This window comes from Larus michahellis, chromosome 4 (genome assembly GCF_964199755.1).
Source record: "Larus michahellis chromosome 4, bLarMic1.1, whole genome shotgun sequence".
NCBI lineage: Eukaryota > Metazoa > Chordata > Aves > Charadriiformes > Laridae > Larus > Larus michahellis.
The window spans coordinates 34,304,154-34,375,512 of record NC_133899.1 but is presented as its reverse complement, the minus strand read 5'-3'; the positions used below and the strand labels follow the sequence as shown (position 1 = coordinate 34,375,512).

The 71,359-nt window shown below is 47.5% G+C and overlaps 1 protein-coding gene across 2 annotated transcripts; it reads left to right on the top strand.

Moving 5' to 3' along the window:
• Positions 1-18,242: 18,242 nt before the first annotated feature.
• On the top strand, positions 18,243-42,309 carry LBHD2 (LBH domain containing 2). 2 transcript variants are annotated; one of them, XM_074583910.1, is made up of 6 exons: positions 18,838-18,988; positions 20,092-20,214; positions 28,030-28,132; positions 32,682-32,772; positions 37,601-37,808; positions 38,955-42,309. In XM_074583910.1, exons 4-6 carry the CDS (start codon positions 32,683-32,685, stop codon positions 39,029-39,031), a joined length of 375 nt encoding a protein of 124 aa, XP_074440011.1. In that variant the 5' UTR covers positions 18,838-18,988; positions 20,092-20,214; positions 28,030-28,132; position 32,682; the 3' UTR covers positions 39,032-42,309. The 2 variants fall into 2 exon arrangements, with proteins under 2 accessions (XP_074440010.1, XP_074440011.1); XM_074583909.1 differs by lacking the exons at positions 18,838-18,988; positions 20,092-20,214 and adding an exon at positions 18,243-18,430.
• Positions 42,310-71,359: the final 29,050 nt, after the last annotated feature.

Below are 71,359 nucleotides of genomic sequence, written 5' to 3'. Positions count from 1 at the left end.
AACACAGCTGCTGCCGTAGAAAGCAGAACTCTCGCCTTTTTGCACCGCCCCGCGCGCGGTGTCCCCCTCCCCTCCATCCCTCCCCGCTCCCCGTGCGTGCTGCCATAAGGCACATCCTGGAGCCGCGGTTAATGGAGAAGTGATTTGTCTCATAACTGCAGCTTTACACAGTGTGCTACTGTGGGCGTTACAAATTGCTAAGCAGATTTAAAGTGTTCTTTGAGTTGCGAACTGCAGTATTTCTCCACATAGTGATTATTATTCATCTTTTCCAAGACACCGTGGGCCTGATCCTGCAATCTGCGCTCCTATTAAAGTCAGTGCTGTGGGAGTACTGCCGGCGTACAGACGGCAGGAGTAAGACCCAATTAATTTAGCCGCAGGGAAGAACAGGGCAGCAAACAAGCTTTCTTCTTCCTTTTTTCTTTTTTCTTCCCCCTCGCCCCCCCCCCCCATGCATGTTTGTGAATTTTCTTGTTCCGTGGGCACTTTCAGAGACACGTGTCCAGGTGCAGGCAGCTGGCCAATGCAGTACAGGTGTGCTTGCAAGCTTCCAGGCTCTCTGGGAACACGTCCTCCCTTATTCTGCCTTTCTTTTTTCTTTCATTTTGGTCAGATGATCATTTTTTGCTGAGGGTGGTGAAACACTGGCCCAGGTTGCCCAGAGAGGTGGTAGATGCCCCATCCCTGGAAACATTCAAGGTCAGGTTGGAGACTCTGAGCAACCCGGTCTAGTTGAAGGTGTCCCTGCTCATTGTAGGGGAGGTTGGACTGGATGACCTTTAAAGGTCCCTTCCAACCCAAACCTATCCTATCCTATCCTATCCTATCCTATCCTATCCTATCCTATCCTATCCTATCCTATATCTTTCTCAATGGAAATGTCATCAAAACTGGTTCACAGCCATCAAAAGTTTTGCTTTGCTCCAGCTGATGTTGTCCAACACTGCCACATTTAGTTTAAAACAGGGATGCCTGTTGTGCGATAGAGCTGATAATTCTGGTTCTTCCTCCTGAGCTGTGAATGTGGTGGGAAGGGGCACAGGCATAGACTTAAAATGCTATGTTTGGAAAAGCAGGAGATTTAAAAATGTGGTGTGGGTGCATGCCTTGAGCCCTGACCCATACCAGCAGCCCTGCAGGGGCTTGTCCGCACCGAGTGCAACCCCTGTGGGATGCTGTAGAGAGAATTTATGGGTCTGATCCCCACCCAGCACCAGGATTTGTCTGTGGGCAATCTGGAAAAAGCCTTTGACCCTCATTCACTCTCTTCTTCTGAGGCAGACAGCTCAGACCTCTTCTGAAGGAGAAGGCAACTCTTCTTCATCAACCACCTCCCTCTGCTCTCCCTGCCTGGAGGTGGTGGCACCATGGTGGTGAGCTACTGCTGCACTTTGAGGACCATAAGACCCAGGACGGCTGCCATGGTGGCCCAGCCCAGGTGGCTGCTGCTGCAGGACACAGCAGCAGAGGGGGAGTCTGTGACACCCGTTACCTCCATCCAAGGACAGAGACCTTGCACTGGGCTTGGCTGATGAGTGATGAGGCAACAGCGAGCTTCATGGCGTGAGGTGTTCATGGAAACGTGTGTTGCTAAGCAAAGAGGATATTGTGCTTTGTAGCAACTAGAGCATTTTTAGCTTGTGATATTGTATGCCTCCAGGAGAGTTGTAGCAGCTGAGTCTAGAAGTCACAAATACATAGTCTTGAGGCCAGGGATGAGCTGGAGTTATTCTCCAGGAAGAGGGTATTTGTGTGCCTGTGACACTGGGACACTTGGTGTCCTTAGCAAGGACTCCTCAAGTCCTGCTGGGCTTTGGACAAGAGCTTCCACCATGCTGGGAAACCTCTGCTTCCTTGCCCCAGACCCCAGCAGCACAGGGTGATGCCTGAGCAAAAGCCAACATCTCCCCATTACTTGCTTCTGAAACTTCTCTGGGATTTTTCCTGGCCTCACAGAAAGCCATGACAAATCTCCTGTCCCCTCCGAGGGAGGCCGTGACAGCCAGGAACATCTTAGGGAGTGAAAAACACTCTGTCAAAAACATAAGGAAAAGCAAGTGGGAAAAGGTCATGATTAGTTACTTTTCTGCCATGTGCATGTATAATAATGAACCTTGGGAGTGAGGCCATGTTAGTCCTAATTACTGCTCTTTAAATATTTATATAGCTTAATCTGTTCACCTTGCTCTTCGGCATGGTCCAACGTATCTGTAGGGCTGACCTTTCCAACTCAGCCCCATTTGTATACTTTACAGGCCTCTGGGTAGCTATTACTTTGCTTTATCTGAGAGGGAGAAAATGCGTCACCCCAGAAGAGTAAACCCCAGGTAATAAGAGTACAATGTTAAATAAAACCAAGAGGATATAAACACAATCTCCTCTCTCAAAATCACATATCCAGCTCCTTAACCAATGCAAAACCAGGTGATTTCAGGAAAATCAGCCACCTGGTATGCCCTAAAGAATCGGCTGAGGCAACCACACTTATTTTCATGTGTAACCTCCAACAAATTGGAAATGGTATCTAGAGCAGTAAGGGACTAGTATGTTAACCCCCTCTTTCACCTCTCAATGCTTCATTACAACAGGTTTATTTAGATGCAATGGGAATTGCTGGAAGACAGAGGAGATGCTCATGGCTATGATGTGAAATTAGCTGTGCAGCCAACGCCTTCTTTATCCCTCTTCTTCAAGTCCTTCCTCAAATACCTTTCAAATGACTTTGGAATCCCAAGCTGATTTCCAAGAACTACTTGTGAACTAGAGTGAAAATCCAAAATAACGTTAGTTAATATCCTCCAACCTTGTATGAGCCCCACTGACCATTCCATACACTGACCATCTAAGGGGTCATGTAGAAACTGTCCTGCAATGAGTCTGTGAGGAATTTGGCGAACTATGGACAGTCTATAAACACCATCACTGAAACCACAATCGATACGTACAGAAGACTTTGCAGGATTTTGGTCACCTTGGCAATTTGAAGAACCTCTAGTGTAGCATACTTCATCCTGAGCACCCTTATGAAGCTATTATGCAAGCAAAACAATACATCTGTACCTCCAGGTGCTTCCATAAAAGCTTCATTAAGGCGATGTTACCCCAGAGTAATGAAATTAGTTTGCATAAAAAGTGCCTGATGTCCTCATGCTGCTCACTTCTATACCAAATTTACTGGCCAGTCTAGGTCTGATATAACAAATAAAATCAGGCCAGGGACCATTCTCTGACCCTGATGCCAACTGGCACAGATTAGCCACTTCCAGTCCATAACGCATGTGATTCTGGGTCTCATCTGGTCCCCATGTGCTGCTCCTGTGGCCCTAATACAGTATTATTCGTATTTTCTTTCTTTTCTTTTTTTTCCAATTCAAAGCATCTGAACTAGTGTTGCTGTTGAGGAGGGTGATATTTTATTACTATGAAAATGTGGATATGGACAAAGTGTGGTGCTGATGGAGGACCGTGTGGGGAGGACGGTGCTGAATCCGGTGCAGCCTGGCCCCCGCTGCCCATCTGGGAACAGTCCTGAGCGCATGCTGCCCTCCAGGCTGTGCCAGGGCACTGGCCGGCAGGGCACTGCCTGGCACCAGCCAGCGCCAGGCCAGAGAGCAAGACAACGATTAAACGGCATGGATGATGGCCGCACCTGGGGCCTTTCATTTGCCCATGCTGATGGACTCATAAGAAACCTCCATGAATAGGTGCTGGTTGACTTCCCAGTGAGGCCGTTTGGTCTCTAAGGCTCATGACGGCTCATTTCAAACTGTGGTTGGCTGGAAACTTTCCAGCAAATTTTCAGCCCAACAGCTGCTTTCTTCAAATCTTGTATGCTTCATGTAAAACATGTTAGGTTCAGCCGACCAAATCTGAGGCCAGGCTCTGGGGTGTCTTCCGCTGGATCCCTAACATCCCTGGGCTGGGGGTACTGCAAACTGTGGGGGCAGAAAGATGTATTTGGAAAGTCTCTTCCTGGGCTAAAAAGCCTTGAAGTTATGGGTCTTTGGCCCCAGTTTGCTGAAACTCTGGGTGGGGTGGGGGGAAGGCAAGAGAAATGTAATTTTTGGTGAATCAGAACTCCTGATCTTCAGCCAGCTCTGGTACCAACATTGCCACATCTGGTAGGTTTCCAAACATTACTCAACTGATACGGCTCCTTAATGGGACTGGCCTCCTTGGGACCCTTGTGTGCCCACCACAGCTCCAGCCATGTCGTGACTAGATGCCAGCTCTCCAGTGCTGTCGTGTCCCAGTGCCTGAGAGGAGGGTGTCCGTTCAGCAGCGCTGCACAGCTCCTCTATGGACCCTGGAGGGGCCTGACGAGGCTGTGTCTCCAGAGCTGCACGTTCGGTCTCCATCTGGAGAAGCTCCGCCAGGACGAGGAGAGGCACAGAGAAGGATCAACCCTCCTGGGGCCAGCTCGGTGCTGTGGAAAGGCAAGACAACTGTGGCAGAAGTGTTTGCAGGCAGACGGTGACCTCACTCTTTGTTCATCTTATGAGGAACTGGACTATATTTCTGCAGATAACATCCCTGATCTTACAGGTGTGCTGTACTGATTACACTGCCAGTGGTGGAATGGTCTGTTTTCCCAGAACCACCCTGTTGCTAGTGAGTAGCAAGACAAAAGTAACCCCTGGCGTCATTTTTGACCGGGGTCTGCCGAGGTGGACATTAACACAGGCAGGCAGTGATGGGCAAAGACCTAGCAGATTTGGGCAACGCATTCAAATGCCTTGAGAAGGGCTTCATTGAACACAGTGCAGAGACAACCTCCAGTAGTAGGTATGTGTAAAAACACATAAATTATATAATATATATTTACAGAATATATAAAAATTCTGTTTTCCAGGTACTGTCCCTCTATTTGCTTAGCATTCAACCCTCTATCCCTCTGTAGGTGCACCACACAACCCAAAATGAAGTCATTGGAGACTTACAGGTTTTCTGCCGGCTGTGTGCACCCTGCAGCCGTTAGCCAGACTTGCCACCCTCTCATCCCATTCCTGCGGCACTGGCAGTTTGCTCAGCCCCCTACACAGCAGCTCGCACAATGCAGGGTTCAATGCACCAGCAGCACATTGGTTAAATAATTAAGCAGGCTGAAAACCCATTATGTGTATAATAGTAATACACTCCAGGCAGAAAATCTCTCTAGAAAAGGTTCTCCAGCTCACTGTTTCACTCAGCTGATGAAGAAGGTGAGCTATCAGCGGTGAGCTCCTGTGACCGAGCTACTGAGGCTGACCGGCCGACACTGGATGGGGCTTTGAGCAGCCTGGGCTAGTGGGAGGTGTCCCTGGCCATGGCAGGGCATTGAAACTAGATGAGCTTTAAGGTCCCTTCCAATCCAAACCATTCTATAATTCTACAATTTCAGGGTGCTTAGGAAGACTGCTGGGAAGCTCAGTCAATTTGCAGTGCGGTTGTGCTGATCTGTAGGCCCTGTGGAAGGGAAATCAAAGCCCATATGACACAGCACACCCCTGCAAAGCAAAGCTGCTCTCCTGGGAGAGACCTGACTCTCCCCTTCCACTCCTGCAACCGTGAGGAGAGCCAGCCTAGCAGACTCCGGCTCCTGGTGTTGTCCTGGCGTGACTATTGCCTCTTCAGATGAGACCTGTTTGGGGGGTGGGGGGTTTGTACCAGGGTGATGTCCTCCAGCTGCCCAGCGCTGCCCCATTTGCTCTAACGTCTGCCCTGGGTAAACATCTTTGCCGTAGGGGTCGGTCCCTGCGGAAGCAGCCGGGGAAGCAGCATCGCCTTCTCCTGAAGGGAACTGAAAAGTGGGAAGAAAGGAGGTGAATGGCATTCCTGAAATGTGGGAAAAGAAACATTTTATCATGGTTGCCATGGAAACTGGGAATGGACAATAAGCATTTAGGGGTTTTATCATTTCTCTTAGCACTTGTAGCACACAACCTGTGTGAAGAGGAGCATTATCATGCACCGGGAGGCTGACAGATATCTGAATGGGAAAAAATGTGTGAAGAATTTGTGCCAGGGCTGACTGAAGGCATCCCAGCAGAGGGGCTGCGGAGACAGCGGGGAAATGGCACTTCCTGAGGTGCTCCCAAAGAACAGGAACAGGGAACCCTGGAAGGAGGGATTGCATGGGCAATCGCAATCCAGAGACAAACATCTGGGGACACTGGGTTTGGCACAGAGAACCCATGCAATCCAGGAAACATACCATCCTGGGGCTCTCCTTACTGCCAGCCCCACTTTGGCACCTTTCTGTGGTCCTGTACACCCTTAATCCAACCAGGCATCTCTTTCACAGCTGTTGTGTTTGTGTGTTTCCTCACCGCAGTCATTGGGTTTTTATTCAACACATCGTGTATTACTTTCCTCACTCAAATTCATTTTGATGCATTTGACTGGAAAAGGTCATGTAGATCCAGCTCAACCCTTAAATGACAGATCATGCCCACACACCATCAATACATCAAACAGAAAGACATTTCCTTGGTTACAGTGCATTCTTAGGCCAAAAATCACTCTCTGTCCTCAGCACACCAAACATCCATTATGTTGTGGTCATGACTATTTTGGTCATTTAATAGAGATGCTTTCCCCATCTGCCTAAAATACTAAATTTCTGCCTCCTGCTCCCACTCACACTCCTGCTCCAATATTTCCTTCAGGATGTCTCTCTTCTTACGGACATGCAAAAAAAAATGCAAGCACTTATCATATGAGGCACACCATGATGAGAAACACCCACCCTTCTCATGAAGTACCGCCTCCCTCCTATCCATCTTCCTGAAGTACATGCCAGCCATCATCTGCAACCACTTCGCACAAAGCTAAACAATTCTTCCTTCATACCGAAACCACCAACAAAGAACTTCCTTGGCCAGGGAAACAGAGCATACACTGAATCCAGATGCCCGGAACAAGAAGAGGAACCATAATGTTCATATCGTCTCTAGAAGCGAATAGTCCCTCTGCATTCCAGCACCCAGACCCAATTTTTGCAATAACACAGCATCACAGAGCTTTCCACTTCACATTGCCATCAGTGAATATTTTATAGTCATCAGTCAGCCTCTGCAAACCCATGGAAAATACCTTTTCCTGCTGGCAAAGACTAGGCACGTGTGTCTATATCGTTTACAACCCTTTATAGGCAGCCCCAACTCTTACACATTTCCAGGCTTATGACATGACAGAGCAGAAACTTCCCCATTTCAACACCCTGAGACAACATTTGCTTTAGCTGATCTCCCAACCCCAGCTGGTGAGCTCCTGATCAGCAGTAAGATGCCACAGGTAAAGGTGGCAGGGTTGCCCAATTAGATGACAGGTGTACTGACAGGTGTACACCTGACAGGTGTACACTGACAGGTGTACTCTTCGCTGGGTAAAAAACTGGCTGGATGGCCGTGCCCAGAGAGTGGTGGTAAATGGAGTTAAATCCAGTTGGTGTCCAGTCACAAGTGGTGTCCCCCAGGGTTCGGTGCTGGGGCCGGTTCTCTTTAATATCTTTATCAATGATCTGGATGAAGGGATTGAATGCACCCTCAGTAAGTTCGCAGATGACACTAAACTGGGCGGGCATGTTGATCTGCTTGAGGGTAGGTTGGCTCTGCAGAGGGATCTGGACAGGCTGGACCGATGGGCTGTGACCAATGGTATGAGGTTCAACAAGGCCAAGTGCCGGGTCCTGCACTTGGGTCACAACAACCCCATGCAGCGCTACAGGATTGGGGCAGAATGGCTTGAAAGCAGCTCGACAGAAAAGGACTTGGGAGTGTTGGTTGACTGCCGGCTGAATATGAGCCAGCAGTGTGCCCAGGTGGCCAAGAAGGCCAACAGCATCCTGGCCTATATCAGGAATAGTGTGGTGAGCCGGACTAGGGAAGTGATCATCCCCCTGTACTCGGCACTGGTGAGGCCCCACCTCGAGTACTGCGTTCAGTTTTGGGCCCCTCGCTACAAGAGGGACATTGAGGTGTTGGAGCGTGTCCAGAGAAGGGCTACAAAGCTGGTGAGGGGCCTGGAGGACAAACCTTATGAGGAACGACTGAGGGAGCTGGGGTTGTTTAGCCTGGAGAAGAGGAGGCTGAGGGGAGACCTTATCACCCTCTACAACTACCTGAAAGGAGGTTGTAGAGAGATGGGGGCTGACCTCTTCTCCCTGGTGACAAGTGATAGGACGAGGGGAAACGGGTTCAAGTTACGTCAGGGGAGGTTTAGATTAGATATTAGGAGACATTTTTTCACTGAAAGGGTTATTAAACATTGGAATAGGCTGCCCAGGGAGGTGGTGGATTCACCATCTCTGGAGGTGTTTAAAAAAAGGGTAGATGGGGCACTGAGGGACATGGTTTAGAAGTGGCTCTTGTCAGGGTAGGCTAAAGGTTGGACTCGATGATCTTAAAGGTCCCTTCCAACCTCAACAATTCTATGATTCTATGATTCTATGATTCTATGATTCTATGATGGGCACGCTTACGGCTGTGTTCTTCTCTTGTAGCTCTGGGCTTTGCTTGTGTCTCTAAATGGTCTTTGCCATCTGAAAGCTTTGCTACTGGCAGTGTCCATCCAGTTCTGCACCACAACCTGCGTCCCACCAGTCGTTGCTGCCTATGTGAGCCCTGAAACAAAAGTTTCAAGTAAAACTACTTCACATAAGCGCTCCACAAAATTTGATCTCATCTTCTGACAGCATCATTTCCTGCAGCTGTTATCACCTCAGGATCAAACATCTTAGGAAACCCCAGATGCAAATTCTTCTGCTTGCCCAACTACAAATGCCTGTGCATAATCCCATCCATATTAATGAATCTCATAATCATAGCACTTAGCAGCGTGTCCTCCATCTGCTGCCCAATAGTAATTCGAAAATGATGCCAGGAACATTAATGGATGGCAGGAAAGGACGTGAATCACGGGAGTTTGGCAGTTTAGTACACTTTTACCCCTCCAGACCAGTATTCCTGTCGTTTCAGAAAGGCATCCCACAAGGTACTGCCAGTAAATCTGTAGAGCACGGAACAGAGCGAGGGACCGCTGGACCTCAGGACATCTCCCAAGTACTGAGCAAACAGTCTGTGCACAAGGATTGTCAAGAGAAGCATCTTAGACTGTCATAATGAGGAAGGTGGGCAAGAGAGTTTGATACAGTGTAAACAGTGTACATATATATATATATAAAAAAAATACTGTCCCTGTATAAACATGGCCAAAGCTCTAAAAAAGCCAGTGTCTGTTCTAGTTGGTCCAAAGAAATCCTTCAAAATTTAGGGAAAGATGTGAATACTACAAAGGGAGAGAGCTGCAACCTATCTTCCCAATTGATAGCTGGGATTAAATCCAGAATAGTTGTTTCTCATCATTCAGCTATACGACTATATTGTGACAGGTTTACCATTACTCCTTCACGGTGGGGAGAAACATAGTTAAATTGGCTTCCTGTGAGAGTAAGGCCTCTCTCCCTGGCTATGTTAATATACGTGCTGGCATACAGCAAACGTGATTTGAAGGAAAGGTCTGCAGAGGATTAATGTTCCAGATAAACACTTGGGTTTTGCCTGACGCAGCACCAGGATGAATGGGCTGTTGATAGGTTGAATTTTTTCCTTGTTACCAAGCGGGTCTCCCAGTAGCACTTGCAAAGATAAGGGGATCAGATCTCCAAATTCAGGGCGAAAGCTGATCACTACATCATGATGGAAATTATTCTCTTGCTTTCAAGGTATCAGGTAGTGGCTGTTACTACAGGCTATTGTGTTCGTTTGGAGACATGTAAAATACCCTTTTTTCTTCATCCTTAATACCGAGACTTGCCATCCCATTAATATTCCCTTCTTATCTTTTCTCGCTTTTCTTCTTTTTATATGTAACTTTACACTTTGCTTTGCTTGACACTTTGCTGGGTAACCTATATCCCAAGAAGAAGAGAAATGACTGTGAGTCATATTTGTTTGGTAGCAGGTCTGGCAGCTGATCATCTTCCAAGTTGTCCACATAGGATATGGAGCTGGTTGCCACATAGCAATTTCTACCTTGTAAATCTGAGGTCTTCTCCTTTATCACGTTGCTTCACAACAGAGATAAGTGTGTCCTGCAAACACACTTTTGTTCATCTGAATCTTTTTGTGGATTAGCTTTGACTGTGTTCCTTCCTTTTTCGTGTTTGCTTTCCACAGTTATCCTAGGGAACACATTTTCTGGTAGGAATACTCACCAAGTGTGAATTTAGCGTGAAAACACATTTCAGACTCATAATAACAACCACTTACATCACAAAATAATTCCAGAAAGTTACACTCTCCCACTTGGGAACAGAAACATATCACATCATCAGAATATCAACATCTCCCAAGGAACTGGCCACAAATGAGACACAGAGCACAGATTATTCCAATAAATTATTTAGCAAATAAGTCTGAACAATAGGTCCATATGTAAATATTGTGGTCCTTTCTCAGATAATCTATGAAGAGGAATTATTTAGCTATGTGTCAGATGAATTATTCAGCCAAATACTTGGAAAACAAGTGAGATGCAAAACATTTGCTCTTAAAGAAGTCCTCCTTTTAATCAATTAATCTTGTTAGCAAGTTGGCTTCTGACATAGGAGAAACAGAAAGAGAATGAAGCAGAACAGTTTCTTCCTGAAGAACATCGATTATCTGTCAGCAACATCCTTGTTTTAAATCTGGAGAAGCAGTCTTGGAATGCTAGTAACTTTCTTAAATCTTTCTTTGAGTTTTTGAAGTTATGCCTAGGATCCAGACGCTACATCTCAAAACTTCTGCAAAGATGTTCAAGGTCATAGTTAACGTGTTTTTCAAAGAGACTCAAGAAATAAGCAAAAAAAAGTTCCTCAAGAACCTCTGTTCGTTTCCTCTGTTGGATCACGAACTATATTTCCCTCTTCTTGCACCTCTCCTGAGTTATATCACAGCACCCCACTAAGGAAAAGATTAATACATCTAGTGACTCTCTCTTTCAAAACCACATTGAAATGCTTCTCCAAGAAAAGCAGGCTGCATCCCCCTTGAGCAACGAAGTCTGCCATCTGGTAGGTTTGTTCTTTGTAGTCATTTAGAGGACATTAAATCTTCTTTTGTATGCAGTGAATTAGGTGGTGGAGGGGCTTAGCATTCTATTTAAGAAAAAAAAAAAAAAAAAAGGAGAAAAAACAGTTCAGAATGTCATTGTGTCCAGAGAAGAATATTAGAGAGGCATTAAGTAGAAAGACAAAAGACAAGCTAGCATCAGCTCCTTTGAAAGCTGTAAATCATTCTGTCTCCTCGGGTGGTTGGTTAACTTCATTGTTAGTTGGGTAATTATTGTCCTTCCTTAGAACCTAAGCTTCTAAACAGATTTTGAAACAAAATCATCCCAAATGAGCAGCCAGGAAGACCTAATGGTGTCAAGGGGGAATCATGGAAAAAGAATCATGGAAAAAATATCTTCAAACACAGCCTTTAAAGAAACCCATAACTTTCCATTTACATAGATAAATTGCTTATCTTTGGAAAATTACATCTTTTTCAAGCTGTCCTCTTTGGTCACTGAGGGGGTGTTGAAGGTAGCTGGTTCCTAAGGGAGAAAAAGCCTCCAGACAAGGTTTTTGTTTTACTTCAGGACTTTAAATGACCCTCTATCCTGGAGAGTAATGGAGCAGGCTAATGCTTCCAAATCTGTTGTTTCAGCAGGTGCCAGGAGCGCTTGCCCGGGTGGAGTGCCCCTTGTGCGAAGTGGAGGCTGTTTGCAGACTCTTCCAGCTGGAGGGATCAGGTAAATCCAAGAATGAAGAGTGAAGAGCTAGCAAATCTATGGGTGTGCTAGAAATTCAGGAGACTTGTGCAAGGTCTGATGATCTAGAGCAAATGATATACAATGATCGATGGCATGCTATTGATTGAGTGCAAAGACATAGACCAGCAGCTTCCAAAACAGCCTTCACAACCCTAGAAGGTTTAAGCGGGGCCATAAACCTAAGTTAAATTCAGGTTAACTTTATTTTAATGCTGGTAACTGTGGTTGTTTTAAGCGTTCTGTCCGTAAGTGAGGATTCAAGAAAAAGAAAAACTGAGAACACTGAGCTAGGCAGCGTCACCACAAAATGCAGAAGAGTCTTGAAATTGAAACCCAGCGAAGAGTCCAGCACCACACAGAGCAGCTCTGAGCTAAGTTCTCGAGAAATGTGGGGAAAAGTGGTAGCAATCAGGAGTGCCATTTTGTGCCATCCTGTAGCGTCACACTACAAACTCATCCAGACTTGCAGGGACACGGCTGTCCCAGCCACCTACCTGGGACTACATAGTCACCTCAGGGCTCATAGAAGTCAGAAACTCTCTAAAATGGGAATTCAACTGTTCTTGAGTCATGGCAAAGATACAAGAAGCCTTCAGAAAAATACTATACATCCATTTGAAGTGCTGACCCAGCACAGGGCAGCACCTACACCACAAACTAGAGGCATGTAAGTCAGCTGGAAGAACCAGATGCAAATTGGAGGAGCCCTCTGGCTCCCATCGCTACCTGTAGGGAAAAATAACCCTGTAACTAGCAGCAGCAGCAGATCTCCAAACCCTGTTCCTCTGGATTCGCAGACAGTCAGATTCCTACCAGACTCATGTGTCAGCAGGTCGTAAAAAGTTTTAAGTCGCCTTTTCTTTTTCTGGCGTTCTGGAAGAAGTTGTACTAACAATGAGCCACTGCTTGACAGCTCTGAATCCCAAGCTGTTGGGATACAGTGTGACTTCCAACATATTGCTTCCAGCCCCCACCACCCACGGGGAATGGCCTGGCAGGGGGAGCAGCACAGCCTGTTAGGAGGAGCCTCTAACAAAGAGATCCCTTATTCCCCGCTCTCAGCTAAAGGGCAGCACCCACATCAGTCAACGCAAGGAAACCAGTTCAGCTTCTTGCAGGTCAAGAGATCAGAAGAATGGTGATAACGTTATACGTTGGGTTTTTTTGGGTTTGTTTTTTTTTTTTTTTGTGTGTGCTGCGTGGCCCAAATTAAAGGATGCGCTATGAAAGATAACACATCCAGAAAGGATGGGGTTTTCTTTTACCTTGAACGGCAGCTTCAAACCCATGCAGAAAAGCTAACCCTAGAGGGCTGGAGAAGGAAGAAAAAAATTAAAACGCCACCAACTGCTGTCATTGGACCTGGCTTCGCTCCAAGGTCTGTCAGAGCTGAGATTGATTAGGATATATGGTATCCTGGAAACAGTCGGTACCTTCAGCTGGTTATAAAGCCATTTTAATTGTCTCGCTACCACCATGGCAACCATACTCCCAACCACAGCCTCCAGGAGGGGAGACAGGCTGTTGGAGGACAGTCCTTTGCCTATAGACCACATCTGATGTGCTGCAGTGATTCAGATGGACAAAACCTTGCTCCAACGCCAGAAGGGACCAAATTTGCAGAAGGAAACGAAGCCAGTACTGTAATACGTAGTAACTCCTTATGATAGCCAACATAAAGCATAATAATTTAAATGAACCTTTGGTATTATACAGGGAGGCCCCTGTTATGGCATTCCCAGCAGGTCTTATCCCACGAACAGCCCCTGCAGAGTTGCACACCTATGTGCGGGGTGTGCAGGGCCACGTTCCCGCACAGCATCACGGGATGAAGATGTGTGGCCTCGAAAGTGTATCAGGGAGTGAAGCCTGAAGGGATGGGGAAAGGGTGTAGGTAGGAGCTCTGCAGCCAAGGAAAGACAAGTGTTTTAATAAAAAGTTACTCTCCTCCTTCCCGTAAATTTTTGGTATTAAATATCAGAAAGGTTTGTGTGATTCTTTATTATTTTCGCAGCCTGAAGCCCTGGCTTCTGAAGCCTCTGTGATTCTCATGCTCAGTGCATGTTAATACACCTTACCTTCTCCGGTTCAAGCAGCACCACGGTGTGACCAGATTTTCTGACCCAAAAGCCCTTGTACCAGGCGGGAATTGCTGCTGCCTGATTTGTGTGAGCTGAGCCTGCCATTGGCCAGCTCACCCATGCCTGCTTGGTCCAAGGAGCTGTGCTGCCCGGGTTTTCCTTCAGGATATGTTGCCATGGGATCTTACATATAACCAGATACTTCACAAAAACACCTTTTAAAATAATCAAATATCTGGAAATGAATTGGAAACTCTTCTCTCCTCTGTCTCTGCAAGGACATTACTCAGTCAAATGCAACCAGAAAACTGAAGGACTGAGAATTTTCGATCAAGACTGGGGTGATTAATTGTCTTGGAGCACTCACAAGGTGACCTGCACAGCAAACAACAAGAGATGACATCTCAGGATTCACAACGAGAGGTGTGTCCAGGAGGGACAGCAATGGTCCACAGAGAGGACAGAGATGGGAGTAGAAAGGTCAAAATTACAACATTAAATTCACAAGGTAAATAATGCCTTAGCATCGTGCGTGCTTATCTGATTCCTTCACTTCGGCTGAGCCAGCATGGCTGTCCCTGCTTCTGACGTGCTTCTGAGAAACCCAAGGCACCACATGCAGCTGGTGTCGCCCATGGCCTCAGCACCGTCACGTCTCACTGAGACTCCTGACTATGGGTTTTCATCTTGATGTAGTGTGCAGGACGAGTGCCCTTGCCACACCAGGCTTACTCCAGATCTGCAAATGCAAACCCCCTTCTCTTGGAGCCAATAATTATTTCCACGGTATTTATTTAATAAAGGCACCTATCCAATACTTGGGGTCTCCTGGCATAATTAATCATGAAATTCAATTCAGTCTTTGCAGTGTTCAAATCAATTCCGCAGGAATAACACTGGCTGACTGGCACTTACCCTGTTCATTATCTAGAGAGCCTTTGCCATCCAGACTATTTTAGAAACTGCAGTGGGCTTTAAAACCCACCACTATGGGGCTTCCAGGAGCCCATCCACATCCTCTGCTTTCTCAACTGGTGTCTGATCAACTTCCTCACGGAGGGAAGTGAATTCCCCACTTGGGGCCTTAAAGGTTGCAAACACAACCCCAAAGCCCTCCTGGAGAGCACCAGGCAGATGCTGGTTGCTTCATCTGAATGTTTTCACTAGCTGCCACGGACACATCTTGAGCTGACAGAGGCATGGACCATATCACAAGCGTTCGTGTGAGAAAAGAAGGGTCACATTTCCTCACCAGGTACATGGTAAACACCCAGTGGAGGTATTGCTACAAGAGGACCATCAAACAGCGTTTTGGGATTTCTCACGATTCAAAGGGACCTCAACCATCCCCTCTGGTTGTCTGCATCGTTTCTCATTACCCCTGCTGCTCTATCTGTGTAGTGTCCCAGCCAGCTGCTCTTAAATCAGTCTCAGCTAGCAGTTGCCCATTGCCGAGCGACATCCAAAGAAGGGAAGAGAGCCCTCAACCAGTGTCCAAGGCACATCTGCCACCTGGGACTACACAGATCCTGTGGTGGAGACAGAAACTTGTTCTTTCCTTCCTTGTGGCCACAAACCCAAAACAGTTGTTTCCACAAAACTCAAAATAGCTGTGAAAATTCTTTTTTTCTGTCAGCAGTCGCCCCCTGTCCCTGCTCCCCACCTTGCCTTCTGCAGCTCCTGGTGAAGCAACTCAGGAGAAAGTGCAGGCAGGACCCTGCTCACGGGGAGTGGAGAACAGAAGTGGAAGCAGAGCGGAAAGGTCCCTCAGTGGCACCACACTGTCCCCAAGGACCCTGCAAGATTCTGGTGCCATTAGATATGGAGGGCAGCAGCAGCAGCAGCAGCTGTTTCTCTGTTTCACCCAGGGGACGAGCTAGCCCAGACCATGGCTGGGTCCTGCCACATCCCAGCCATCACCTGCACTGCACAAGTGCCCGATGGGCTACTCAAGCTCTCTAATCACCCTGGGGTTCTAGTCACGGGGACACCTTCTTCCTAAAGATTTCCAGCAATTCCCAATGTTACTGAGAAGTTGGTTTTAACAGCCACCCTATAAATCTCCCCTTACAGCCGTTCCTTTCTCAGACAAGAATAACTCGCTATTACGAGGCTGAGAAGAAAACTACCAGACACAAACTGCCAGCCTGCTGCCACGGCAGAGTTCATTCCCGCAACACCGTGCCTTTATACGCTGAACGTGTACATGGCATATACACAGGAAGGACATGGACCTGTTGGTGAGGGTCCAGAGGAGGGCCACGGAGATGATGAGAGGGCTGGAGCACCTCTGCTATGAGGACAGGCTGAGAGAGTTGGGGTTGTTCAGCCTGGAGAAGAGAAGGCTCCAGGGAGACCTTATAGCAGCTTTCCAGTACGTAAAGGAGGCCTGGAGGAGAGATGGGGAGGGACTCTTTATCAGGGAGTGTAATGATAGGAGAAGGGGCAACTGTTTTAAACTGATGGAGGGGAGATTTAGATGAGATATAAGGAAGAAATTCTTTATGTGAGCATGGTGAGGCACCGGAACAGATTGCCAAGTGAGGTTGTGGCTGCCCCATCCCTGGAGGTGTTCAAGGCCAGGCTGGATGGGGCTTTGAGGAACCTGGTCTAGTGGGAGGTGTCCCTGCCCATGGCAGGGGGGTTGGAACTGGATGATCTTTAAGGTCCCTTCCAACCCAAACCATTCTGTGATTCTACATATAGGTTTAAACCGATAGCTACACTTTATACGCACTTGCAAAAGGAGCGTGTAAAAAGCAGGCAGCACGTAAAAGCTCACAGCTCAGGAGCAGCTCCTGAAGGAGAGCTCACACAACCAGTTCTTGAGTGGCTGGTGAGCTGGGGTCTGTGCCCGTAACTCTGGCACAAGACAATGTCCTGGTAGATATACTCTCTGTGTAGAAAGTGTACATACATCTATACATATCCTTTGGAAAGGAGCTGCCTTCACTCCGCAATGGGCTCAGTGGGCATGGGCACAGATGCCTCCTGTCCACCGTCCTGGGTGCATGAGGAGCCAAAGGCAGCACTGTCCCACTGCCCTAATTCAGTTACCTGGCAGCATGGCCCACAGGAACAGGCGGTGGGTGTCTTCCCCTAAATCAACAGCAGCTGACATTTTTCTCCCCACCAGCCAAACAGGAATCACCCTGAAATGGAGGCCAAGCTCCTTGTTTCCTGACAACTCCATGTTAGCCCGAGCAGAGGAGATCAAAGAGGTTAGACATCGCCTCCTCTTCCCTTGCCCGCTGTGGCAGGGCAGAGGCTCCAGCGCCAGCAGCCACGTCTCCCTGGATGCTCCACATGCCCATGTGCCATCCATGCGTGCTGGCACTGGTTTCACGGGACCTCCCATGAACCAAATGCTGGAAGGGCCTCTCCTGGTTAACACCCATCTTTCCTCCACAGAGCTCCATCATGCTCTTCTGTGCTCATGCTGGAAGTGCCGCTCTCAGGGAAGGCATCAAAGGAAAGGTCTGTTCTGGCAGAACATGTCCCTCCTTGGAGCCCCACTGTCCCATGAGGACCCCCCCAGAGGAGACCCCAGGGGCTGCATCTCTGCCGGCTGAACCCCCAGCTCCAATGGCTGGACCTGCAGAGGGAGGAAGGCAGGTCTCAGCCCCCCTCAGCGCCTGTGGTTGAGCTGCCTCCCAAGGGGATGCGCAGCAGTGGGGAAGGACCACGCTCCTTTTTACAGCCCCCCAGGACCACATCCCTCCCGCACCGCTCCCCAGCCTCCTGCCAGGAGACTGCGTCACCCCACTGCGGGTTTTCTGCCTCTCCCCCCGGCATCACGAACACACACAGAGCTGCAAACACTCCCCACAGCCGCTCTCCAGTGGGTTTGAGGTGGGCTCCTGCCAGCCAGCCCCTTACCACAGCCCTGGCATGGTCTGCTCACCAGCCCCAGCTCCCCGGCCCTTTGGACGAGGTGGTGGTGGGATGCTGCCCACAGGAGAATGTGTCCCTGCCATGGACAGGGGATGCAGGTGGGAAACTCACCCTGGGGTGAAGCACCCGCCCTCCCCCCCCCTCCAAAAGAACCCCCCCAAAAAGAACGAAAAAAAGTTTGTGCCTCCTAAAATCAGCGTTTTCTCAGCAGGGGCTGCTCCAGGGAGGAGAGGTCGGGAGCCCCGTGTGAACTCCCCACACCCGTGAGCAGGGCAAGGCGTGGGGGGGGAACGGCCCCTCTGTCCCACGCGTGGCGCGCTGCGGGAGCCGGGGCCCCGCGTTTCCACGCGTGTCCGCAGAACGTGCCGGGACCGCCGAAGCTGTCCCCCCGCTCCTCACACATCCCCCACCCCGGGGGGGGCGGTGGGGGGTCGTGCCGTGCCGGGGAGGGGGGGGGCCGTGTCTGCGCGCCGCCCCGCCGGCGCTGCCGGGGGAGTGGTTTCCCCGCTCCGGCAGCGGCGGGGCCGGTCTGCGGGCGGGGAGGTGCCGCGGCGGCGGTGCCAGCGCCCGGCCCGGGAGGATGCGGACGCGCTGACGGAGCTGCCGGCTCCCCTCTGCCGCCGTGCATGGGCGGCGGGCGGCTGCCGCCTCGCCTCGCCTCGCCTGCCCCGCCGGTGAGACGGGCCGGGGGGCGGGCGGGGGGGGGGTCTCCGCCGGGCTGCGGGGAGGTGCGGGTGGCGGGGCCCGGTGGGGGGGTCGCCTGGCGGGGGTCCGGCGGCAAGAGGCAGCCGCCGCCTGTAAGTCACGGCTGGCAGCCCCGCCGAGCACGGGAAGGCGCTGCCCGCCGCCGCGGGGCCGGGCGGGGGGTCGGGGCGGTGCGGGGCGGTGCGGGGGGGGAGCGGGTCCGTCGAGCGCCGTCCGGGAAAAAGTGCTCCATTTCCACGTCTGGCTGCGGGGAGTTGCCGGGGAAAGGAAAGGCAGAAAGCGCGCCTTTCCCTTGTCTTTTTTATCCAGATGCTGTTTTGTTTTTTGTTGTTGTTGGTTTTTTATTTTTTGTTTTTTTTTTTTTTTTTGAGTAAAGGATGTTCAGGAGAATTCACCGAGGAATGGGTTCCCCTTTAAAAAAACACACAACCAACTTGTTCGGCAGCCGAAACGGCTGTGTGAAGGAATCCTGATGAATGAGCGTAGCACTGAGGGAGTTGTTGGTTTGCGGTCTGCGATCGCCTCAGGTGTTCGTTTATTCCATTTTTTAAATTTTTTTTTTCAAGGCAACTTTTGAGGCGAGGAAGCGGGTAACAAAAGTGCAAGTTTAAGACAGTGATGGTTTTGCTTGCAGCCTAGCTGAACTGGGGAAAAGAACACTGAAACCCTGCTTTTCCCATCAGGTAGCAAATACCGCACATACGATTACTTGTAGAGAAAGAAAGAACCTACTTTACTCTGTAAATGAGGACTATGTTTCACTCTGAGCAAAGGGTGTGAATATTTTCCTGCAGCCAAATGAACATACCACAAAAATTTTCTTTTTATCTGGGACAGAGCCGTGTTTGTAGATCTCTGAATATGGCTACAGTCGCGGAGGGGAGTTGGGTTAGGCTGGGTGTAGCATTAACCCCTCAAGCCACGGTAAGCGATATACAGAGAGAAATTTGTTTCCGTTAGTCTTCTCCTGACTGAGATCTTTACTGCAGTCATGTAGTCGGTGGTAGAGTGAAGGAAGCCCTCCTAGCTATACATTCAAATTTTATTGAAGGACCCAGAAGTTGGTGTTCGCATCTGTCCCCTAGTCTGGCTCTCTGCGCAATGCCTCCTCATGGAGTATCCTGAAAATGAAGGTGAAGCGGGGAAATCTGCCTACACACAAGCGGGCTGAAGCCAGTGTTTTCCATCTCTTAGATTTAATGAACAACAAATTTTGTGCCCAGAAAAGAATCCAGCTCACAGCTCGGGATTTTGATAATTAATATTCCATTTAAAAAAAACAACAAACAACATGTTTTCAGAGTCAACATTATGATTACAGAGGGAAAACAAGCAAACAGGGAATGACTTGACCTGGTTTCCTTGCTTTCCCCATCTAGCCTGACAATTTGTCAATCAATTGGAATTTCCTTTAACATCTCCGGTACTTTAGCAGAAGAAATGAATGTGCAAATGTAGTCACTACTTTCCCTCCCTTCTCACAATGATCTCTTTGTATTAAGCAACAGGCTTTTGCATAGATCAGGTGTCAACTCCACAGTGTCACAGGCTGAAATTGTTCCTTCTCTCTCATTTCTGAAATTACGCCCCTGCATCTGAGCCGATTTAACCACATCTGTCTATTTTGGAGGGGTCAGTCAGAGAAGCCTTGATCCGGAGCGGATCCAGTGTCACATAAGGCAGGAGGAGCCCTGCTGTGACTTCAAGGAGACCAGCATCTGCCTCAGCAACAGCCCTGCCCTTTGCTCCTCAGGCATGTGTACCTTGTCTGGAAAAATCTGTAAATGAATCAATTTCCTGCATTTTCCGCCTTTGAAGGCTTTATTGCAAACCCCAGGAGAACTGCCAACCAGTAACAACCAGGTAGAACGAAAAAGAGTGATTGATACCAACAGGTCCTTAAAACCTTTTCTCAGCCCCCTGTTGCAGCCTTTGTCCCTCTTTGCTCGCAAGTCCTTAGGGGCTGGGATCACCTCTCCTTCATCGTTCAGGGGGAGTGTGACCAGTGCCATCCTCTGCAGAGCAGATCCAGTGCTGGAAGCAGCTGTGGTCCAGCAGGATGAGCCCCTCCTCACATCAGGGTGCCTTGACTGATCCCGCAGTGTTTCGCCCCATAGTGCCCATGTCCCCATAGGACTAGGAGACAATAGTCCAAGTCCGGCTCCTCTGTTGAGACCACTGCAACTTCTGTGAGATGTAACCTGAATTTTCAGCCGAGTTCCCTCTCTGACACGCACACGCATAAACTGCCTGTGTGCAAATATTTAGGAGACCTCTAGATCCGGAAGGTGCTTGTTAATTGGTTGGCAGGAAGACTCATAGCCCTATTAATGCATATTTGCGTTCAGCGTTAATGACTCATTCCAAAAAAAAACATACTGCATTTTTATTTTTTTTTTAATAATTTCTTTATTTTTAGCTGTGTGTTGTCCTCACCCTCCATCGTGCCCATCCCTACTGCTGCAGCACATGGTGTTCTCATATCCTCCATCTCGGGCTGGGGCAACTTCCCATACTTGGAAATTCAATTAAGGTGACGGAGTTTTAATTCCTAGAGAAAACCAGCTGCATCTCTGGTGTTAGGTTGTGATGTCATGACACCTGCGGTTGTGCTGTTAATTACCAACAGGGAACATTAAAAGTCTCTTCATTGTCTTTGTTCTCTTAGGAGTGTCTGGTGGAGTTTTGTTTGTTTGCTTGTTGAATCTAAGAGTTTTGCTGCATTTGCTTTACTAAATTCCCTAGTAAATGTTCAATATTGCCTCATATTACAGCACTGACTACACCATATTCTAATTTCCCCGAAGTTACAAGGAAAGAACTAGTTTATTTTTTAGGTAAATACCGTTCTACCTGACCGTACCTAACCTCTTATCCTATTCTGCTACCTAGAAATGAGCCCAGTGACAGACTGTCCAAAGTATTCTTTCACAGTGACAGAAAGACATCAGACATTTTGCAATCTATTTCCCATGACATTTCCATCTAAGAATCACCTACTCTGTGTTGATGCTCTACGATTACGATACCTTTTTCCTCACTCACCATCCAGAAATACCTAGGGAATAGTAGAAAGAAGCGCAGGAAGCCAATTTTCATCTGTTACCAGTTCCCACGGGTGCTGTAAGGTGAGGGACAATCATGGCATGAAATATGAGGGATGAGAGAACAGTCATCTTCCAGGGAAGGTCCTAGAAACAAAACCATTTCTTTCTGAGACGCTTTACTAACCGCTGCTCTGAATTAGGAGGAATGAAATGCTTATTTGTAAGGTACTAGCTTCAAAAGGTTGTTTTGAGAAAGCGAAGCCAATGCAAGGTTCACAGTGTGAGCAGAGCTCAGAAACACTCTGCTCCACACAGGCATTTCCAATCCCAAAAGCAGGTTCTCAGATGAGAGAGTATTTGCACAGCGAGTACCAGAAGAGATACCTCTAAAAACATTTAACAGCTTGTTGAGGCTTATCTCTAGTTTTGATGGGGCTGTTTTCTTAATGAGGTCCTTTCACATCAATTAGCTGCTGAATCCGACGCTTAAAAAAATAAATCCAAACTTTCTCTTGGCACACGGTTACATGAGGGCTCTGTGGAGATTTCCATGATACAGAGGTCTACCGGCATTCGGAGGAGCTGGCTTAGTCATTCTTCCCATCTGCTCTGCTTCTTCCTCCCTCCGCTGCTCTGCACATGCTTCCTGGCTGTCTGCTCCTCATCCCTATCTCCCAGCATCCTGGCTGGCTGCCCCGCTCTCCTCCCTTGCCGTACCTATCCCTTGTGGCATCTCCCGCGAGGAAGCTCAGGTAGTTTAGTGCTGAGATCAAAGAGCTGAAATAAATGAGCTTCTGTAGAGCAGCCAGGAAAAGAAAAAGGAAAAAAATAAAAAAAAAAGAAAAACCCACCAAGGAAGCGCCCATAGCAAGCAGGATTGCAAACATCAGTTGTGAAAAACTTTGAGTTAAATCACCCCAGATCATGAGATTGCTTTAAAAATTGTGATAGATGGGCAAATTTGAGTTCTTTTTGCTTCTTCTTCGACTGTGTGTGAGTCAAGTTTCTAGCTCCTTTTTGCAAACAAGGCCAGTAGGAACTTGGACAACTACAACAAACTGGAAGCTGAGGTTTGTGTGTAGTCACGGTGCGCCGGGAGCTAGGGATGAAGGGAGAACAGCAGCTCCCCGATGCCTCGCTGTGCAACACCAGGAGCCGAGGAAGCTGAGCTAGAGTCATCTGCCAGTGGCGTGCCCTTTGGAAGCCTGTGTTTTCTAGTGTTGGTAGTCCACAGCTGAGTGTTTGAGAAATTCCCCTGGGTGATATTTACCCCAGTAGCTTCTTTGGAGCAGGAACAGTAAAAACTGCAGCTTGCTGCGAAGTTAACGGCGAGAGGCAGCACGGTCCGGAAATAGCAGCCTCCTACCCCTTTTCGCTCTCCCAAACTACGTGCTGTGTCTCATGGTGAAATGCCTGCTCCTCCACATCGAGAGTCATTTCATCTCGCTGCTTCCTGAGAGAGATCGACATCTTCTGCAGAGCGCACGCCGCCGAGGAGAGGAAGGCAGCTTTGGCCTGCGGAGAGCAGAACTCAAGTACTGCGTGGGTGGCCGAAGACAAGAGCTTCTGAAATGAGGGAACAGAACAGATCTCTAATCTCCAGACTCTGACACATATCGCACTTTTCTCAGTTGCTTAGGAAAGAGATTTGCATCCAAAAAGAAGTGGGAGGTTTAAATAGGAGTTCGTACACACACGCATTTATCTTCTGTGGTCCATGCGGTAATTTACATTTCACTAGTCCCATGGAACCCACAACACTTCATAAAATGCATCCATTACAAATGTGCAACCAGGGGAAACAAAGAAGCTGTCCAAGTTCCTATCCACAGTGTCCAAAAGCTGAGCTCAGTAAGCACTCGTGGAAACTGGAGGCTGCAGAGTGTCACTGAGGAAAGCGCAATTTTGGGTAGTGCCAAGATGCTGAAGCTAGTGCCCCACCCCCAGCAGAGGTACCAGGCATGGTCCTACCTCTGGATGGCCCAGGCCACCCATGTAGACTGAGTCACAGCAGGGCCTAAGCTGTAGCTCCATCCTCCTAGGACACTAACTAAGAGCAAGGCGTAGAAGAGTTGGGTCCACAGAAACGCCTGGCCATAGAAGATGCCAACTGACGTGTTTTCTTGCAGGGACGTGCACCTTTTGGTACCATGTGAGCAGCCCCTTCATGGCTTCCTCCACCACAACAACTGTAGCTCTGTCCTGGATCACCCACGCACCCACCCTGGCTGAACTGACAGCCCCATCTGCTGCAGCAAAGTAGCCCAAATAAGGCACCCTTTCATCTTCTGGGTGGAAAAACCTCCTTGTACCTGTCTGTTTATTGGGAATTGCTGAGCAGGTTTCACCGTGGCTCATCGAAATTTTCCGCTTTGCAAAAACCAAGCAGTAGACCATTGCTTCTCCTGCCTAACGCCATTCTTATGCATGCCCTGTCCCAATTTTCCTTGTAATCAATAGCAGGGTTTTTTCTTTTTGTAGCGCACACAAAGGCTAGACTCCTTGAATGAAGAAAAGTTTGCATTTATCCAGAGGCTTTGGTGGGGTGAGGCAGGGAGGGGGACCGGACGCCCAAGGCTGAGCTCCTGGTTTGTTTGAGGTGCTATCTGCAATCAGCGGGAACCGCATGTGCGCTGCGATTGCATGGATTGCATGGACGAGCTCCCAGAGCTCGGTGTTTACAGTCCTCCCGTGTGCGAGGCTGAGCCCGCAGCGCTGCGCGGGGAGACATTTTCAGGCACAATTTAAATAGGGGGCTGGTAAAGCCCTTGGGATTGTCCCATTGAAATAAGAAGGGGAGGGCTCTCGTTTTCTGCGGTGCCAGCAAAATGATAAATTTGCGCGCGGAGCAGCGGTTCAAGGCCGATTTCTGCTGCCTGTCTGCACTTATTTGTTACAAGGTGCACCTTCAATGTGGTATTGTTAGGCTGTTATCATAATATTTCCATGAGTGCTCCGCGGGGGAATGATTAACTGGGGAAGGCTGGGAGGGGAGGAGGGAGGGGGCTGTCCCGCAGCCCCTGCTAATCTGGCAGCAGCCCCGGCACCCCAAGGTCAGGTCTCCCTCTGCCACCCACTTGTCTCCAACAGTGGGACAGCAGGAAGAGGAGGGGTGATGCCTTCAGAGCAGGATGCATCTGGAAATAAAAGTGACCTGATGTTGGAGGTGCTGCTGCCCGCCGGGGAAGCGTTCGGGGCTCGGTGCCTCTGAAACGCAGGGCTCCTCTATCAAGCGGCCAATCTGCAGGCTGCTAGGATTGCAACCTGCGGCCGGTTCCTATTTCTGTTTCACTGATGAAGCATGCTTGCCTTAAAAACATCTACTTTGCAATTCACAGTGGATTTATCCCGAGGAAAGGCCTCTGCTGCTGTGTGTGGTGGAGTCCTCACCCCACATGGCATGGGCAGGCACAACCCAGGAGAAGCCAGGCTGGGCTTCCTGCACACCCAGCTGGCCAGAATTGCTGTACAACATCCTACTTGTGCTCCCTGGCGCTGGTTGTCCTCCCATGGGAGGTGAGACCACTCCACCGGGACAGACCCTGTCCTTGTGGTGTAGAAACTCCAAATATACAATGTGCCCCAGATGCTTCCCAAAGTGGGAGAGAAGCCTGGAGAACAACTTTCGGTGCCTGGGCTTTTGGCCTGTGCCAAGCAGCACAGGTGGAAATCCATCCCTTTGTGTGGGGTGGGAGATAGAGGGTCCTTGATATGAGCAAAGGGCCCACCACTGGAGTGTTGCTTGGTATCACTGGTGGAACCAGCTCTCTTATCATCCCCTTGGTTGTATCTCACACTTTCCATGGTGGTGCAGCTGCTAAAGAGGCAAGGGCGTGACCAGCTCATTGGAGTAGTCCCTAAATCAACTGTTCTTTACTGGGAAGTGTAGCAGGACTCTCCAAGCCCAGAGGAAGGGTGGCCAGGCAGTGTCACCAGTCTCTGAGACTTGAGACTTCTTGGTCACTGTTAACAGCAGCATGTGCGCACACCATTGTATGGCTCTGCTTGGCAATGCCTCATGGGCTATGTGAAAATGGTTATTATTGCAGTCGTGGTCAGGCACAAACACTCCCAGATCCCAGCCCAGCCCCAAGGTGCAACACATAACACATCACAGTGTGCTTTCCTCGAAGAGGTCCCACACTGGCCCAGGATGAGGGCATGTGACAAATGAGGAGGGGAGGAGCATACGGTGACAGCATGGTGCCCAGCTGATGCATAGTTGACCAATTTCAGGTGATTCAAAGGGTTTGGGGTTTCTCTCAGAGAAATAAAGCAAGAGGGGCTGCACAGCCGTGTTGGTACTCCTGGAGCCAGAGGAGCAGCTGGTTATCAAGCTCAGGCAAAGGAGGGCAAGTTAATTTGAGGGGTGGAAGAGGGTTGTAGGTCAGGAGAGAGTCCATGAAGCACGTGGGCTCCGGGCTAGACTAATCAGCAAAGCAGCAAAGGTGGGTAAAAGTAAGAAGGGACAAGAAGAAATAAGCAGAGAGAGGCTTTACTCAAGTCATTTCCAGACCATTTCCACTGCAGTAAAGGTTTGTTGCATGATCTCAGTAGCCATGCCTTGTTTTTAAAAGATTAAGCAGTATTGTAGGAGGAAGGGCATTAGTTTATGTTTCCTCTAGTGTCAGCCGAAGAAGATAATCACATCTATTAGGTAGATAAAGCGAGTATTTCCTCTTCAGAGAATAAATGCATTCTGGGAGTTACGCACTGGAAACACTGAACTCTTCAACCATCTTGACTGGGAAGAAGTTTTTCTGTTTTTAACTATAGCTGCGTGGGGCTGGGAGAAGGGACTTCATCCACGCTGCAGTCCTCGAGAGATTTTCTTTTATTGCAGTGCTCAAGTAGCCAAGCCCCAGGGGCTGATGTCCTCTCTCAAACGTGGCAGGCGCTGTAGTACAGAGTTCCCTAAAACTTTGGTCAGTTCAATCCAGAAGTCCTTTGCCAAGGCTGGAAGAGCAATGGATGTGGGTTTAATTAATTCAGTGCTGCGTGGATCCTTATATAGAGCTAACCAGGCATCTGAAGACACCTCTAAATACCAAGTGGCCTGGCTTGGATTCCAACCAGTGGCCATGTGGTGCCCAGTTTGTTATCTCTTACACCATTTTCTCTCTCATTGAGAGATGACTCAGTGTAATAACTGTTCTTATTACATTCAATATTTTCTAAAGGAGAGATTGAAGGCAGACAAGTTAGTGCTGAATTTTCATGGGTTTAATAGCAGGGGTTTTGTAATGGGTAGTGGGATAAAAATGTTCTTCCCAGAGTATTGGATAACACAGTATTGGATGCTCTCTGGTTTCCGTACAAGAGACAAGCAGTGAGTGTAGTCATGAATTTTTCGGGGACAAAACGTTAGCCTCTCTGAAGTTGAAGTTGGTTTGCTCGTTGGTTAGGAAAGAAAATTGCCAGACAAGAATTAAACCCTCTGGATTGAATCCTGGGGATGGAGATGTGATTTCCTGCTTCCCTAATTTGCAATAAGCGTGGCTTGTGGCATAAGAAGAAACTCCAGAATGTGATGCACAATTTTTCCTCTGTCACTGTTTTTGAATAAAATCAGTGTGCAGTTAATCCAGTGTTATGAATCTTGGTAGGAAGGCCTCCAGAGCAGGTAGATTTGTTTAATCACTTGGGCTGGAATCCAAACCACTGGAGGGTATAAAATATATACACTAGTGCCATTCACTTCACTGAAAACACTTTTTTCCCATCCAAGGAAATATCTGTGGCTGGCATGAATATATATTTGGCAAGCTGTAGGGCTAAACAAATTTCTCAGAAAATCATCTTTGGCCAAGTTACTGACTATATTTCAGCAGTGTAACGTCTCAAGCTCTTCAGCTAAGACTTTCTGCCAGAGAAGTCATCGGAAATCAGTGATTCACACTTTGAAATGGTGGGATCACCTCTGCACATCAAAGTATTACCTTCAGTTTGGAGTAGACCTTTGCAAAAATCACTTCTCCTGTGACATCTGAAAGAAACGTACAGTAACATAATCCTAAGGTATCCTTCTTTCAGCCTATTTTGTCCTCTTTGTGTCCTGACCAGTAGCTTCTTGAGCAGGAACCTTGTTCTTTGATGTTTTGAACTGTGTCTCACTAAGCACACTGATCCTCCCAAAGAAGGGTGTACGTTTTTATTTTCTGATTTTTCCAACTGTCGTCAAAATTCCCTTATGGGAGAATTTCTGTGTGTCCCAGTTTCAGCAGTTTTTATGTAGTTTACACTAAGGAATAAGGTTTAGCATCACAAAAAGAGTCAGATGGCAAGGTATTTCAGCTAAGTGCTTTGGGTGTTTTTGGAACATTAATTGCCTCGGTAATTCACTAGGTATACTATGAGCTTCATCCTTAGTGAGATCAATTCCCATCTGGTGTAGAAAATGATACAGACCTTCACAGTAGGAGTTTCTGCAGCAAGTTTTCAGTAGTACTCTTTCACCCGGGTTACTGCCAGCGTTGTCGCTTTGGTTGCACCCTTTGACTGTGTTGCGTTGTCTCTTTCAGGCACTTCTAGGATTTGACAGAGTTTGCACGACACTTCGTCAACAACGTGAGCATCTGCAGCAAGGACAGTTTTCAGAAGCAACATCCGTGGACGTGACTGAAGGTAACGCGCTCTCTTCTGTCACTGCCCTGTACTTGCCATTTGTCCCCCACAGAGCTTCATCCTCTGGCCGGGTGTCCCCTTTGCTGCCCATCCTGGTTGGTGAGGAGAGAGCAGGATCAGGCCCCAGTTTCACAGAATCACAGAATGATAGGGATTGGAAGGGACCTCTGGAGATCATCTGGTCCAACCCCCCTGCCAGAGCAGGGTCACCCAGAGCAGGTTGCACAGGAACGCGTCCAGGAGGGCTTTGAATGTCTCTGGAGACGGAGACTCCACCACCTCTCTGGGCAGCCTGTTCCAGGGCTCTGCCACCCTCAAAATAAAGAAGTTCCTCCTCACGTTTAGATGGAACTTCCTGTGTTCAAGTTTGTGCCTGTTAACCTCTTGTCCTGTCGCTGGGCACCACTGAAAAGAGCCCGGCCCCATCCTCCTGACACCAGTTCGGTGCATGTCTGAGCATCCTCCAGGCTGATCCTTGCTTTAGGCAGCAGCCGTTCCCAACCTTGGCTCAGCCTGTCCCATAAAATGTGGGTTTGCCCCTCTTCTTAAGGAAATCTTTGCTTGCATCATGCAACCTGCCTCTTTTCTATAGCCTCATAAGCGCTTCTCGTTTGAGGATCCTGAAGCTGGTCCTCAAGTCAAATACCGTTTTGCCACCAGGAATTTCACAGGTCAGTTTTGCCCTCTGTTCAAAAGCTAAAATAAAAGTGCGTGCATTGTTTCTGAGCGCTTTCTCATGGTAAGTGGTTTAGCGCTTGTCAACCTATATATGGCTCTGCCCTTGTTAGCGCCATCGCGAACAGCAGAAAGTGGGCTGCACGTTTGCTCCGTGCCCCTGTAAAAAGATCAGCATAGCGTGGTCCTGCAACTGTAGTAGTTGCATTTAAGATGATAATCTTCTCTAAATGTAGTTTTCTCACAGAAAAGCAAGAACAGATTTTGCTTTTTATTTTTCTCCCCTAATTGATGCATTTGAGCTTAATTAAACCTAGGGGAAGTAAATGCATCTCTTAATTCACTGCCACAAGAATTTCAAGGTTCGGAGTAGGTGACTCATCCACCAGAACAGAATTTATTCTTTGTTTGTAAATGCTATTTATTGCCTTGTTTTGCATCACTATGGCTACTATATGTCATTGGTGATATCAGCCCCTACCGTACATAAAATGAATGCAAGATCGAATTTAAAAGTTACAGTTCTTAAAATAATCAGCCACTTTGCTGTTGTATGTAAGTACTTCTCACATAAAAGCAGAAGTAAAAAGTGGCTCAATATTTTTCCATGAAAATTGGCTAAAAAGTAAAATATTCTCCTGACCACAAATCACATCATAGTTTAAAAAGCAGCACCCAGAGCCCTTTTTCAGATTCTGTGGCTTTTACAGACAATTCAGTGGTGTCCTGCAGGTGATTTCAAAGTTTCAGATGAACTGATTGCAGCGGCATTCTCAATTATTTTACTTCTAGTAATTTTCAGCACTAAATACCTAGTTAAGCTCGTTAGAAGCATCCCTGCTTTCACAGCCTGCATAGATTCTTCTGCTTTCCTTTACTGTTTCTAAGTGGAGACTGAGAACAATTAATCTATTCCAGTTAAAGCCTAATTCTTTTGCCAATTGCATGGCCCCATGTTCTTTTCTGAGACACATCAAGTACAATCACTTCTGCCATACTATTCAATCAAACCCGTAAGTTGCACAGATTTTGTGAAATGGCCTGGGCTTCAACAGCTTGGGAGCTGATTCACTGAGGCATCTGCTGTAACACTGGCAGGACTGTCACCATTTTCCTAGCCAGAATCATTTGTCTTTGTCATTTAGAAATAATCTGCAGGGTGTAATGTGGTCTTAGGGAAGCACGGAGCCCATTATTGCTCAATAATAGAATTTCATGAGGTCTTAACAACATCGTTGAGCTCATATGACACGTTTGACAGTGCATGTGTGGATGTATATCTCTAATGTCCTGTGGAACAAGGACAGAGAAGAGTTTTAAACACTCGGTATGTATTGAAAGGCTGCTAAAATAAACCAGACAGCTGTGGGCAACTGCAGGATTCTGCCACTGGCTAGCAGGGACCAACCCCCCAGGACATGCAGCAGTGGGACATGTCTTCTCCGTGGTAGCCAAGCCCAAGACTTTATAAATACCGGCCCCCCACAAAGCCTCCAAGATTATTTCCATACAGACACACACTTTCTCATTGCCCTTTCCTTGCAATGCGGGACAGCTGGGGAAGGGGCACTGAAAAGAAAGACGTTCATCCTGGATGTGGTCAGAGCGGTGGGCCCTGTGCTCCTCCAGGCTCATGGCTGGGTCTGGCTAACAGGCGGTCTGAAAGCCCCCAGACCAACTCTTCCCAAAGAGCTGGGGTGGGAGAGTGGTGTCCTGCTATGGCCCAGTGTGGGCATCTGCAGAGGCAGCACTGGAGGGAAGCAGGAGGGAAGCAAAAGGGTCCCTCTGGGACCAAGGCAGAGACCAGGACAGGGAAAGAACGCCATAACTGCATGAGTCCCAGGGGTGATCAGAGGGAGGAGGTAACGGAGGGAGCACTGCTTTCCTTTTGGGCGGGGAAGGGTCCAAGGGCACAGCTCTATCCTTTAAAGCGCTGTCTGGGGTGGCAGGAACAGCTGGCACAGCTGGGCCCACGGTCACCGCTCCAGGAAAGGGTCTTCCATTTCCAGATCAGACAGCCCTCAGTGCTGTCGTCCAGGGGTGCCCAGAGGTATGGCCCGCTGGATGCTGCAGGAATAAAAGCATGTGTCCAGAAAATGAATGTATTTTACTGATTGGGTGGTTTGTGGTGTCCTGATGTGGTGTCCTTGGGGAGGGCTAAGGGTCCAAGCAAGGGCAGGGAGCTCAAAACTCTTCCTAGCAGGCAAAATCTGTCCATCTCCTACCGTGCCATGGCTCTGGGCGGATTCAGGCTGCGTGAGCTGGGGGATGCCCGGATCAGGGGTTTGGTTCAGCCTCGTGCTGCGTTTCAGAGCCTGGTTCTGCTCTCCTGGTGTGTGTGTGTGTGTACCACGAAGTGTGCTGTTTAATTCGGCGTTGGTTGGGTCCACGGCTGGCGGTTCAGGGCTTTTCCGTGAGCTGATGGATGCCTATGGGGTCGGGTCCTGGCCCACAGCTGAGCTCCAGAGTCTCCTGGGTCTGCCGTGCTCTTTTTAAAATATGATGCAGTGGGAGTGAAAGTCTCCGCGATATCACGCTGCTCTGTGCTACAGCTAATTAAAGTCATTGTGAAGGGTTTTGTAGTAATTGCAGATATTGTAAAATTTAGTTTTGTGGGGTAATTGGTAATGTAAGCCTGAAACAAGTTATCCTTAAGATGTTTTAGTTTGCATTTCTCAGTAGGAGCAGCCTTTACAAAGAAGGCTTTTGTGTGCGGAGCAGGACCAGAATTAATGGCAGCATTTAGTCGTGCCTAAAGGGGTGCTTGCTGTGGCAGGTGGCAGGGCGGTGTAATTGATGATGCCTACGTTCTGCGTGCTGCAGGAGGCTCTGGCAGCCGATAGCTGCTGTACCTGACGAATGCCAGCTGGAGAGAGTGAAATGCCCGGGATCAAACCCATCCGGGGCTGATGTATTCCCATCCAAAATGAACGTGGCCCCTTCAGTCTGTAGGTCAAACAGAGTGGTTCGGGCTCTGTTTGCTTCTGTGCACTTAATAGGCGTTATGAAGTTTTCAGGCGTCCTCAAATTTTTCAAGAGAATGTTGTATCTATAAATTGCAAATGTGAGGAAGATCTCAACACCGTAGAGACACGTGGCTACCCAGCCCTGGGCTGGGCTGGGCTCCCTGCAGCGAGGACCGCAGCTGGCTCCCATCCCTCTGCTCCGGGGTGCCAAAGGGCCCCGGGGAACAAGGAGAGTGTGAGGGCCAGCGCTGTAGTGCCTTGGGTGGCAAACAGCACAGGGGGATGCTTAATGGGCATGTAAGTCCCTGATTTAAATGAGATTTAGGTGCCAACCGTTCCCTGGTGCATTTGAAAATCCCACTCGACACCTCTCTGAACGCTCAGGCAAGCAAAGACTACTGAAAATCTGGCCCTTAGACGCCGATACAGCTGGTGTGTCTGGAATTAACAGCTTAAAAAGTGCTGTCTCACTAATAGAAGAGACATCTGGAAAGAGCAACTATTGAAGACTTTACAAAGAATCAGAATGAGAATTTAATTCAAGGTTGAAATTTCCATGACTAACTTTTCTTGGTCAACAGATGCAATTTCTGAGCTCATATATCAGTAATAAACTGGTTTCTGATAACGTTGGAGAACTCCCATTTTCCTGCTGACGACTCTGGGACTCTCTGGGGGTCCTCTCTGCGATCCCCGCGGGGAGCTGAGGTCCATGCCCTGTTCCGCATCCCGGCACACAGTGGTAGCAATTGGCTTGGAGAGCCAGCCACTTCTCGGTGGGTTGTTTAGAAATGACAGCCTGTAACATGATTATTTTAACAAATATGAAAAGCCAATGTCTTTTCTTAAACTAACTGTGGGGCCAAAGCTCAGAGCTGACTTTTCCTATTCTGCTTGAATATTTGCAGCATGACAGAGGTGATGAACACACGGGAACCGGTGATGGAGGAATTCGCGCTCAGCCAGACTCCTGAGGAAGAAGGAGGCCCTTCAAGCCAGGTAACTTTAGAAAAACTGGAAAGTATCCCCAGTTGCTTTTCAAAAGCAATTTAATGCAACCAATAACTGTCATACACATAGATGTTGAATTGCAGAGCACAGCTGCCAGAAGAAGAAGTCTGGAAATACATGTTTAATCCTATTTAGGTTTTATTTTTAAAAGATAAGAGTTCTGGCAGGTGGGTTTTGCCAGGTGCCAGGTCTCTGGGGCACGGTGACAGTGATGCCTGGCCCCATGTGGGGATGCAGGCAAAGAGGCTGTTTGTCACCAAGAGTTCAGAGCTGAGCAACCATCGTGTGATGAAGACATCCAGCCAATACTGCACCGCAGCTTTTATACACCACCTTTGTAAAGCGCTAAGTTTCCTCAGGCTCAGAGGGAGCTCCCTTTTTAGAAAAGAGACCATTTAAAATGATTGTGTAATTCACATAAATGGCTGTGGCATCACAGCAGCAGCACTGAGCAGGGCCATTTGCTGGCAGGTGCAAGAGCATTTTCTGTCCCCAGGCGGTCCCAGACACCCACTTGCGTACCCGCCTGCCGTGCCAATTCCAGCAGGAGGGATCACGATGTCTCGAGCCCCCCTTGTGACAACCACCGTGCCCCGGGTTGTGCTCGTGACTGTCAGTGTCGCTGCCAGGGACGAACCACCTAAACACGTCCTGGTGGACCTGAGTTGCTTCTCAACAGGCGATGTATTATTGTGAGCAGACTCAGAAAGCTGCTCTAGGAGAAGCATGTTGCAGGTTAAAATCAAGCATTTGGAAGCCAGGGAAGCCAGAACTGAAATTTTGCAGATTCCTTTCAGATCACTTGTGCATGTGATGAAAGGCTGTATGCAATTGAAGAGCGTACAGTGGGCTTTCCCATGCCTCTTTGACCGCACAGGATAGATGCTGCTCACTGAAAGAGCACATTTTCAATATTCTCTTTCCTCTTTTTCACTGAGTCCCAGGTTTTCCTTATTGTGTTAGTGTACACTGTCCAAACTCTGGGCCAGCTCCAGCTCCACCTCTGCATTTTGGATGGTTCTGTGGTGTCCCTGGTCATATGCTCCAGAGCTTTTCTCCCAGCTCCTTTACCCTTCCCCTCTGGGAGAAGGTGGTACCATTCACATTTTAGTGATGGCCACCTGAGGCTAAAAAGCAAAAAGAAATGAGAGGTAGGGAGGAGGTACGAAGGAAGGTAGGTAGGAAGAGGAAGTAGCAGAGGGCTATGAAGATGATGAAGGGACTGGAGCATCTCTCTTATGAGAGATGCTGGGTCTGTTTAGCCTGGAGAAGAGAATGAGAGGGGATCTCATCAATGCTTATAAATAACTAAAGGGTGGGTGTCAAGAGGATGGTGCCAGACTCTTTTCAGTGGTGCCCAGTGACAGGACAAGGGGCTACGGGCACAAACTGGAACACAGGAAATTCTGTCTAAACATAAGGAAAAAATTCTTCAATTTGAGAGTGAAGAGCACTGGAACAGGCTGCCCAGAGAGGTGGTGGAGTCTCCTCTGGAGACATTCAAAACCCACCTGGATGTATTCCCGTGCAACCTGCTCTGGGTGACCCTGCTTTGACAGGGGGGTTGGACTAGATGATCTCCAAAGGTCCCTTCCAACCCCTGCCATACTTTGTGATTCTGTAGCGCAAAGTCAGTGACTCAGCGGGAAAACTAGGTTTCTTCCAGCAACTTCCAAGCACTCTGGCCAGGAGACCGGGCCTTCTCTTCCTGCAGTCTCCTGCCCACTCGTCACACACTCCAGCTTCCGCAGAAAAACACAGTGAGGCCCAACAGGCAGCTCTGCTTCCTGCCAGTCCTGACTCATTCCTGGAGGGACGTGGTAAATACTGGGCTCTGGTGGAAAAAACCATTATGTGATTGGTGTGAGAAAAGACCAGATGAGAATGACATGAACAAAAATAGCCGAGCTGACGCCGCGCAGGTGCCTCTGCTAAATTTTGTTGCAGCCGTAATAATCTGCTCTTAGCACATTTTTAGATCAGTGTGTGTCATTTCCTACGGCTTCAGAAAGCAGATGAAAAAGCAGAAATTTTTTTCTATTGGATCCCCCATCCAGGGGTTGCTCCATTCATGTTCTTGTTGGTGTGTCTTCACGTTAAACCTTTTTGGGTAAAATTGCAATGGAAATGGCTCTCTCTAGTAATAAGGAATCATTATGCCAACGGGAGGAAGAGCATGCAGCATGCTAAGCTGTGATTGTTCCTTGGGAGTCCTCTTTTTCCAAAATTTGCCCCTTTCAGCACAGGGATCTTCACCATTTTCATAGATGATTATTGTTCCATGTGTTGCACACAACCAAGCATTTTAAGTTGATCTACGTGGAAGAGGTGAAAGGACTAATTGTTTGTCATGGACCCTCTAAATACCTCAGCAAATATGCTAATTCTGGTTAGCTTGAGGGTCTGAAAATGTCTTGCGCTTGTTCTGCTGCCTGGTTAGGATTCAGAAATCTGTCTTTTGAAAGACTTGCATTAATAAAAACCAGAACACCTCAACACACTGTAATAACCTGAATCACAAGAAAGCATACAGCCCTGGTTGTATCAACTTCTGAAATGAAAACAAGTGCCTCATGCGCTTACCTAAAATGTCAAAAGAAATTTTCGAGAGAGGGTTTTTGTTTTCATGTTTTCATAATTTGATTTCTGTGAAACTTAAATGGCTTGGGGACGGGATGGCTGTCACGCACCCCTCTGCCACCCGAGCAGGCTGAGCAGCAGCTGGGGGAAGAGGTCACTGTCACCTGCGTGGCCAGCCCCGGGAGGATGTAAAGTAATTTGCCCACAAATTTATGGCTGTTTTCTGCCAGCTGAGCCATGAAGCACAGGGAGCTGGACTCCACCGTGGGTCTGAAGAAGAGTGCACTGCTCCTCAGGGGTGTCTTTGGACCTGTTCTGGCCAAGGAGATGTTACCTTGTCTCATATTTCGAAAGAGCAGCATCATGTTAGTGTCTTCGTAAAAATTCCTCCCAATTTCGACAGCTGCCATGGAAATGTCTTTCCAATTTATTCCAGAACAGCTCAGGAGGAGGCTGTGTAATGGGAAGTTGGGGGGAACTTTTGTGATAGGCAGCATGAGCAGCATTGCTTGATCAGGACGACTTACACCCATGTGGGTGCAGCTCAGGGAGGCATTAGAAGGGCTTACCTTCAGCGATTCACTTGGTCTAGTTGCACTGAAGGGACTTTCTCACAAAAGAAATTTCTTCTTAATTGTCTCTCATTTTGCAACACTAGCAATAATAGACAACATTTTTCACCTTCGTGTAGATTGGCAAAGAGTAATGAATCCCTGCAATGCTACCGTGGGGAGCGAGGGCATAAGGATGAGAATTATTGTCCTTCCCCATCTCCAGAAGTCAGATACAGGCCTCTCAGCAAGGATAAAAACGTGCTTGCTCTTTCCCAGATACATAGGAAGAGAATTGCCCTTCCCAAGGGCTTGCCTCCCCATGCCAGTTCTGCTGCCAAGCGGGACAACTGAAGCCTAAGCTCTTAGGCAGCAGCTACTGGGATGAAGGAAGGTTGGAAAAGCCACAGAGCAAACACCTCCAGGGGGTTATGAAACCCCCACGTCCCTGGCAATATCCTGGAAGTTGTGCCCACTTTTATGGTGATTAGGGAATATCCGTGTGTTTCTGCCCATCCTCGTCGCAGGAGCTGCGGTGAGACCGGCTCACACAACCAGATACCCTGATTCAGTGGTGCGCGCGGTGCAGATGCGTGGGGAGGTTCCCACCAGCACACAGCAAACCCATGTCAGGGCCTGGAGTTAAACTGGGATGGTTCTTGCTCTCAACCCTTAGTCTGCACCTTGATTTTATTGTTACAAATAAAATAAAATAAAACAAAACTCAGCTAGCACGGAGAAATTTACACCCCATTAGTGCAGGTATACAGAAGTTTGAGAAGCCAGGAGATAAGGCTTCAGTGAAGCAACAACAGAGTTTGTCTTACATTAACATCCTGGAGGAGCTGGAATGATTTTTCCTCGAAAAAACTCCAATCCAAACCAAAGTTCCCTGAGAGATTTAAATGAACCAGCGATGTTGAAAACAAGAAAGCACTTTTATGTGTTACAATATCCTTCACTAAATAGACCTAGTTCAGCTTCAAGCACTAATCACTGCATAGTGTTTGACCTGCAGCTTCAACGTGACAGATGAAAATAATAGCTGCCACCATCCTCTGTGCAACGATGATCTCTGGGGCTACCTGTTTTGCATGAATGCATCATAAAATACAGCGTTTCGCATTACAGCAAAGAGCTCTGCAGAATGGTGGCTTCTTAATAAAGTGTCACTGCAAGAAAACATGAATATCATATCAGAATAAAAGGGCAGCAGCCAGAAGGGCTGCAGCAGCCGTTTAGCTGAGCGTTACAGCAATGACCTTTGTGTCCTAACACCCCACCAAACACGAGTGTTTGGCAACATAATGAATTTTGTCGCCTAAGTCTCCATTTTTACTATGCATCTCAGATCACACAAGTCAAGGCAATTGCCTGCCCGACACACTGGAGAGCAAAGTCGGTTCTTTGCCCAGGGAGGGACAGCATGTGGAAGGGGAGAGTGTGCTGAGACCTGTAGCCCCTCTGCTTCCATGCTTGGCTGTCAAGGAGCTGGATTCAGCTGCTTTCGAAATCCTCCCTGTGCAGGACCGATGCCCTGCACCAGTTTGAAGGGGTTTTTTGGTGGACATAGGAGTGCATGTCAAATGTAGAAAGGATGCTGAGATGGAGTGCGTACTCTGCTTGCTCTGAATATGCAGCCCTGGGCAAGGCTTTGATGGACATGTCCCCCAATGTCTCACCAGGCCTTCCCCGACTCACGTGAGAAGTACCCCAAGCTGTCCAAAAGACTGCCGTCGATCGTGGTGGAGCCGACCGAGTCTGGGGAGGTGGAGAGCGGGGAGCTGCGCTGGCCTCCTGATGACCTGAAATCGGCAGAAGACAAGGGTCTTCATGGTGACCAAAGAGTCTGTGTCCAGCAGCAGCAGCAGCAGCAGCAGATGGATCTGGAAGGTCTGAATGAGTAATTTCCATTCTCGTTCCCATTAGGAAAGCAGCAGTTTGAGGCCAAGCCATGCACTGAAGTTAATAGCGTACCAAAGAGCAGTAGGTGCTTGAAGGTGTCCAGAGATACTTGCACTGGAGAGGGAGTCGTGTGGACTGAAAATTTCCTTGTAGCTTTTGAGCACATGGCATTTTCATCCACATGAGGCTCAGTGCTGGCCATTGCATGGCCAATGGGCAGTTTACTGCACATTAGCAGTTCACTATAGGAAGCAGTAATCCTGTTCAATAGCAGATATCTACCTCCCTGTCTCCTAGCCTAGAAGTGCAGCATTTGGTAGCTTCACATTTTCAAAGCATCGTGGTGTTCCAGGAGTGCATTAGCATAGCAGGGACTCACAAATATGTAGATATGACTAGTAGTGTCAGTGTGGGGTAAATATGCCCAAAGATAAGAGTTTGTTGGCACATGGAGGGAATGCTCCAGTGTGGAACTGGTCTATTTATTTCTGGTTTTTTTTGCCTCAGTGCTCTCCTTTTCTCTTAAAGAGTGACACGGTTTCCATTTCAGTGCACCAACATTTGCCACCCAAATGCCCAGAGGCAGCAGCCAGGATGGGGTGCAAGATGCACCTTCCCTTCAAAGGGGCAATGACAAATGGTCTGATCTTGAAGTGTCAAATCACTTGGTATTCCAGTTCGCGTTTCAGGGTGGTGGTAACCACAGTGTTTGATCATTCAAGAAGAATTATGAGCCAAATCTATGGCCTGACCCCCAGGTCGCACATTATGGCCTCTGTGGTATTTTTGTGCGTTGGTGTTAGGGCTTGTTATGTCTTCAGGACTGAGAGTTTGAGCAGATTTCACTAAGGCAGCAGGTAGCCCTCCCTCTACGGTGACTGTCCTGCTTTTGAGGAGAGGGTTCATCACCTCATCTCACTACCTGTCCTGAGGTCTCATATCCCCTCTAAAGTCAGGCTGTAATGCACTTGGAGAACCCTACTCCAGGTTTAACTACTGGTTTGCAAGTAGAGCAGATTGCTTATGTCAAATCTGAGCACCTTGATGGATCATCTGCCTGGTGGAGCCAGGAATCAGATGAAGGCTGTTGTACCTCTATGGGGAAATAAATGCAGATGAACTATTTCTTTGCAGATACTTCAGCGCACTCAGCTCAAGAAGTGGAAGACAGTACAGACACTCTGGAAAGCAGAACTGAAGAGGACGAGTAGGGACTCCATGGCCTCGGAAGTGAAACTTCATTGTGAATGTTGTTGGAAAGCTAACACACTCTGAAGACATGTCAAAGTAATCTGTATTTAAATCTGCAAGGGTTTTATTTAGTTAGTACCTGGTAAGAAGCGTCTGGGCTTTAGAACTGTTCTTTTCAACATTTTGATTTTCAGGCTGGGATTCATATTATTTGTTTAATTTTTCCTTGGGGAACAGTGGGACGTGTTAGGAAATATGAGATTATCAAGGAAAAATGTTCCTAATTTCAATTAGCACACTTCATTGGATTTACCTTTTTCAAGCAAGGCTGCTTTCAGGTATCAACAGCAGGACAAAGGGGTTACATTTCTACAGGAGGGATGTCTTAAATCTAAAACCTTTATTGTTTTTAGCCATTTAAAACTAGCACTGTGATATTATGGACAATAGATGTAATATAATGTCACCATTTGATTTTGTAACTTTTGTATAGAGACGCAAGTGTAAGATTTGCCTCCAGGCTGCCGCCCCGGGGTGGCCCAGAGCAGTTCTCTCCCTTTGGCTAACCTGTGCAAATTTGGATGAACCAGCCTTTTCTTAGGCACCTTTTCAACAAGGCCGACGCCTCTCAGAAACGCTTTCTCGCTGTACATTGACGAAGCAGATGATTAGCTAGTCGCTGGTGTTTGTGGAGTGAGGCTGTCCGTTGTAGGCTTGTTCGGGTGGATCGTGCTGTTCGTGCACTCTTCAGGCCCAGGTCCAGCCGTGGTGTGGCGTGCTCTTCTCTCCTTTGAAGCCAACAGGATGGCTCCCGCTTCCGCCAGGGCTGGATTTGTCCCACCTTGCTAATAGAAATTGTTGTGACAATTCTTCTTTCGGTATGTTTTGTGTATAACGTAGGTGCAGAGGCCCAGCTGTTCCTCCCTCAACCCGAGCCGAGGGGTGGTTGGAGGTGGGTGATGGGAGCTCCATGACACGGCCCAAACCTGCCCTCCATTTTGCTTGGTGCCAGGTCCTCCCCAAGCCACCCGCAGTAGTGGGGGGTGGAGGATAGGCGAGGTGGTGGGACACACACCCGCCTCTCTCCTGCCGGAGTGGCACTGCTGGTGGGAGCACGGGCGCCAGGGGTGCCCTCACCTGCGGCAGGCCACCTTGGCTTTGGTTGCATGGCCCCCTCAGCTTTGGTTACATGGCCATCTTGGCTTTGGTTGCATGGCCACCTCCTGGAGACCAGAGCTCAAGGTGGGACAAGCTGACTCTGGACACCTTGGGCCCCCAGTGGGTTTTCCTTGGGGATTTGGGGGCCATTTTAGCAAGGATGAACCCGTTCCTGCACAGGGACGTCCCACAGACTCCCTCCCACCGTCCCAGGAGAAGCACCGATCTTGGGCCAAAATGCTTCCCTTTGGACAGTGTTGGTGGAGATAGACAATGCATGTACTCAAAAGGGATTGGCTGTGTCAGTGGTGAGTGTCCCATAAGCTACAAAGTTGGCGTTCTCCATCTCTGCAGGGCTGGATGGGGTCTGTACTTCCAATTAATGTTGCAGCCGGAAGAAGCCGCTCGCTGTAGGTGGAACGAAATAACAGGATTTCTTCCAGCGTTAACTCCTAAGTTGACTTCCAAGTGCTTTCTTTTCTCCAGTAATAATTTTCTCTAACAGCAGCTTTTAATTGTGTGATGGTGGATAAAATTTACTGGCCAGATGTATTAATAAGATAAGTTTATACCTTCTTAGCACCCAAATTTAATATATTTACTTACAAAGAATTCTGTGCAATGAACGTTTAATACAAAGGAAAGAGACTATTTTACTTCAAAGCAACATTAATTTATGTACAAAACTATTGCTCATTATTTGGGGTGTTTGGGATCTAGAACCCTTTTTATAAGCAGTGTAGTATAGTATAATGTGATACTTAAGTTAAACTTTGCTCTCTCAACCTATATAACAATCTGTTTTGCCTTCTCAGTGTAGACTCTCTTACCTACGCTGTCACAGAATTATTTTGTTGGATGAGTGGGATCCTGGTCAGAGCACCGGATTTCACCAGAGTAACTGAAGGTTTCAGAGCACCTCCTAAATCTGGCTGCCGTCCCCGTCACCCCCTTCGCTGGTCACAGTTTTCTGGTAAAGCCAACGGAGCGAGAACAAGCTCAGGCTACATGTTTGGGTAGCACACGAGCAACGAGAGGAGGTCCCCAGCTCGGACCCGTCTGCAGCTGGTCGTGGTGGGAGGAAAGCTGTGCTGGCCAGGCGGCCGAGCGGATGCAAAGTGCTCTTTAAATGCTGCTTTTGCATGGACCATCAAGAAGTTTTACAAAGCTCTGGGGGAAAAACAACGACGGTGACGACATATTTTTAGCTGTGTGATTTCCTTTCAATCTGCATCTGCCCAGCTCCGCAAGGAACGACATTAGACATATCACTTAATTTTCTTCTCGCTTTATAAAAGGAAAAACAGTTGTTTGAAACACTTCCCCCAATTTTATGTGCTCTCTATCTGCTTTCAGACGCTCCCTCCCTTCCTGCTCTGGATGGCCCTTATCCTATTTCCACCTGAGGTCAATGGCACTTCCCTAAATAAGTTTCCCGAAGAAACAACAAAATTCTACATACACCCTGAAAAAACGCCAGGCAGCAGTACTTTTTTCATCTGAGTACCTAAAGCTACAGCCCATATAGAAATGCCAGATTTCCTCCTTCCAGCCTAATTATTCCTCTTTTTCCTTTTCCCTCTCTCGCGCTTCTCCCTCGAAGTATTTTACCTGAAGCAAATGGATGCTTCAGACTAAAGCTTTCTCCTAAAGCCGTGTGGCCTCAGTTTAAGAACCACACAAAGCCAAACTCCTCCTCCCATTTTTATTTTTCTGAACATGGGCCAGAGGCCCTAAAATAGGAGAGCAAGATAGAGAGAAAATTGTTTTATACAAACAAGTCCTATTTATTCAACTTGCAGGTCTATGATTGTCCACTTAATTTGTCTGTGTGCAAGTGTCATCTCTCTAATAAACTCAATAGTTGTTTTGTATTTTTTTCTGGATTAAAAGCTTTCTAGAAACTAAAAAGGAAAAAAAAAAGACATTCAGTCATATTTTTCTAGTCTAGCTTGTAGAATATTTCATGTAGTGCAGAAAGGAAGTTTTATGGAGTAAGACATTGTTGGATTTTGCTCTATTTCCATTCTTTCTAATTTTGTAAAATGCCACCTGTACATAATACTCGACTAATGTATGTCCTGTAGATGTATTACACCATTTAGCCTATTAAATGCCTATACTGGATCGGTTGGAAGAAGTGGTGTACCCATGGTGTCTTGGTTTAAAAATGCAAAGGGTTATTTGTGGTGGCGTGCAGCTCCTGTCCTACCACGAATACAGCTCATACAGGGGAACCAAGCCCCTTTAAGCCTGCCTTTGCCCTGTGGCGTGCAAATACTCACACTGATCCTCCAGCCCACATTCTCCTACAAAGATAAATTCAGATTTACCTCAATGGCAGTTGCCATCTCTGTCTCTTTCCTTCCTAGACCAGGCAGCTCAGTGCTCATTGTTTCTGTCGTGGGATTTTCTTGCTGCCCTGCTTGATGGGGGCCCGTCGCCCTGGGTGGTACCCTGCCTTGCGTGCAGTGCGAGCAGCGAGCCAGTTGGCTCATCTTCGTTCACCTTTTAACGCAATGCACACTTTTAACATTGGCTAGAAAGGCTATTGTGGAGCCCAGCGGGAACTCGCATTACTAGAAACCTATACCCTGCGCAAGGAGAGCGGGGTCGTGCGGCAGAGAAGATGAGAGGCAGAGATAGTCGCCCACTGAACGACCAATTTTTTTCCCAAAAGGGCAAGTTACCAAAAAGCCAAGGATCGGGTAACTGGAGGGTGAGACTCCCTCTTGCTCTCCCAGTTCAAAAGCAGTGGCTGCTCGCTGAGATGGATCTATCAGCGTGGCAAAAAGCATTGCTTGGGGTCAAAGCCAGTCTCTCCCCAGCAGGGCTGGGGACCTGCCGCTGTGCCTGGTGGGCAGTGGGGGCACGGTTAGGGAAATTTTCTGAATCCCAGGCTAGAGGCAATGAGCCCGGCTTTGGCACTGCAGTGCTTGCAAACCTGATGGTTAGTGTCACTCAGTACTGGAGTTTCCATGCACCGTGCACGGAAAATGTCACGTCCAGGCATATATTACCCTGGGGGTGGGGTGGTAGAGGGGCTGACACTGTCTCCTTCTCACTTCCCTAGGAGCCGTCCTTTCCTTTTGGGGTTTTCCTGCGTGGTGTATGGTGTCCAGCCACATAAGGATGCAACAAGTGCTACCTGATGGCTCCAGGGGATGCACTTTCAGCTGGTGACAATTTTATGTTCCAGTGAGATCTGGGATGAGTCCTGGCTGTTCTCTTCCCTTGAGTTTGAAGGCAGAGGGGATTTATCTGTAATTAATTATATAGGATGAGCATGGAAACAGTGTTGTCTTGCTCCAAACATTTATATTTTACATGCAAACCCACTGGATGGTCAGATTCATTTAACATTATCTTATGCGCATATTCTGAGGCATTTTCATTTATCTTTAATCAGACAACTGCTTAGTAGTCCTTTCATTAAGATGTATTCTGTTTGACACTCCTGTCTAAAGGAGCAAATAACATTTTCAGTGGAATTAGCCTTTATTTAAATGACTAGTAAGAGATGGAAACTGACTTTTATGATGTTAAAATGAAACACATCATGTCTAAATCAAATCAATCCTAATTTGTGTTTTTGCCATCTTTTTTTCTCTTTTTTTTTTTTTTACCCAAATCCAGTATTTGTGTGAATTCTTTCGTGGAGAAAGGTGATCTCTGGCAGCTACAGGGAGTGATGACTCCCGTAACAAAGAGCACATCCCTCACATTCACGTTATAAAAGCTGTTACTCATATGCACTGCTTTCACTACAAATTAGAGCAGGGCACCCTGCTTTTGGTCTTGGTCTTTGAAAACACATTGTGGCTTTCATTTCAGAGACAGTAACTCTCCAAAGTTTAAATTCACTCAGTTCTGGAAAACCAGGATTTTAACAAAGTTTCTGGTTTTCTCTCTTTTAAAAAAAAAAAAAATCATTGAAAAAAATAAACTCGAAACATTAAAAAGTTGCAGTTTTCCTCTAAGAACGCTGATAAAACATTTTCCTCCATTTTCTTCAATGTTTCTGCCATGAAGAGTCCAAAAACTTCACATCTTACCTTAGCAGATTTCCCTTCTGGAGACCCTCCCTGAGGCCAGGGTGGAGGGTGGGCAGGAGCGGAGGAGCAGAGGCCCCCAGGGAGGCGGGGACACAGAGCAGGAGCTACTCTCTTCATACTGAGCTTTCAGACCCCAGACCTTACAGTACAAAGGACAAGGAACTCTTCGTCCTGCCTGACAACTCGTGCCCACACACCGAAGGAAAGCTGTTTAAAATGCCTGTGATTGCAGTGAGTCCAGCCATTAAATGGATGTTTGCAATCAAGCCAGCATTCAGCTTCGGCAGGGCTCCTGGAGTGTGACAAATTCTCTTTATGAATTAGTCATTTAATTTTTGAAACATAGGTTGGATATTGTCACAAACCCACGTGTCCTCCACACCCCTGACAACTGTACCCCCACGCATTACTGTTCAGTAGGAGATGAAGCCATGAAAACCCCTGGGACTGGGATGCCGTTGGGACGTACAGCCAGACTCAGGAGCTGGGGAAAGCTCCAGATACCACAGCACTGGAAATCTAAGAATATTTTATTGTTGCTCTTAACTATTCACTGATGATGATTGGAGCAGGAGGAAATAGCACAGGCACCTATCTCATCAACCCAGCCTTCCCTTGGCAGCCCTGTACATCATCCTGGATTAGCTCTTCAGGCTGGTGAGGTCTTGCAAGTACAAAACTGCAACTGAAAACACAAGGGCAGAACAAAATAAACTGAATGTGGGATGAAAACCATCAGCTCAGGTGCTATTTTGCAGGTACTGGTCTTTAACTCCCAGCTTGGTTGTGCGGGGGGAAGCAAACAGCTTTTTTCCCCCAAATTTACAACTGAGGCAGAACAAAGTGAATTTGACACAAAACTGGTCTTCACATAGCTATGGAGTGCACTGGCTCGGGAAGAAGCATGGTTGTTTTTTTAATTCTTAATGGCCATGTCCAGCCACTGGTCCTCCTGTTCCCTAGCAGGACACGCATGAAGCTGGGGCGGCTCATCGTCCCCCTCCTCGTAAGACCAAGGGCTGGCACCTGCTGCAGAAGAGGTTTCTCTAAATCTCAGGCGTTCCTGTCCATCATGATTTTGGTTAATTTGTCCCAGCGGCACGGCCCGGAGGTGCTGAGACAGCATCCCTTGGCCAGGAGCTAACCCCACTGCTGCGCAGGGTCTCTGCAGAGAGTGAAGAGAAGCTCCTAGTGCCTTTTCCACCATGAAGCCCTCGAGGTACCACAAGGATGAACAGTTACTCTCACCATGCTGAAACCGATTTTGCTCCAGTAGGAACAAGAAAAAAAATTAAGATGGGGTTTGGGATGCTAAACACCAGGAGGACTTGATGCTTAAAGCATAACCAGAAAACACGAGCAAAGGCAAAGAAGCCGCTTGACTCCTGCTGGCCCCAGCGCCCTCCTTCTAGCTCAGGGTGTCTCTCTGGACCAAACCCGGTGCCCTCAGTTACCTTTAATGACCCTTTAGCGTGGGGACACACCTCAGACTGAAGCTGTGCCTCTCAAGTGTGATCATAACTGAGGAGACACGTCTGAATTCCCTAGTTCACAAAGAGGCTAAGGTGCCGCTTCCTATTTATAGCCAGGCTGGGTTAAATAAAGTGCCTTATTCATCCCTGAGGTTTTAAACAAATTCCAGAGAGGACAAAGGGCCTTGTGTCTTTTTCCCCACCCTTGGTTTTTTTTTTTTTTTGGCCTAGTTTGTACATGCAGAGCTAAGACTTGTTCCAAGAGTGATTCAAAATAAGACTAGAAAATTATTTGCTGGCTCAGCACGAACCACTGTCCAGCGAGAAATCATCTGTATGAGCTTCATATGCATTCTGAGAAAAAGAAGCTATAAAAATAATACAAAGTTTTGACATGTGGGTACAAACTGCATTTGCAGATTCACTGACAGAAATCCTCTAAATTTGCTGGCGTTTCTTTGGGTCCACTGGAGCTGAGGGATGAGTCTGGGTACTGAGAGGGAAAAAAAGGAATAAAACAAGGGTATTTTATACACCTGCTTATAGAAATGCTCAATAATATATTGAAATAAGCAGAGCAAGAGATGGTGCTTATCATATTAAGCCTCTGTCCCAAGCAAGGCCAGTTCTCTGACTCAGTACAGATTTTACTGCATTCTTCGAAGTTCTTCTGATTTCTCACAGTGACACGCACCCTTGTCACCACGCGGAGCCACAGCGCGTTTGGGTAGCAGTGCTGCTGGAGGTGCTTCACTGTTTGAACAACGCAGCCAACTACATTGCTTAGGTGCTTGCGTTTCATTTCGGCAAATAGGAAAGAACTGATTCAACTCACAAATAACCCAGACGTGTAATTACCTTGTTTTTGCAATAGGTGATTTTGTCACAACCTAGCGCCTGGCTCTGGTCGTGATAACCACTAATGTAACCTAGCCAAAGCTTTCTTTCCAAGTGATTCAATTTTAAACCCTTTAGGGCAGCAACTGCCTTTTGGTTGCTTTGTATTGGAAATACCTGCACAGCGCCTACGGCAGCGGGCTCCGGTCTGCAGGCAGGAGAGTCCCCTGCAGTGGGAGAAAGCTGCAGGAGATGCCTGCGGTGCCTGTACCCATGCAGAGGTTCCTGGTTCATCCCCTGCCCAAAGCTCAAGCTGTGTCTGCCCCACTTTGGGGCAGCTTTTGGCATCCAGAGGGACCTGGACAGGCTTGAGAGGTGGGCCTGTGCAGACCCCATGAAGTTTAATAAGGCCAAGTGCAAGGTCCTACACCTGGGTCATGGCAATCCCAAGCACAAATACCGTCTGGGCAGAGAACCACCCTGAAAAGAAGGACTTGGGGGTGTTGGCTAATGAGAAACTCAACACGAGCTGGCCCATGTGTGCTTGCAGCCCAGAAAGCCAACCATATCCTGGGCTGCGTCAAAAGAAGTATGGCCAGTAGGCTGCGGGAGGTGATTCTCCCCCTCTATTCCACTCTGGTGAGACCCCACCTGGAGTACTGTGTCCAGCTCTGGAGTCCCCAGCACAAAGGACATGGACCTGTTGGAGAGGGTCCAGAGGAGGGCCACGAAGGTGATCAAAGGGCTGGAGCACCTCTCCTATGAAGGCAGGCTGAGAGAGTTGGGGTTGTTCAGCCTGGAGAAGAGAAGGCTCCAGGGTGACATCCATAGCAACCTTCCAGTATCTGAAGGGTGTCTACAAGAAAACTGGAGAGGGAGTCTTTACAAGGGCATGCAGTGCTAGAATGAGGGGTAAGGGCTTCAAACTGCAAGAGAGTAGATTTAGATTAGATATCAGGAAGAGATTTTGCACTGCGAGCATGGTGAGGCAGTGGAACAGGTTGCCCAGAGAAGTTGTGGCTGCCCCATCCCTGGAAGTGTTCAAGGCCAGGCTGGATGGAGCTTTGAGCAGCCTGGTCTAGTGGGAGGTGTCCCTGCCCATGCTGTTGCCCCCAGCCATGGGGTTGTCTTTAAGGTCCCTTCCAACCCAAACCATCCTATGATTCTACGATATCGCCCCTCTCCCTGCTGCCACCAGCCCTGCTCCCCCCTGCAGCCCACCCGGGCAGAGCTCAGCCAGGTGGGTGAGCTGTCTCTGGCAAGGACAAAACCAGCAGGTTTTGTTGCGTTCCCCACTGCAGGTGCCTGGGGCCAAACTGAGAGTGGGCTGAGATCAAAGGAGACAAGTGAAATGGTCCAAAAGCTGCCCACCATGTTTGCTTAAAAGTAGAGCAAAAGCAACAGCTCTGAGTCTCTCCAGTTATCTTTCCTGGTCACTCTTAAACTGCCAGGAAAACCATAGACAAATTAACTAATTTGTTCTTTTTTCTTTCCCCCCCCTCCATAAAAGCTCACATGCATTTATATGAAGATACAAAGCGTTTCTGTTTCATGCAGAACTCTGCCAAGAGCTGTGCTTGTTATTCCAGATTTACAATAAAAATTGTTGTGCAAATGACCTAGATACATAGAGTACAGCACTTAAGTGGGGATTTGGCTAAATCCAGCACACATATTGAATCAGAAAACACATACAGACTTGGGAAAACACTGTGATGTGATCTTACAGAGTCTTAATATACGAGTGTACATAGGTTACAGGAGAAGAGACTGCAGGCAGTACTGCATTAATGCTGGAAACTATCTTTTGTGTTGGTTTGTAACATCTGCCGGGCAAAGGAGAGAAATGAGAGCATCTTGAGGTGTAAATCAACCTGATCCACCAACTCGGTGCCTGAGCTGAAGTCATTTGACCTCTTGTGTCTCAGTCTTAGAAAACTGGACAAATGACTGATTCCCAAAATGAGGACCAGATGCTGCTACATTTTAGCAAAATCTTCCTGCTCCTGGAACTATTCTTAATTAGGAGGAAAATTCCACAGGCAACACTATTTTGTGCCTTGAACACAAGTGGATGAGAGCTCTTAGCAGAAGCATGACTGCAGATGGCAGGATAAGGCCCATGCCTTACACCAGAGCAGAATACAGCCATCACTATAATGTGATCACGCCTGGAATGTTCATAAACAACACAGCTTCTGTAGCAACATATGCTACAGGCGATAAATCGCAGTAGGTAGGTTTGTAAGTACTGTACCGCTGCAGAGCAGTTAATTTACACAAGTTAAACACTCACAAACCGAATGAGACATACTGGCACAGAGCGTATGATGCCAAACATCAAATATTAAACATTCCTAGAGTGACCATCAGCTCTACTCTGGAGAAAGATTTCAGAAGAAACTGGAAGAGCTGATTTCCACTCCAAGTTTCCCGTGATTAGCCGTGCACTCAAGATACTCGTGTTGATATTTCAGGCTTTGCAAGGCACCACTATTTATTCTGTTTTGCAATGTCACCTTCACCTTTCTTTTCAGTGCATTTTAATAAACTTCAAGATCTTGACTAGAATTCACAAGTTGATTTTTATCAGGACTGTATATGCCAGCACTAACTCAGAACACTTGCATACACCAGTCTTACTGCAGGCTACCAGGAACACAACACTCTGTACACTGGGTTATCCCATAGTTAAGATCATAGATCTTCTCGTTGTGGATTTAGTTTGTTATCTAGAATGATACCATTACCCTCTAAGTAATAGTTTGCTACCAACTCAAGGCAAAACACTCTGGAAATAATATACATGAAAGAGCAGGAATCTCCAACGTCTAATGTGAAAACAGCTAACACAGATACTCAACTTTTATCACAAAGGCATAAACCAACCCCAGCTGTGTCCATGCTGCTAGGCTAGGTCTGGCGATGTCCTGCTCATGAACCTCCAACCCAATATTCCTGTGAGGTTGGGTACGTACGGAGGTAATTCCTTTGACTTTGAGGACCTCCTTGTAAAAGGGTAATATGCTGAATTCGGGCATTTGGACTGTTATTGGAGCTTACTTTTGAAGTGGTTGTGGCCCTGTTCATCTGATGTGCATTTCTTGGCAGCTTCGCTGGGCCTCCACTGAGAACTTTCCTCATGTGTCTTCTTGGAGAGATCAGGTAGCTCAAACAAAGGAAGTATTAAAAAACACAGGATGGGAACCCTTGCGGTGCTGACGTGTTTCCCTCTCCTTTTTGGAAAAATTTTGCAAAAGGGCATGTTAGCCCAGGCTTCTCTCTTCTGCACCAGAGGCTGGTGGATTTGGCCCACAGCCTGGACTAGAAGTCAACTAATATGCCCCATCTTTTCTAAGCAGCTTATTTTCTGTCTTTGAATTCCTACATGACAAGCACACAAAGAGCATATTAAAGATTAATGCAAAAGGCCCTGAAGATTGGAGCTTCCTGAAAGGCATCACGCAGCAGGTCTTCGTTAGCGTATGAGAGCAGATGGACACACCGCCGGGGGGCTGACAGCACATGCAACGCCTCTCCGCACTTTCTTCTCCAGCCCTAGTGCCTCTGAACTTCGTAAGCAGTCTCAAAACATCCATAAATGATTCAGAAGAAGACGGATTAATCAGGGGAGAGAAGTGTCGCTTGATGGATTGTGGGAGTCCTTAGACCTCTGTTCTGGTTCTTGTTTCACCACAAACTTAGGCTTCATCTGTCTGAGCTGAAGTCACAAAACAAAATTTATATGTTCAGTCCCTGAATTTTCAGCCCCTCCATCTTTATTCTCCTGGGAGTTTCTACCTTTCCTCAGCAAAGTGCTCTGCATTTTCACATCTGACACCCACAGCCGCCTACACCTGTGAGATTCATGACCTTTCTCATCGGTGGGGTCTGGGCCAGGAGACAGTGTCCCCACAGGAGAGATTTTGGCTGCCTTTTCTCAGGGCAGGAGGAAGGCTGCTGAGCAGTTGTTAAGTTTTCCTGGCTAAGAGCAGAGCATCGAGATGATATGCCGGTTAAAAGCAGTGACTCTCTTCTAATTTTTTTTTTCCCTTTTCACCCCAAACTTGAAAGCAGCAATTTACATGCCTAGCATTTCAGAAATGTTTAAAATTAAAAAAACACTACCAAATAATGCTTCTAATGCCCACACAATGTGACTCTGAACACCGCTGCTTAGCAAATTGGACAAGAATCATTATATGTGATGTAAGAGCATGAGTATAACAACAGTGTTTTTACTTGCAGCTCCTGGAAACAGTAATGGCTTGCATAAAACATACTGGTGAGGCTGGCATGATTTAGGGATTACATCTTCAAACTAATGGGTGGAAACATGCATGCAGTTACCAGAAGTTGTTACTCTTCAGCTCTTGACTCTTTTCCTTTTTGACATTTGCTTTCGTGTTGCATTTCTGGTGCTGACGCTGAGCTTTATACACAAAAAGCGAAATAGCTCAAATTCCTATCAGCAGTTGCCTGATGTTGCTACACACCCATCTCTCTTCTCCAGGACGCAGCTGCCTCTGTTGGACACAAACAGCCAAGAGAGAGCTGGGGAGCCAAACCTACAGCTGTAGCGGTGGTCGGCCAAGCCCTGCCGCTGGCAGTAACCTTGCTGCCTGCCCCAAGCAGGTGCCTGTGCTCAACCCACTCCAGGTGCCGCTAAACCAACACCTACCAACCGAATCGTTGCCCTTTTGCAGCCCGCATGTGCCTAACACCTTTCTGCTCTGCCTTCTCTTCATCCCTGTCTGCCAAAGGGGCTGACACGACGGCAGTCGCCCACCGCCAGAGTCATCAGCAGATGCTTGTGACACCCCTGGGACCTCTCTGGGGCTGGCTTGAGCCGTTGCTCCACGTTACACAGTGGAGGGACAGACAGCGAACCTTTTGTCAGAGCTGTCAGTGGGACCTGCCTCTCAGCTCCATGTCCTGTGCCTCCGTGCTGGGATCCGCTTCATGCGGCGTTCTGCCCCAGCACTGCCCAGCACCCTGCCTGATGCCATGAGGTCTCCATCCCTCTGCTCTGTGGCGATTCTCTGGAGCTGCAAACCTGGGCAATGCCTGGTTGTTTTCTGAACTTGCATTGAGTTTTGTGGCAACTCCATATCATCCAGCCATACAACTTAGCCCACAGCCTGTTGCACCATGCAAATTAATTTGTACTATCAAACATTCAAAAGGGAGCTTTTTTGCAGAAGAACAAGTTTCAGAACATCTAACAATCTCCACTTTCTTCAACGCAATGTTTTCCAAGTGGAGTTAAAAAAAAATATTTATCCCAGCTTCCAGAAACACACTACTCACCATAGAAACTATAAACTAAAACAACCCTACTAGTGAATGCAGCTCAGTGGAGCATTTTAGTTAAAGGTTATTTGAGTAAGAGGGATATTTGCAAAACATCGCTGCTAATCCAGCCGTTTGCTGTGTGTGGAAGGGCTCCAGCCGATTTCAGTGAAACTCCACCCATGCAGAGTAGGCAGCAGAACGAGGGACATGCTAAACTCTTGCCTTTTTTACCAAAATAACCCGTCAGCAGCCATGTTTCAATGTAAACTAATCAGGAATAAACATGGGATTGTTTCTCCATAGCCGTTTAACTATTTTTTGCTCTTTGTCCCAGCAGAGCAGTTCAGGATTTGCTTCCATATCAGCTACGCTGGGTGACCGTTGCTGGCTGTGGGGTAGCCAAGGCTGGGTGTGAGTCATGGGGTAACCAGCCTCTTGTGCTGCCCCAAACCAACTTATCCTGCCCTTTCCCCGGTCAGTACTGTGAAAACTTCTCTGTCTTTCTTGGCACAGGTGGAAAATTGTAGGAGTGTTCCAAGTACGGTTTTTTAGCCTCCATCCTCTCTGCAAGCTGACTCTACTCCTACTCACACCAGCTTACCTGGCTGGAAGCGTCACCAAACTCATGCCAGAGGGTCTTGGATGCACAGATGAGTGAAATGATAACACCGGGTTCAAGCTCACCTTAACTCCACAACAAAGAGCATGTCCTTTGGACAAGATTTCTCTTTCTGAAGTCTTAGCCATTCCATTTAACGCAGGTTGATTTATACCTACCCATCCTCTGTTTCCCATGAGAAGTCACAAGCTGAGTTTTAAAGGCAAACCTCTAAGTAAATTTATAGCTTGCATCAGGTTTTTCATCTTGGAAGAAGCAAAGCCATAAATTTTCCATACAAGTGTTTCAAAAATCATCCCCTTTTTGATTCATTGTGCTTGAAAGTCTTTCTGAGCCAGAAATGCAGACCTCTCTGGGATATTCATTTTGAAAGTTGAACAAAGGACTGAAGCATCATTTAGGAAGTCTGTTCAATGTTCCAGAAGATGAGCAACCCAAATATGCAACCGCATATATTATCTTCCTTCTGACCGAGTGACAGCGGCCTCTCCATCACACAGATGAAAAGCACATGAATACACCAAAAGAGACCAGGGCTTAGGAATGTGAATGTTCAAGGTATCAAGTGCTTCTTTCAAGAAATGGAAACGGCTTTTGCAGAATTCATTACAAATTGAAGACACATGTATCTGTGCAGATATTTGCAAAGGCTGGGTGGTCTAGGCACAAGGACCTCTGTGCTGTAGGATTGTCAACTCCAGGTGTTCAAAAGTTCTACAATTGGCTTAAAATGACAAGATTTAAAAGGAGTGGATCTGGGCTCCCTAATTGCTTTTTGCAGCAGGGGAAGGGAAGAGGTACTGCATTTTCAATTGTTCCTCTGCACCACAAAGGGCCGAGAACACCCTTTAGAAAATCCCCAAATGGAGATTCTCTGATAGTCTCATGACTCCAGCTGCTGGATTTCCAGAGAGAGAATGAAAGAACGTGATATAATGAAGAATAAACCCTAAGTCAGTAATACTGCCTTGGAAGCCCACCTTCCCCTACCATTTCAAGTCTACTGTATGATGCTGGGCCCGTCTGTCTGAGCTAAACCCTCACAAGGACATCAGTCCCAGGACCAGACTTCTGTGCATCCTGCAAACCAAGAGACTCACCAAAGGAGATGCGGAGGGTCCCCAGGAGGCACATGGGAAGATGTAGTCCCTGGGAAACTTATTACAGACAGCCTGATACACATGGGGAAGCCCAAGTCATGCTACAGGAAACCCTGAGGAAGGAGGTGGTACAAGTTCCACCTCTCCCAGCGACTTACACAACAATGTCGAGTGATGTTTGCCTCTGCTCAGCGCTTGCAGACAGGAGCCTTCTTGGGGCCACCCCAGCCTTCCCCTTGTCCCAGCACAACAGAGGGGCAGCACTCGCCCGTCGAGAAAGGCATTTCAGGTCAGCTGGAAAGAGCACAGCTCAGAGGCTGGGATTTGGGGAGATTTGGGGACAAGGGAAAGTGAGACTCCAGGATTCCAACCCTTGCTGTAGTGAATTCTCACTCCAAAATATTTTTTTAATCCACACTTATGTTCCAGCAGCAACCTACAGGGTCTTTCTCTTCCCCGGGAGTTTGATGTTGCATGCAAAGTGCAGTAGATTTTTGCTTTTTAAGGTGTTGAAAATAAACTGCAGCCTCACAACTCCCTAGTGCTTTACAGACCAATCACCTGTGAGGCAGGAAACGTGGCCAAATCCCCCAGGCAGATGTGAAAACTCCTGAGGCTTCCTCACATCCCACTGTGTGCACCAGACAGCTGAGCCCCCGGGTCTGCAAGTGATGGCTTCATCCTTGTTGCCTCCTGGGGAAAACACCGAGCCGCTCAGACAGGACAGGGAGCGTGCCAGTCACCTTGTTCAACTCAGAAAAATTGCAGAATCATTTAGACTGGGCAGGATCTATAGACTTTAGTTGGTCCAACCCCTGCTCAAAGCACCTTTGGTGGTAGAGCGGGCTGCTCATGGCTACATACCACTGAATCTTGAACACCTTCAAGGATGGAATTGCCACATCCCCTCTGGGCTCCTGCTCTCCTGCTTGGCTACCCTCTTGGAAAAGTTTTTTTTTCCTTCTGTCCTATCCCTTGCGACAATATGCGATTGTCACCTTCTGCCCTTTCACTGTGCGCACCAGAGAAGAGTCTGCCGCCTTCTCAATAACCACCCACTGGTGATTAGACAAGGCAGAGAGGAGATCTCCCTTTAGCCTTCTGAGGACTGGAAAGGTGGGCTTAATAAAAAGATGAACGATTGACCCAGGCCTGGTGCTCAGGGCATCTTGGCTTAGTGACTCTGATGTACTTTAAGAAGGTCGAATGTACTTTTTAAAGGTAAAATATATCTTAGAAGGTAGAATCTCTCATTAAATAAGAATAAAGAGCTGTAAAAAGGTCACAAGGCCCTGTGAAACCAGAGACTTGGTATAAACAATAAATGCCTTACTAATGAATATACACTTGAAGAAGAAGAGAAGGCTGATAATAAGGAACACCCCACCACAGGAGGCGCCGAAACTGGCTGAAAAACAGACAGCTGCTGGATAAGGCACAAAGTCAATAAAAATTTTCAGTAACTGGGGTAAAGGTAAAGACGGCAGTAGGAGATCACGACCACCACCTCAATTGGAGACTGAATTCGACTATTCCCCTCGCCCGGTGCTGGAGCATGCACACGTCAATTAAAGGACCTTGTAACTTTAAATGAAAGCATGAGACTGTACTAACCAATAGAAATCATTAAGATAAGGTACTAACCAATAATTATAATTAGGGGGGTGTATTTCTGTGTTTTGAATTGTATAAACATTCCTAAGGGTTTTTAGGCCAGTGCGCTAGCTTTGTGGATTACCACCTAGCACCCATCTCTGCAGAAATGAAATAAATAGATAATACCTCTGCTCTGTGTGTATATTGGCGCCTGCACACCGGGTAAACGACCCCCTTTGGGACAACAACTCCAACACCAGCCTCGCTGACACCATTGTGGAGGAACGCGGCCCCAGAGTGCCCAGCTCTCACAGGAACAGTTCCTCTGTGTTCCTAGACGAGGTCAGTTTCTCACTGCTACTATCTGGACGCTTTGGAGGAGATTTTTTCCACGTGATGATCACCTGCCATGAGGATCATGCGTGAAAATACAGGTGTTTCTTTGACACCTAAATAGCAGTTTTTAAAAAATACACTGGATGTGATAGGTGCGGAGCAGATGGTCTGCGAGGTCTCCGTGCTTAACCTCTCCAGCCATGAACTTGACATTATAAGACTCCCTTTCTCTTACCTTTATCTGTCTTTTCCAGGGACATTTTCAAGGTCCTTGGGCAAGGGCTGTCTTTCCTGAGCCCATACAGTATTTAGCAAAGGAAACTCTGCTCCTATTTGGGTGTTGTGTGACATAAACCACAGAAAGTCAGAAGTCGGGACTTTCTCTCCATGGTTGCTGCTGTAGCAGTGCTACCAGTGACTCACAAATCAGTACGCTCCACTTCCACCAGGCTTTTCATGGGCAAAGGAGGTGTTTCCACAACACAGATGTGGAGGAAGCCGTGGTGACAGTGCGTGTAGGAGTGGGGCTCTGCAGGCGCCTCAGCTGCTCCTTGTCACACCAACCACATTGTGCACTGGCATTGCTAAAAAGCGGTAGAGGACAATAGCTATTGCGATTTTCTCCTGTTGGGACAAGTACCCCCTTGTTTAAAAATCCACACCTCTATGCACACCTACACAATACTCCAAATCATTGCAATATGTGGACTCAGATGATATGAATAATATAAATACTCCTTTGTACTCGTTAAGAGATTTAAGGTCTCCCTTCCACACACCCACCCCTGTGTGCCTCTATATATCTGATAATATGGGATTGTAAAACAGTGCTGTTATTCCTGTGGGGTTTGATTATTTAACATTGTACTGAGCAAAGTTATCAGAGCAATCCCAGTGGACCAAAATAACTCTTTGTTTCTGAGGTGGTGTTTGCAAAATGGGAGCCAAAAATAGCTATTGGCCTGGTTGACTTGAAATATTGCTGACCTTTCAGCACACCCAGCAGAGTCCACCAGTGTAGAAATCCCTTTGCTCTGGGTGTGCAGGGGGAACCACCCTCCACTCATCTCTTCCATTTGACCCCTACTAAACTGGGATCCAGACCGGTTTGCCTTCAGTCCCCTTGGGTCATCTGCTGAAGGGGAGAGATTTGTCAGCCCCACCCGGGAAGACTGTCTGGTCTTCCAGAAGAAGAGAGGTCTGTGAGAACACGCCACCCCCTGCCCCGTTTCTGTGACTGTTTTAGGTGACACAGAGCCAGTCACAACTGTAAATGTCTTTTGAACTGTTTCCTCCTCCACACATGGAGGCAGACCTGGACCTGGGTGCCGGATGGGACCCAGGAGATTATTCCTGGTTCTGCTCTGGCAGGGTGTCCAGCTTTCTGACCTGCGTGCCCCCTTTTCCTCCCTGGTTTGCACTTCTCCATCCTGCTCAGGGCTTTTCTGGCCAATGCACTGATAAACACGTTACACCCCCGAAGAGGCAAGGTGTGTTAGGTGTTTGTCAAAGCTTAGGCCCATGAAGCCCCGATCTCTACAACTAATTTCTTCCTCTGTAACCAGCCCTCCAACTTTTCTGGTTCCCGTATGGCTTAAGAGCCTCCCTTGATCAGGGACCATTTTATCCACACTGAACCTACAGTCCCACACCAAAGGAAAAGGACTTAAGAAATTCCTGCATGGGTCTCATGCCCCCTTCTCCTCAGCCACGTAGATGACTGTGAGAGAGATGCCTTCTGCTCATCTCTACTCCATCTCACAGTGTTTCCTGTCCACCATTACTCCTTCCCAACCTCTCACCCCTTACCTGAGAGAAAAAACCCAGGGTGCACAGGAATGAAGGCACCACATAAATCAGGGAGCCAACTGAACGTACAGATGCATCAGGAGCAAGTTCAGACAACAGCCAGAGAAAAGGGGACATGTGCTCTTTGTCCAGGGGTCTGTTCCTGCCTTGACCCATGGCACCACCAGTCCAAGAGGCAGGGAAGACCCTGCCGGTCTGACTGAGTCACTGTCAGAAGAGAAGCCTCATGAGAAGCAGCTCCAACTTTTCCCTAACCACCCTTCCTTGACTTGCCACAAGGCATGCCGCTTGGTTTGCAGGATACAAAGTGATATAAGACAGGACATCAAGCAAAAATCTCTTTGCTGGCCAAGTTTGAAGAAAACATCTGCTCGTGTTGGATCTTGAAGGGAAGCTCCAGCTGACATAGACTAGACCCAGAGCTCTTGTGATGTGCAGAAGTGGCTGCAGGGAACTGAGAGTGCAACACTGCTTTGACAGTCACAAGGCAACCTCCCCTGCAGTGCACAGAGCTCGTGGAAAGGAGACACTCTCAAGGAATTCAGCTGTGAAATTCCTGCAAGCCTTTCCTGTGCAAACTGTGACTTTTTTGAAGGTACACACGTTTAGCTCCATTTAGGGGATTTTTCACAGAGAAATGCGGCCTTGATACGACACAACCACCAAATTTCAAATTGCTCCTGCAATCGTTTCGTAAAATGGGCAAAACAATACACTTTTTTATGCTTATGCTCAGAAACTGCTACTTTAGGTTAACATTTTTATATATGTGGTAAATATGAAATTACCTGACTGAGTCAGAATGCTCTTAATGTTACATTTCAGCCCAAACAGGAAAATGCTGCAAACTAACAGGAAAAAATGGTCTTGTAATTGGAAGCACCAGGCAAGCAGCTTGAACAACAGGCAGCGTTAGCAGGACAGCCCATAGCAGAATGCTGATGGGCCTTTCCAAAGACAATGCTGTCAGCAAACATATTGCTAAATGTGGTGTAGGAGTACAAGAGAAACGGGAAAGGGAGAAACCTGAAAATATTAATAAATTCTACTGATTTGGATAATATTTACTCCTCCTGTAATACTGCAAGGAGTGCACAGGTACTGGTCAGACACTCTGAAAAATACCTTACCGTAAACCTGCTGGGAAGGGACTGGTCCTACTTTTTAAATTAGTTTCTAATGCCATTGGGATCAGACTGATTGTTCCTTGCCAGCAACAGCCCCACTAGCCTACCGCAAATTCGTTTTTATGTAAAAGAGACAGAACCTGGGGGAGGAGAGGGTGAAAGCAGAAAGGGCTCAGCGTCTGACCTTTGAAACTCAGCCAGTTGTCAACCTGGTTTGATTCACATTGGTGCAGTGCATCACCATGGCAAAGTTGTTACTCCCCGCCTGACACCCCTGCTGACACCAGTAGGTATTTTGCTTGCAGAATATGAGCAGGAATGTGCAGCAGATGAAAGATACTTCACCACAGACTGGATCTTGCATTAACCCTTTTGGTGGTTATGACAAATTCTTGCTTTGCGGCTTTGATCACAAGTTATTCTCAGGAATTATCCGCAGAAGAATCCGGCTCAGGCAGCATCGATCTCAGATCTGACCTGCTTGTCTTTTGTTTCTTCACATCCTTATTTTATCATTCTTCAAAGACAAGTGTATTTTCTCTCTAACAAGACCATCTCGTAGAGGGTTAGCGTACAAAGGGCAGATTACTGTCGAATCGAGAGCAAAGCGCTTTGGGACACTTGTGCAAATTGCAGCTGAAGCAGATGATATTTAAACAGAAAGTCTGGGCACAATTAGGAGGGGAAGAGGGAAGCCACAGAGGACCTGGAAGGCAGACTGACAAGATCTTGTAGCCTTGGCAACACCTTCTCCTGATTGCCCACATCAAATGCGGAGGATAGGGCATGAAGGAGGTTGCTAATCAAGTGCCATCTTTGACGATCTTTTTCCTTTCTTCCATTCTGCTCTGAAGGGCTCCTGCCTTTCTCCCAGCCCATGGAGAAGGCAATGCAGATTTGCCTGGAGGAGTGGTGAGCAGCTTAACTACCAGAATAAATAACTCAAGACCTCCAAGGAGCTGCATGAAATCGTGCCGATGGCAGGACAGGAATATAAAGGACACACAAACCAATGTTTTCAGACGCAAATGTGGTCAGGTAGGGCTTTCTCTCTGCAGACCTTGTTTGCTCACTCCCTGACCCATGGTGACATGCCATGGCAGCACACTGGTACTTGGCCACCAGCTGAGCTGTAACCAGCAGCCCTCACAAGAAGACATACAGTACACCAGCAGCTGGGAAGAGAGGCTGCCGCCAGACCTGCTGCTCAGGCATCGGCGGGCTGGAAAGCTGGAAATAACAAACTGAGGTGAGCTTTGCCTTCAGCAACTGCCTAGGGAGGGACAGAAATAGGCTACTGAAGGTCTCAGGCCTTAGTATCTCCAAGCACATTCAAACACTGCGATTTCCTAAGAGAGCTGGCCCCAAAACACACACGCAGCAAAGCAGAGTCAACCTCCTTTTAGGGCCTTTGGTAAAATTGATGGTTGAGATATGGAGCAAGCTCTTGGAAAGCAGGTAAAGAGGAGTCCTGAGAGGGCAGGTGTCTGGGCAGGCAGGTCCCTGCATTAACTTCAATGATTTACGCACACCAAGCTATGCCCTTTGTAGGCAATGGAAAAACACAGCGTTTCTAGAGGAAGATCCATCTCATCTTCAAGATGTTTTAACATGAAGGGAAATGAAGAGGCTCACTACATAAGATGCAGAGAAAACTACATGCAAAACTTGTGACATCGGGGGTCTTAAGGGATTTCCGAGAAAACTGAAAGGAACACAGAAATATTTTCTCTCTACCCTCTCTGGCATAATCACCTTGGGCATTAAATGGAAAAAACATTCATTTAGATGACAGAAAGATGCAATTTTTAATTTGACATCTCTAAATTTCAGAATAAAACCTTCTGCATCGCCTGCCAACTTAGCTAAAATGTGCAGCTTCAGTATTTTACCTACAAAAGTGTTTCTAAGGCTTTGTCTGCTAAAGAAAGCAGTGGATAAACAACCTGAACTCTAACGTAAGCAATTCTCATTACCCTGGGATTGTAGGAGGAGTAAATAAACAAGGAAGATCTACTGCAAGGGCTCAGGGGAAAAAATGGGTAAATAGGTTGCTGAATAAAAGCTGAAAAATTGAAAGAAAAATGGGAAGATTTTATTCTTTTCAAAATGCTCCTCAACTTACACAATTCTGTTGAAGGGGATGTGGATTTGGGTCCCTTTTGCAGGCCGCAGTCCCTGCAGGACTGAGCAGCCACCGCTCCTCACCTCTGCTCTGGTGCATGTGGTCCAGAACCTTCTGGCCAGCACAAGGATAAACCTCCTGCATGACATTTCCCCACACATTTGTCTTTCCTCCTTCAGTGACATCTGCCCTGATCTGCTCCTCTTGCCCCATAAGCAGCACTTTATCACCAGCATAGATGACCACATTGTGCATTCCACAACAAGTCCTAAATGGGGAATCTTAGTTGGCATCTGAGCTCTGATCTTCACTTGCACTTTGGTCTCACTGTTTAGGACTCTCCTGCTGCTCAGTTTTACATGGGCCTTACAGTGGCTGGGGGATGCTCTGAGCGCACCTGCAACACCCCCTCCCCAATGTTTTCATGCTGGAGCCACACACAGCTTCAAACAAAGCCTTTAAACCTTTTCTAAGAGCCAATATGGTTGTAAACAACTCTTTTTCCCTCCCATTATGGACCACTGATGCAGCTGTTCTCTTCCATCGCTCAGCCTATGGAGCAAAAGTATAATTTCAACATGAAAAGAACATTAATAAATTTTTCTCCGCTCCTCACTAAACTGCTCTCCCATGTTAACGGTCTGCAGCGTTAGATTTGAACAAGTGTCAGCGCTCGCAGTGTCTGGAGCTTGGAAGATGCAGGGATCCCTCTGCAGACAGCGAGGAAGGTGATGGGCAGGACAGCGTGGGAGCAGGGGCAGAGGAGGGAAGGCTGGGAATACCTCCGGCAGCTCAGGGCCTGGCTGTGCATGGCTTTGTGTGGCTTAAAATCCAGGGGGGAACCGGGGAGTCGTGCGAGCAGGCTCTCACGGTCCCTGTGTCCAGCTTGACCTGGGAAGTCAGCTTCCTCCCCTCGCAACAGCGGCCGGGGTCTGTCTACGTGGGAATAGGATAAGAACATGAGGAATATCAAAAAAAGGTGCTTCATTAAGAAGAGGAGTTGCACGCAGACCTACACCGAAGCAGCGAGCCAGGCAGCTCTCAGCTGATGGTTGCTTCTGTGAGGCCAAGCTGCAGCTCTGTTTCTGCAGGTCCAAGAGGCCCTGTGCATCCCGCTCTGCCTTCTCTCTCCCAGCACCTCACTGGCAGAGAGCATCCCTTCATTCCCTGGGCATCTGCACGGCCATACCCAGCGCAACATCCATGTCCCTGTCCCCAAAGCAGGGTGACACCCTGGATGCCCCAGGACCCGGAGCAGGGCTCAGCCATCACCGTTTTCTGGATATCTTATCAGACTTTTTATTTTTAAAACAGGAGAATAATATTTCTCTTTGCCTGTGTCGGGAGCGTTCTGGGTGGGTTTGCAGCGCTGCTTCTGGGAGAGCATCCAACGTCCTCCGCCGTGTTTGGAAAGGGTGGCTCCTGCCCCACCGCCAGGCCTGCCGTTGATGACATTGGCAGCTGCGGCAGATTTGGCCCATGGACCCTGCTCTCCTGGTTGGTTTTCATCCCATCTCTCGTGTTTTTTTCCACCCAGCCTCCTCCCTCCGGGACGAAGATAAATGTCTCTCTGGCTGCTCCTTGCAGTTGCCCTCGCTGTCCCCCGCGGCAGCCGGTGCCACGCATGCGTCCCCGGGTGCAAGCAGAGCTGCTGGAGCCACCACGGCCCCTGTTTTCCAGCACAGCAGCCAGCTGTGGGACGCAACCTGAAACCCCGCAGGAAGCTCACGCCTGTTCCCAACCCTCGTTAGCCAGGAGTCGCCTGGTTTTAGCAGCTTTCTGCACCGCGGTGCTATGAAGGTAAAGAACAGCCTCTCCCCAGCTCCAGGACTGGTCCAGGAGCCCACATCTCCCCAGTTGTAATAGTGTGAAAACACTGATTAACCAGAGGTTCTCAGCAGCAAGAACAGCCCCATCCAGGCAGGGGGAGAGCATCCCTAGGACTCTGGGAGAAGGCAGAGAGCAAATGTCTATAAGGTGACCTGCAGCCTGCCCTGGAAAAGGAACAGTGGGGAAGGGCGGAGATGCTCTCTCTGCAGGCACACTGAAGTGAGGACAACCAGAAAAAGTGGGTTAGGTCCTACATGGATGGCTCTGCAAGCCCCCCTCTCCATGAGAGCATGAACATCCTCCCACTACCTATGGACTGATGCTGTGCCAAAGCACAGGGTGTCCAAGTGAGCCCTGAGCACGTCCGTGCTGGTGGCAGAAGAGGCCTTGCAGTCTGGCTGCCCACAGGGCTCCTGGCCACATTGAAAAGATCAGTCCCCACTGGTGCCGGTGTCTTTCGTGGCAGCCCAGCCTCGAGTCAGGCAAATCTTCAAGGGACCCTCCTGGCCCTTTTCCCCACCCTGAGCTCTGCAAATAAACCAAAATTCAAGACCCAGGTGTTGTGAGCAGAAGAGAACAAAGAACCCTTCGGCGCAGAGAAGAATCAAAATGAATGAAGATAAAAGTAAATGGTGTCTGCAATCCAGACAGCTGCTGCCAAGATGGTTTTCCTCCCCAGGCTTCCCCAGCCCAGCAGCTGTGCCTCCCTGCACGGGGACCAGCCCTTTCTGGGGACCAGCTCTCTCTCTCTCCATCACCTCCAAGGCCAGGCTGTGTGCCACCCTGGCCCCTACCAAGCAAACAGAGAGCTTTCTGCTGTGTCATCCCTCATAGGCTTTATAGGAATACAATGTAGGAACAGACAGCTCCCTGGGAAAAGACCATAAATCATCTGTCATATCTTTGCTGCACCTCAGCACGGATTTACCCTGATACCTGCCGGTGGCTGAGCCCCCTCACCAGCGTTAGCAGTTACCTCTCTTACCTGCTGCTTTGAAACCACTGAATTTGCACTTTCATTTTTCAACCAGCTTCCTTCTGTCCCTGGTTTGGCGTTCAAACCTGCACTGATATTTAGTTCAAAGAGGTGAAATCAGCATTGCTGTCCCCCCTCTTGGGCAGCCACTTCTCGGCATCTTTCAGATGATGCGCTGTTGGTGTGAACATGACTGCTCAGAGCAGCTCGCTGCCTCCAGGCTCGTTCCTGTCTGTGCAACACCAAAAGTCCCAAATCTGTCCTTCAGAATCGTAGAGGTGGCTGAAAAAAACTCAAGGTATGGTACACTGGGTGTGATTCAAAAATACATTTAGGTTCTTTTTAATTTGATGTTTTGGTTTCTGTGTGGTTAGGAGCAGTGCTTTATATTTTATACAACTCTGACAGTTGGAAACTTCTTTTTCATTTAAACAGAAGTGAAGCTTCTGCATCTAGGAATTGGGGTTTTAAGAATACAATGAATATGAAAATCATAAGACTTAGTAATATTCTCATTGGAAACAGCCTTTTTTCTGAGAATACCAAATGTTTGGGTAGCCAAAGGCCAGTTTATGAGATCTGTGTAACGAAAGCATCACCTTACTCACAAAAACATGTATGTCTTTCATTGTTCCCTTTTGTGTGCCAGTTGGAAGGATGCTCTTGCAAGGAAGATACTCACCTGGATTGCCCAACAGCTCAGGATTTGATTCCCAGCTCCACTGCAGATTTTCTCCCTGAGCTCAGGAAACTGATGTTCAAACTCTCTCTGCTTCAGTTTCCCCATTTGAAAACTAAGGCAACTAGTAATCTCTCAAAATGGCTAAGACCCTAAAACTACGCCTTATTTTATTCAAGTTTCCAAAGAACTTAGAAAATGTCACACAGACAAAGCATAAATTACAAAGCATTTTTTTTCATATGAACTTTGTCTTGAATGAAACTCTTCTTTGACTCACTGTCCTTAATTGACACTGGCATGTTCCTTCCTTCGTGCCTTTAATTGCTTCAATATTTCGTAACTACAAGACTTAGAAAAATTAATTAAAATGTAAATTAAATGATAGCTTGCGGGAAGATTGCAATTACCATGATTTCATCTTTCACTGTTACATCCCGTGGTACCAACAGGTCTGTGCAACAGGTGTGCCAATTAATAGCAGGCGATAGAGATGTCTGCAGTCACTTACCTCCCCGTGCTTCAGTAAATGTTGTCTAGCACAATTACTATACAAGTACCAATCTCGAGTCTCCAGCTCCATCAGACTGCGAGGCGAGAGACTGAGATCTTCATTCAGCAAGAAAAGAAAGAGAAACACACCCAAAACAGTGGACAAGCCTTTAAGAAACCTTACAAATTATTTTCCACATGGTAAACAGATGGGTGCTGAGGTAGTTAAATGAAGCAGCATATTTAAAGGTTTTTTTTGTCACCATACCTTCACCTCAGTCTAGCTGAGCATGGATCATCCTTTCCATTATATCTGTGTATTTAGAGCTGTTGAGTTCAAGATGTCTTTAGGCCGAAATTACCGAGTATCAAAAAGAATGTCAGTAATTAACTTGATTATACCAAATCTGAAAACAGAGTTCGGGGAGCTATGTTTTTTCTTGCTTACCTAGAAATGGAAAATAAAATACTTCTAACAAGGACGTGAAAAAAAAAACACCAGGGCATTTCTGGTGATATCTCTGAAATAAGTGCAGTTTATTGACACTCATCATAAAACCCATCAGTCTTTTTCAAAAAAGGTGGTGGAAACTCAAGTTGTTTAGCATCAGAAAATCCCAGAGCTTGCGATCTTCACTGTCTGACAAGCCAGAGGAACCGCCACAGTGCTGGCAGCGTGTCTTCATCAGGGCAATAGCCGCAGCAAAGGGGAACGTTGTCACACAGAGATGGCTGGAGACTGAGCATAGGGGTTTCCGGACCCACTGTTTCTCTGGGTGTGGCTGGCAGGGACCTCTGGAGACCATCTCTCCAACACCCTTTGCAGGGCAGGGTCACTAAATGCAGGTGTCTCAGGGCTGTGCCCAGTCAGGTTTTGCATATCTCCAAGGATGGAGACACCACAGCCTCCCTGAGGAACCTCTTCTGGTGTTCAGTCACAACCGAGGCTGAGCTTCGGAGAGAGTGGGGTGAAACAGATGCCTTGTGTGCAAGATGTCTTTTGATAAAAATGTATGAATACAGAGTTAAAATTTCCTGTTTGTGGGGTGTGGAGAAATTGAGGTTCTGACTGCAACACAGGCACTGAAGGAAACACACTGTCCTGGAGGCGCAATAGTGAATCTACAGGAGGTGGAGGTACAGCTTCTGGTCATGCTGTGAAAGACAGCAGAGAAATAAGGAGGCAGAATATCCAACAGATTAAAAACTAGTTGAGTCACATATTTTAGGGAATGATGGTCTACCAGGACTGTGTTGGGCCTCTACTGCAAATTCGTCTGATCATGGACAAATGTTGGTGTAGTGATACCAGGCAGAGACACGCTGAAACAGTCATATCACTATGGGAGGCTCTACTGCCCCAGCAGCAGACTAGAAAGTAAGTGTAATTGGTGATGATATTTCTGGCTGTCATGGCTCAGAAACCAATGAGGACTGCCAAGAATCAGGCTGAGTTAAACTTTGCACAGGAAATAGTAATACAGAGGTCGTCCAGGTACATAAACAAAAGGACAATGAGGACAGAGCTGTTCTGTTATGCGGTGAGAGCGTGGTAGATTGAAGGTAACTGAGGTATCTCCCCAAAACCAAGCAAATGCTTTGCTTGAGCAAGAACATTGATGCTGAAAATAACGGAGAAGGTGGGCTAGGTGATGGGAATAAAGACAACAAAATGAAAATCATACCTAAAGTAAAAGCATAAATCTAAGATATTGTTGTGTTAGAGTTCGCAAATGTAGTGGGAGGAATGGACAGAGAATAAGAACAAATAATCTCCACTGGAGCCTTCTGGCATGTGAAATCATTGTCCTAGTAGCAAGACTCCTCAGGGAAGTCGGGGCAGTCACACCTGACTAGGCAAGAGCAAATGTAGCACACGCGTGCCAGGATAGTATGAAAGGCTTTAGAACACTTTCTGAAAGGAACAATTAAACACATGGATAAAAAGGGATAAAAATGAAATAAAATTATTTTACTTAACACTGGGACAAACTAACCTGACCTCTTCCATTTGTGCAAGATTTTCCAGCTGTACATTTCCTGAGGCTGGAGAGCAGCCTTATAGAATCACACATAAAATACAGAAAATGTTTAGGGCAGATAGAAATCAACAGAAGAAAAGAAAGGCCATTTTTCTTGAAAGACAGTTCCTTCCAAACTGTGATGATCCACCACAGAAACAATCCCCACTTCTAAAACTGCCTGAAAACAGACTTGTCTTCATTTATATTTCCTGTACTTTTGCAGTGCGACAGCATTATTGGAGTGTCCCAGGTCCCACTGCCCAGGTTTGCAAGAGAATCTGAAAAGAGGAAGATAACATCTTTATGGACGTTTATCTGAGCACAAATGAGAGGGCGAGAAGGGATAACACATGGATGTGCTCAGTCATGGTTTTTCGAGAAGGCTACACAGGTCATCATCAGTGATGTGCCCCTTGAAGGAGAACAGGCACCAGCTTTTCCCTTGAGGGCAATGAAGGACCTTGCAAGGGAAGCCAGGCAGGTCAGATGCAGTGGCACAGAGAAGGGGGAGGCATGGGAAGGATGCCAAGGGGGTGGCATACTCAAAGCAGTGGTGAGGACGCTGATCTTTGCAGCAGCAGCAGCGCAGATGGATCAGGGCAGGGCCACAGACCAGTTGTGCAGATCAAGCAGAAGGGGGATTGCAAGGAGCAAAACACAAAACATCAGTGTCTGGGCAGGAGCTTTTGTCCTAGCACGGCTAGATGTACCCTTTTGTAGAGATGTAACATGAGAAGAAAATCCAGAGGGTTTAGTCGTGACCTGGATGCTGGGGCCAAGAGAGATCAACAGCAAAGACGATGACCTCTTGGCCACGGCCTCTGTGGAGGCAGGATGTTAGAGAGATTGCTAAAGCAACTTAACAAGTACTTGGTTAAGCACCAGAGGAGACAAAAAAATCCAACCTAGGTAGGCACACATTTCAGCTAGGCAGTCATTTCAAGTGGTGAGAGACTGAAGAGGCCTCTCAAGACCCGATGGCTGTTGTGTAATAACAGCACGATTTGGCCAAGTAGGATTAGTTATTATCATCTTTTATCTGTCTCTGTATAGAACATTTTTGCTGTGAATTGTGAAAGCTTTGATGCAGTAAGCTTTCCCTGATTTCTTTATTTGGTACTGGGGAAGAGGCCGAAGCTGAAAGTACAAACAGGCTCATAAAATGCAGCAGCCAGTCTACAGCAAACAGCTTTCTCAAACATTATAAAACCCGGTGTGCCTTCCCCTGCTGCAGAGAGCCACCGGAGCAGTGCCACGCCACTCTGGAGACATTTGCTCTTGTGCTACCTCCGCACCAAATTGCTCCATGCAATTTGCACTGAGGGGTTCAACAGGACCTACCACCTACAGCGAGGTGTTAATGTGTAAGGAGACAACATTAGGACAAATAGTCGTTGGGAAAGAAGACTGAAAACTTCTCAGGGAGCACCCATAGCAGGAATACTGGGTCAAAACGAAGGATGATGGACCACAGGGGCTACCAGCAGAGCTCACCTGGGGACCGACGTCTGGGGACATGGGCTGGGTCAGGAGGTGGCTCTGTGCAAAGCACCGTTCCCACGGCCACACACGCAGCTCCATGTCTTGGCACTTGCAGCACACAAAGAGGAAAGCTGCCGTATTTATGTACTCCCATCTGAGCAAAGTGAAGCCTTCAAAGGAGCTGACAGTGAGTCAGGGTAAAACCCTGGAGATGTTCCTTTCCCTCTCCCATCCTCACCCCCGCATGCAAGGAGCTGCCTCCTTGCTTCCCATTTTGCCAAACAAGGATGGCATTTCCAATAGGCAGGAGGATGGGGCTCCGTAGTTTGCTTTTTTTAAGAGCACAGACAGGTCTTGGTCCAAACCGGCACAGTTTTCACAGAAGTTTGGAATGTAGCTTCTCAGTTCACATCCATCTTATATTTTTAACCAGAAAATGTTTCTAGTTAAGCTATCTTCTAAACAGCAACCAAGGAAGGAAAAGGAAGAAAAATAACCCATAAATGGCCTCTCCCTGAGCCTGTGGAAGTATAGAGAGCATGGGGACGTGGAGAAATATTCCTCAGAGACACCTTCCTGAGAAACTGGGACCTATGGCAATGCAGCCCATCCCACCATGCTGCACTGGTGCAAACTGGGACATCGCAAATTCTAACTTCTGTTTCAAGGTGGCAAGGCGGGGGGGGGCCTGAAATCCTGTCCCCCCTACAGTCACCCCTGTGGCTCGGACAGAGCGGTCAGTGCTCCCTGTAGGAGCGTGGGTTGTACCTACAGCCGCAGCCTGTAGCGCAGGGTACGCCAGCAGCTCTGGCCGTGTTCCCAGCGGGTCTCCCAGAATAAACTCTCAGTGTCTCCGGGTGCACATGTCTGCATGTGGAAAACAAGCGTTTGTGCCATGGTGCTATCTATGTATGCTGCAATTTGTCCGGTTCCGGCAGTCAAACAAGCCTATTTTTGTAGGGCTGCTGAAAACATGGCCCGTAATTATTGCCTCCGGCAGGGAGTGGGATTATCTAGCGGATGAGATTAGCAGCCCTGTTGCTCTTGGGGATGACACGTTGGCCGGCTGAACTCCAGTCAGCAGTCCAGCTCTGAGTCACGTTTTGTGCCCTCTCCAAAAGTAATATTGCTGTTTTATAAATTTATAGAAGAGTTTATGCCTTTTACTTTCGTAATCAGTTCTTTCTTGGCTCTTTGCATGAAACTTTAAAAGACAAAAAAAAGGTTTAAGATTGGCTTTTGTATTGTGGTATGGTCACTGAAAACCCATAGTGCTGCTATGGTGTGAAAATGATCTATTTAGTCCTACAGAAATGGGAAAGAAAAGGAGAGTATTCCTGAGACCTGTCTCTCCATCATAGGCACCCCCTTGGGAAGCAGAACCAGACTGAGGAGATACAGCCCATCAGAGGAACCTGGTCAGGGCAGAGAAAGGGGAAAATATCCACCATTTTCAAATTGTAAACGTGTTTATGCCTTGCCATGTCAGAGCAGAACATCTCCTTTTCCCCACTTTTTAATGCATTTTGCTTTTACATTGCTCTGCCTACTTCCCTCTTGCTTCCTCTTGGCCGCCAAGTGACATTAATGTTATTTTTTTCTTAACTAGGACTCTCCTACTTGTGTCCCTGCACAAGAACGGCTCCAGACACGTCCTAGAAAAACCAGCGTTTTTGTTTTCACAGTTCTTTTTTTCCCTCATTCTCTAACTTCTCCAAATTGAAGTTTTGAAAGGTTAGAGAGTGGAAAAAGGAAGATTTGGAAAGTGTATCTGAACATTGTACTTTCCCTGGCAAGCAGATGGGGGAAAAGTTGAGGGGAGGTGGTGATGAGAGTAGGGAGTGGAAAAGAAAAACCTGACTAAAAGGAAAAAAAAAATAATTTTTTTTATTTTGAAAATTGACAAGTGGCAACAAAATCAATATTTTCACATTTCCTGAAATTTCTTATGAAATGGCTCTTTTGCCAAAAGTGAAACTTTCCCATGACTTCCCTCCCTCTTGCCCCAGTAAAGTACATTCCCATTGAAAATTATACATTTATCGAGTTCGGGATAATATACAAAACAAAATTATGCTGGGAACATTATGATATATATAAACAAAATAATGCTGAAGCGCCGTGCCCAGGGAAGGGGGTGGGCAAAGTGGTGAGCTGGGCTGCTGCCGTGCCCACAGGAGAGCTGGCCGGGACAGCAGGCGTGTTGCTGGTCACCAGCGCCGGCAGGCTCACAGCTTCACTAGCCAGGTTGGTGGTGGCTGGGGTCCCCTACGTTGGGGAACAGCCTTCAGTAACCAGACAGCTATAATTAAGGGGCACAACAGTACTCAATGATTGTACTCAACTGTACTCAGTGATCAGTCACTCACGGTGAAACTGGGGGTGTTTACAGTCTCAAAGACATCTTTGTAGGGTCCTGCATTCTTCAGTATCTTCATCACTAATATTAATAAAGGGATAGAAAAGATGTTTATTATATTGATAAATAGCTTCAGCATGGGCCAGGCTGCTCCGTGCTGGATCACAAGTGAATGTAAAGTAATCTCAAAAAGTCAGAGAAATACTGTTAAAACAGGTAGGATGAAATTCAATGAGGACAAATTCAAAGTCCCAAGTGTAGGAAGGAACAGGCACTCATGTTAACAGCAGATAGGAGGCTAGTTTGGTGTCAGCTGGGTAGGAATGGGTCTGAAGGTTTTAGTGGGTTACAACTTGATCACGAATCAACATTGCTGTTGCAAAACAGTCAAAGACCGTACTGTGACATACAAACAGGATTGCTGCTGGTAAGACACATGAAGTAATTCTAGTCTGTCCAACACCGGTAAGATTTTAGGTTGAGTTACTGCGTTCAGTTTGGAGGCAATTTAAGAAGGTTGTGAGCTTGCCGGAGGGAGTTCAGAGGAGACAACAGCTGGGTGAGCAAGGACCCATAAACACAAGTTGTGTGGGGAGGTCAGAAAAAATGGGTGTGCTCTGCTTGGAGAAGAGAGAATGAATTCAAAGGACATAAAGAAAAGAAGAAACATAACTTTCCCCATTTCTACTGTGGGTAGGACAAAAATAATGTGCATAAGTTACAGCAAGAGAGGTTCAGACAAAACCCAGCAGAGCTTTGGGTTGGTGGAAGCAGTGAAACACTAGAGCTGCTGAGCCGAGGCATATGGGTCTCTGTCTCTGGACATTTAAGAATAGACTGGGCAAGTACCTTGAGAAATAGCACAGGTGTGTCACCTGAGACAACACCTCGTCAGTGCCCTTCCACCCAGATCCCTGTGATTTTTAGGACAGGTGTCGTAACGCTTCAGCAAATGACAGTTTTTAAAAATAGCTCCC

Bases quoted from the DNA above. Each gene is read 5' to 3' on its own strand.
- LBHD2 (XM_074583909.1), top strand. From the start codon at position 32,683: ATGACAGAGGTGATGAACACACGGGAACCGGTGATGGAGGAATTCGCG. The intron at 32,773-37,600 runs GTAACTTTAGAA...ATGTCTCACCAG, and splicing joins AAGGAGGCCCTTCAAGCCAG to GCCTTCCCCGACTCACGTGA. The intron at 37,809-38,954 runs GTCTGAATGAGT...ATTTCTTTGCAG, and splicing joins GCAGCAGATGGATCTGGAAG to ATACTTCAGCGCACTCAGCT.